Genomic DNA, 72089 nt, shown 5'->3' with positions numbered 1-72089 from the left:
ACGGTAGTTGATCAAAAACTATGCACTAAAATGCATAGAAAACCGACTGTTGGTAACACCATATTACATACTGACATTTTTCAATCTTTCAGTTTAAAAATAAAATATTTTATATGATGAGCTCTTATGAGCAAATAAGAACAGTACCAGCAACTCACTATAAGTTAAAGAAAGGGAAGAGACACTACAGAGGTTTAGTGACAGAGGTTACAAATCTGTCACACTATAAGAGCAACAGCAAGAGTTAACGACTTGAGGAGAGAAGATATAATGTTCAAGATAGGTAGCTGGAAAAAAACAAGGTCTCAAACTGACTCTAATACAGTCAGATTTATACCAACCTATTCCAGAACAAATTGATCAGAACCATGTTATGTAAATACTGGCCCATTGTAAAAAGTGAGCCAGTGTTAGAGGAGAAATTAACGAACTCACCGGCTATAATCTTTCACATGCCATCCTCCATAAGAAACCAGTTAGTACATAGTGACATGAAAGAGAAACAAGTAGGAAATTGGCATAAACCGGTAGAAGGACTTTTTAAGTGCTTGAAGTGTAAAGCATTTAAACATGACAAGAACAGAAAGTTGATAAGTAGTCCATTATCAGGAACAGAGAAACATATTAAATGCTCCTACAGCTAAAGGGATGCTTTTGTGGTATGCATGCTAGAAAGCCTGTGTCAGAAAATGTATATTTGTAGCACTAAGTTGTGCGTATATAGAAGAATATTGCAACAACTGAGTCTGAGTGATAAGCAGGACAATAGTTATCTGGTGGCAACACACTTTAGAGAGGCACATCAAGGTAACAATGAATTCCTCACTTTTGTGTGATTGCTGGTGTACCTAGCGATATACAAGGAGGTGACAGAGAGAAAAAACTCAGAAGGTTGGAGAGTAGATATATTTTGGAATTTGATTCTCAAGAACCAAATGGGCTTAATATGGATTCGGAGATGGATGTTCATTTACAAATGTACTGGTTATTCAATGCCCACCTGCCCCCCTTCTTGAAAAGATGTTTGGGATGTAATTATTAAATATTTTTTTGTTTTCTGTGCTTTTTTTAGTTGCACCTAGAAGTGTGAATATCAAAGAATGACGGATAATTGTGATATCATAAGATGCTGAATTGTGGGAATGACTATGGACAATAGGGCAAGAGCTGTTGAGCCAGAAACGAGTCTTTTTGTGCCCGAAATAAATCTGAATTGAGAACCTTGGATTGGCGTGGCATGTTGCTTGCTTGACAGTGTAAGCATGATGGTGTATATACATATATATATATATATATATATATATGTATATATATATATATATATATATATATATATATATATATATATATATATATATATATATATATATATATATATATATATATATATATATATATATATATATAGATATATAGATATTCACTGAAAAAAACCATAGGTTTCACAGTTAGATGGACATTTCACTCGTACAAAATCATAGAAATTCCCCTGTTATAGTTAGTTCAGCTAACTATAACTCGCGATCCACTGCTGATGACGTCACATATTACATCACTCACGACATGGTCAGTGACATCACTCATGACATCACGGATGACATCTCAAATGACATCACTGATGACATCATACAGTGAATGTGTGTGTTTCTGAAAAATAAATATTTTTTATATATGTATATCTTAAGGTCGATGCAAGAATAAATGGGTAAATAAGTGTCTAAATGGATGGGGTCTTTTGTAAAATTGATTGTATAACTGACTTATTAAGTGTATCTTAGTGAATACATGTATTAGCGAGTAATGTTTAAATATTTAAATATGTGTATCAGTGTCTCACTTTGTGTATAAGTGGCTGCAGGGGTTGGTGAGTAGCTACATGAGTGTGTATATGGGGTATTAGTTGATTTTTTGAGTATCAGTATGAGTGTCTGTATCGTTCGGTGGGGGATATTACTTAGCGCATAGATGCATGAATAAATGACTCACTGCTTGTATGTATTTTGAAGACAGCATGTGTGCAGGACTATATGAGTGGATGAGTGTGTGTATGGGTGTATTAGTGAGTGAATGACTGTCTCAATGGTGTCTTTATGAGTAAGTACATATGTTTTAAACTAGTATATGTGAGTATTGATGTATATAAGTGAGAATATATGAGAGTGAGATTGAAAGAGTTCCTTTATAAATAAGTATGTCTTTCTTCAATTGATTGTTTAAGAGAGTAAGGATGTGTACGTTTCTGTAGAAGTAAGTATAGTGGTGTGTGTATAGCTGTATATGCAAGTAAATGGATGTTTGATAGTTTATTTGCATGTGTGAGTATGTGTGTGAGTAACTCTATGTATGAGTGTAGGTGTGTAACAGGATGTATAGGTGTATGAGTACATATGATTAATAAGTACATGTATGAGTGACTATGTAGAACTGTTGGTCATTGAGTGGATGTGTATGTAGATTTTGGAATTACTGAATAGGTTGTTCTAACTGGTATTGGTATCTCCATTGTTTTGAAAATTTTAGTTTCTATTTTTCAATGTATTGTATTGTATTGTAATTGCTTTTATTTAGCGCTTACTACCCCTGATGAGGCGTCGAAGCGCTTTTTCGGCGATTCGCACGCTACTCCGGGACCTATAGAGGATTAGTGTTGAATTAGTATAGTGAAACATGCAAGTACATTTTAAGTGGTGGATAGGTTAGTCAGATATTTGGATTTGGAATGATAGCAGAAGGATAGAGGAGGAATGAAGGTTTGTATTTATATAGCGCTTGTTGCCCCTGATAGGGTGTTGAAGCACACTACTCCGGAAAACCCATAAAGGATTAGTGGTGAATTAGTATGGTGAAATATGAAAGTAAAATTAGTGGTGGATATTAGTCAGTTATTTTGAGTGAGAAGTATAGCTGAGGGATAAAAGGGGAAGAAAGATTTGCATTCATATAACCCCTGATGGTTGTTCAAGCGCTTTTCTTGCGAGTAGCCCTCCACTCTGGAACCCATAAAGGATTAGTGGTGAATTAGTATAGTTGAATATGAGAAGTGAACATGTTAGTCTGTGAATTGTGATTGAAAAGGATAGTGGAGGGATAAAAGAGTGAAGGATTTTTTTGTTTTTAGGTCTTAGCAGTAGGAGGAGGCTTTTGGATGGGTAAAAAGGAGTTTTGGAGGGGAGGAGTCAGAGGGAAGAGTTTAGAAAGGTTTGTTTTGGGAGACAGGTATAGTAGAAAGAGGTGTCAGATGATACAAGGAGGGGTAGAGTAGGAGAGAGTCTAGAAAGGGTTATTTTGGGGATAATAGTAGTGGTATGGGGTTCGGGATAAATGAGAGTGGATGTAGAGGATATATTGATAGATGTATAGAATGAGAAATAGGGTAGTGCATTGGAAATGCTAAATTTTAAGAAAGATGGTGTGGGCTGGGTATTGCTAAAAGGAAAAATGGGCAGCATTTCTAGTCCTGGTCCTGGCCAGTCTTGAACAGACTCAAACAGGCATCTGCCCTTGTCCTCTCCGCCCTTAACAGGCTCAAACAGGCAGCTGCCCTTGTCCTCTCCACCCAGGAGAGAGACAGAGGGGGTACACTAGGGCCACTGATGTCTATTGTTTTGCCACCCGAGATCTTCCAGTCACCCACCGGTTTGGTAAGGTAGTGATTTCTACTCCTAACACTCGTCACCATCCAACTGTAGACTCATTGTGTAAGGTAGGCTCCTTGACAGGATCTCAATTGATAATCGTAGGCACTGAATAGTCCTGGACATGTGCAGGGACCCTGTAGCAGTTCTTTCAAAGTCACATTTTACAGTATCTTCACTTTCCATTAGAAAGACAAAGGGTACAAGAGACAACAATTTAAAATGTTGCAGCCTTAAGACAGGCTATATTGCCAATTCCATTAATTAACTTTAAAAGATGGAAGAAAATGACACCGCCTTTAAAAGTCCATAAAAAAGTAAAAGCGACTGTTTAAAATGTCTTTGTATACTCTTTACTTTCTTTTAAAGGGAATGATAGAGAAGGATAAGTCAATGTAACAGTATAGGCTGCAGCATTGAAATAATGTATTCTTTCATGCAACTAACCCATTACATTCTGATTGGCTTGCTGGCACAAACATTTATGTTGCAGCTGCTACTGCCTAACAGTGCACTGAGCACCTTTTGGGGAAAATAAAAGAAAATGGACATAAAGTGGCATGGTGAACCTACCTTAACACCTAGGCTTGTGTGGGTTAACTCCCCAAACCGCTTGCCTCGTAGCATAATAAAAAACATATGTTATCCTGAATTTATGATTCTATGTTCAATCTGTGAATTCTGGACCTTTCCTTTGTCTTGCAGACCCCTTGGGCATCAGGATTCACTAATCCAGCATAAAATTTGCAAATTCTGTAAAACACAGGAAGAAAAGGAATAATGTATTTAGAGTGCTAATGATGTGCTTGGCCAACTGCTGCACATGTGGATTGGCCGCACATGATGGGGTTTTGCTGGGTAGTCCAGTCTTTGGTCAACACTCCACAGCATGTAGCCAAAGATATTAGGTACAGGCTCTGGTCAGGTGCAGCCAGCTCCCTTTGCACATGGCAGAAGATTGTGGGCTGTGAGTGTTGGCCACCCGCAGAGTTGATTGCAGAGTCCATGGCCATGTGCAGTGGGGGTTGCCCATCAATGGTGTGTTAGGCGCAGCAGTCAAAATCCATGCCTACAGCCAACCTCACTCAACACGGTTGGAGGTTAGGCCCTGTGGGACGTCAACCCTGTGCCAACCCCTGCAGTGCTTGCCGACTTCAGAGAGTGGGACACTTTGGATGGCCAGAGGCCATATCCTATGGCAAAACCCACACCCCAGGGTTGAAGGCTGTGTCCTGATGGCTGCTGCATGCCCATAATGAGTTGGATGAAGTAGTGGGTCAGGCGCCTCCGGATACACTAGTGGTCTGAATGACAGGGCAAAAGGTTCCCTCATCCAGCGGTGTTTCATGTTTTTTTCTTCTTTGGATTAGCTGAGTCTGTGTTAATTCTGGAGTTAATGGTAAGGCTATATCTTCAATTAACCATTCGATTCTCACCAGACAACTTTTTGTAAAGGTAGTGTCTCAAAAACTACCCCTCCGAGTTTCACCAAATGCAGCAAAATCAAATTTCTGAGATAATTTCTAGTTTCATACCATGTTTGTTATAATTATTTTAAGTGTTTTTTGCTGTATCAGGAGAGCAAAGATTCCTTCAATAGTTAAAAGAGAAAGCACACTTTTATTTAACCCTGTATTTTTTACCCAAACTCATCTGCCCGAAGCTTGACATGCCGATACTTAGCCATTAATTGTATTTGATGGGAAAATTGCAAGCAAATTTGTCAAATATTTTTCTATTTTTAAACAAAGCATGAATTGCTTTTTTATTGGAAAATCAGATCTGATTATGACTACAGAGTCACTATTGCCAGCTCTGTAAAATATATATTTAGATTTGCTAGTGTGAAGACATACCACTGGGAATACTGTTCCTCTGGTTGTCCATCTCCAAAAATCAAAACTCACAATACATTCAACTAACTCCTGCCCATCAGGTAATTGGACAATCAATATATTGGTTCCATGAGCAAGATAAGTCTTTTTTACTTGTGCCTCTGTGAATAAGCAGCCATAATTTTGGCCTTCCAAATGAACTTGCCTCATCTACCCTTCATAGTCTTATCAACTTAGGACACAAAATGCCTTCATCTTGAATAATTATTTTCTAGTGAAACATGACCCAATCTGTAGGGGTCAGCATTCAATAATCGTTGCGTGGATTGAAGAGGCAGAAAGAGGAGAGCAAAGACAAAGCTACAAAAATAACCTGGCCTTGTATTGTGCTGAAAGTCAACAGCGGGTGTGGGACGTCAAAAAGTCTATTCATGAGCAAAATCAAATAAGGCACTTTTTTTCTTAATCATTGCAGATCTGCATTTGGACCATGTAAATGTTTTACACCAGAAAGCATTTATCATAAGTGTGTAATAGCCTACCTACCTTCCTGCAAGGAACCCTTCCACATCAAACATGAGCTATTCTTCTATTATGAGAGGAGGTCTGCCACTCTTTCACAATGATGATGTCATCAGTGATGTCATTTGAGATGTCATCAGTGATGTTATGAGTGATGTCACTTACCATGTCATGAGTCATGTAATATGTGACGTCATCAGCAGTGGATTGTGGGCGCGCGAGTTATAGTTAGCTGAACTAACTATAGCAGCGGAATTTCTATGGTTTTGTACGAGTGAAATGTCCAGTTAACTATAACATGTGTGAAACCTATGGTTTTTTCGGTGAATTTCTAAGGTTTTTTAAATGCTAATTCCTAACTATAACGTGCCTAAAACCTATGGTTTTTTTAGTGAATTTCATAGGTTTTGTAAATGCCAACTTTTAAATGTCTTATTTATTATATTTATTTCTTTTTATACTAATTTACTACATTTTTGTAATAATTATTTTTAGTTATTTTATTTTTTAACTTATATTACATATTTGTAATGTAAAATAATAAAAAAACAACATTCAAAAATGATTTTTTTAATTTGATTTTTTTTTCAATTTATTATATATTTTTCTTTTTGCATCTTTTTTGTGGTAAATGTACGGTACGCATACTGTGCTCGCACCATCCTTTGTATCTGTAATAGTACTGTACGCGTACATGCTCATACGTTATGAATACGTTCCGCGTCGGATCGGCTGTTCCGCGTGACGTCATGTACGTTTGTACGGCGCATCGTACGTGTACTCCACAAAAGTTTCTTAATGTTTAAAAAGATATATCTATGTATTTAATGTAAATATTAAGGCAGGACATTATCTGAGATAATCATGAAAATATTTTTTGTTTTTACTTTTAATATTACTTTTAAAGTAATTATGCAAATCGCCGCGGTATGATGTCCGTTCGCACACCGTAAGCGTACCGAACATGCACGCCATGTGTCTTCAAAACAAGAGATTTAATTGGTTCATAATACTTCCTATTCCAACTGTTGAAAGATCTCACCCATTTTAATCATTCTTCTTTGACTTTCACAAAAGAACCATCTCTTTTCTGGAGCTCCTGTGTTTTGGAAGAGAACTCTAATATGGTTGCAATTCAAGAAGATTCTTCTGAACACTCTTCAGAAGAGGAATTTGTGGCTGAGGAGGCACAGCCACAACGGAAAGAAGCTTTAACTTTGAAATTTTTCACATTTCCAGATGGAGAGAAGGTGAATGCTACACTTCAACAGCACCATCCACAGCACCATCCAGTCCACACCCGGACATCCGTCCCGATTTTGGAGACTTGATATTCCTTAGTAAATTTTGCAAAGAGAAATTGCGCTATGGGGAGCAATCATTTGATTTGATTTTCAGGCGGAAACAGGAGCAATGTTGTTCCTGCAGCTAAATGCTTTTTGTTTATTTGTTCCTGTTGGAACCTTTTTTGTTTGCACAGTTCTTTTTTTTCCTTTAAAAAAAAAAAACCCAAAAAATGTAAAAACTGTTCAAAAAAATAAAACATAAATAAAAACTACCAAAATGAAAAAAAAAAAGTTCTTTTAAGAACTAACTTCACTGGTCGAAAAAAGAGCTACATTTGTATAATAGTGTTTAAAAGTTTTTTGGAATGAATCTGTAGTGCATAAATGAATGAAAGAATACATTAGTAGTGTATGATGAATTTGAAAGTGCAGAACTATAAAAAAGTACTACAGCATAAATCCATAAGGTGTTTACTTACAGTATACTAAAGTACTTCCAAAGCATTTGAATGTAACATATGTACATATATATGTTACAAGTCTAAGCATGAGTGGAAAATCCGTTCCGCTCGCGGATTTCGCGGATTTTTGGTAAATTCGCAATCCGCGAAATTCACGAATTTCCCCCAAAATCCGCAAACGGAACGGATTGGGTCAAAAGTTCAAGCTGACTTTTGTAACTCTTTTAGAATGGCGCCGGCAAGCTGCCAGAGCCATTCTAAAATAGTTACAAAAGTCAGCTTCAACAGGAAGCTCTAATAAATAATAATAGATAAAGTAAAGCAGGTGCTGCTCAAATTCAGTTACACAATTATTAATCCTCGAACACTCGCGAACACGCAAAGCGCCTCGCGAACACCCCCGAACACGCAAAAACAAAAAAATCCGCAAATTCGCGAATTTTGCAGATTGACAATTCGCAAATCTGCAAATTCGCGATATGCCAATTCGCAAAATTCGCCCATGCTTTATGGTTCCCTTTGCACTGCTGGTGAAACTGCCTGGGTGAATTTGCAAGTGCTGGGGGCAGATTTACAACCCCCTTGCTCCTCTTTTACGCCGCCATTGCGTCACTTTTGTGATGCGTGTCGGCGCAAAAGATGTGCCATGGTGCGGGGTAGTTACAACGTGGCGCATCTGGGAGATGCATCACGTTGTTAAGCCCTGTGCCAGAAGGAGGCGTTCCTGCACAGGGGGGGAGGGCGTCCCGGCTTAGTAACGCCTCCTAAAAGTGGATGAGTGAAATCTACAAAATTTCGCTCAGTCACTTTTGGGCCCTGCTGCGTCAAAATCCTGCGCCTACTTGAAGCAGGTGTAAGGATTGACACAGCATTGTGAGCATAGGGCCCCCGGAGCATTGCTGGAGCTGCGTTGTTCTTGTGACGCAACTCCAGCAATGTGCCGCCTTTGCCCCATGGCGCGCTGCATTGTAAATGCAGCGCATCCATGGTGGTGGTGGCATGGCGCACAATAACTGGCATATATACCTGGGGATGCGCCAGTTATTGTAAATCTGCCCCTTAGCGTTTTAATGCAGTGAATGGATTACTACACACTGATGAATGAGTCACTACAACAGTGCAACAGCAGTGACAGAGTGCTTGGTGAAAGTGTAAGGATACAGACTGGGGAATGGAAGGTGTGAAACACAAGTAAGCAGGTGGATACAACAAGACTGCATACATAGTGCATAGAGGTTTGAGGCAGCGCATGTCCTAAGGCGTACTTTCCTGCATCAGTACTTAGGTACTGAGTGAATGATTACAGATCTGCAAGGAGAGTGGCTGACTGAATTTATAAGTGCTTCACTTTTAGCACAGTGAATGGATAAGCACATACTGCTGAAAGGGTTCCTACAATACTGAAACAGCAGTGACAGAGTGTTTGCTGGAAGTGTAAGGATACAGGCTGTGGAGTTGAAGGTTTAAAAGACAAGTTTGGAGGTGGATAGAAGACTGCATGCATAGTGTATAGGGGTTTGAAGCAGTCCATTCCCTAAGGCCTACTTTGCTGCATGAGTACTTGGGTACTGACTGAATGATTACAGTTCTGCAAGCAGTGTGCCTGACTGAATTTATAAGTACTTCGGTTTTAGCAGAGTGCATAGATAAGCACATACTACTGAATGTCTCACTACAATATTCAAACAGTAGTGGCAGAGTGTTTGGTGGAAGTGTAAGGATGCAGACTGTGGATTTGATGGTTTAAAAGACAAGTTTGCAGGTGCATAGAACACTGCATCCATAGTGTGTAGGGGTTTGAAGCAGTCCATTCCCTGAGGCCTACTTTCCTGCATGAGTACTTGGGTACTGCCTGGATGATTACAGTTCTGCAAGGAGAGTGCCAGACTGAATGTATAACGGCTTAAGTTATAGCACAGTGCATACATAAGCACATACTGCTGAATGGCTCACTACAATACTGAAACAACAGTGACAGAGAGTTTGGTGGAAGTGAAAGGATACAGACTGGGGAATTGAAGGTATAAAAGACAAGTTTGCAGGTGCATAGAAGACTGCATGCATAGTCTATAGGGGTTTGAAGCAGTCCATGCCCTAAGGCCTACTTTGCTGCATGAGTACTTGGGTACTGTCTGGATGATTACAGTTCTGCAAGGAGAGTGCCAGACTGAATTTTAATGGCTTAAGTTATAGCACAGTGCATACATAAGCCCATCTGCTGAATGGCTCACTACAATACTGAAACATCAGTGACAGAGTGTTTGGTGGAAGTGAAAGGATACAGACTGGGGAATTGATGGTTTAAAAGACAAGTTTGCAGGTGTATTGAACACTACATGCATAGTGTATAGGGGTTTGAAGCAGTCCATTCTCTAAGGCCTACTTTGCTGCATGAGTACTTGGGTACTGTCTGGATGATTACAGTTCTGCAAAGAGAGTGTCAGACTGAATTTATAACCGCTTAAGTTATGGCACAGAGCATACATAAGCACATACTGCTGAATGGGTCACTACAATACTGAAACAGCAGTGGCAGAGTGTTTGCTGGAAGTGTAAGGATACAGACTGTGGAATTGATGGTTTAAAAGACAAGGTTTCAGGTGCATAGAAGACTGCATGCATAGTCTATAGGGGTTTGAAGCAGTCCATGCCCTAAGGCCTACTTTGCTGCATGAGTACTTGGGTACTGAATGAATGATTACAGTTCTGCAAGCAGTGTGCCTGACTGAATTTATAAGTACTTCAGTTTTAGCAGAGTGCATAGATAAGCACATACTACTGAATGTCTCAGTACAATATTGAAACGGTAGTGGCAGAGTGTTTGGTGGAAGTGTAAGGATGCAGACTGTGGAATTTATGGTTTAAAAGACAAGTTTGCAGGTGCATAGAACACTGCATGCATAGTGTACAGGGGTTTCAAGCAGTCCATGCCCTAAGTCCTACTTTGCTGCAAGAGTACTTGGGTACTGACTGAATGATTACAGTTCTGCAAAGAGAGTGCCTGATTGCATTTATAAGTGCTTCGGTTTTAGCACAGTGAATAGATAAGGACATACAGCTGAATGGCTCACTACAATACTGAAACAGTAGTGGCAGAGTGTTTGGTGGAAGTGTAAGGATATAGACTTGGGAATTGAAGGTATAAAAGACAAGTTTGCAGGTGCATAGAAGACTGCATGCATAGTCTATAGAGGTTTGAAGCAGTCCATGCCCTAAGGCCTACTTTGCTGCATGAGTACTTAGGTACTGACTGGATGATTACAGTTCTGCAAGGAGAGTGCGAGACTGAATTTATAACAGCTTCAGTTTTAGTAGAGTGCTTAGATAAGCACATACTGCTGAATGGCTCACTACAATACTGAAACAGCAGTGACAGAGTCTTTGCTGGAAGTGTAAGGATATAGACTCGGGAATTGAAGGTATAAAAGACAAGTTTGCAGGTGCACAGAAGACTGCATGCATAGTCTATAGGGGTTTGAAGCAGTCCATACCCTAAGGCCTACTTTGCTGCATGAGTACTTAGGTACTGAATGGATGATTACAGTTCTGCAAGGAGAGTGCCAGACTCAATTTATATGTACTTCAGTTTTAGCAGAGTGCATACATAAGCACATACTGCTGAATGGATCACTACAATACTAAAATAGCAGTGACAGATTGTTTGCTGGAAGTGTAAGGATACAGACTGGGGAATTGAAGGTAGAAAAGACAAGTTTGCAGGTGCATAGAAGACTGTATGCATAGTCTATAGGGGTTTGAAGCAGTCCATACCATAAGGCCTACTTTGCTGCATGAGTACTTAAGTACTGACAGGATGATTACAGTTCCGCAAGGAGAGTGCCTGGCTGAATTTAAAGGGCTAATATAACTGCACACATTCCAGAAATATAAATACTGCATTTTACTGTACAACCATGAGTCATTTTGCAAATACAAAGGCAAAAAGTAGTTTCTAATTCAATCAAAACTTGAAAAAGGATAGATTTTTAAGCATGTATGTGTCTTCAAACACAAAAAATACAACAATGCTTCACTCAGAATGATTCCTAAATGCACACAGACGTACAGTGTGATTCTAGACAAAAATATTAGACCTTGCATTTTATCGAAACACATTTACTAGTCTTGAAACGGTAAAGTGACTAAACACAATCTATATATATGACTGCTGCATTTTACTATACAATCCTGATTCATGTTGCAAATACATAAGCAATTTACTGCATTATTGGTGCCAACATTACATCAAAGAAGTGACAATACAATGACAATGAGGCACAAGGGGGTTGTAAATCTGCCCAGAGTGTATGTAGCAGTGTATATATGCTGACTGGGAAATTGTAGATTTGAAACACAAGTCTGATTCTAGACAAGCAACCCTATAAATTACTCTTGAAGAGCTAATATGACTGCACACATTCCAGAAATATAAATACTGCATTTTACTATACAACCATGAGTCATTTTGCAAATACAAAAGCAATAACTAGTTTCTAATTCTATCAAAACTTGAAAAAAGAATAGACTTTTAAGCACTTGTGTCTGCTAACATACAAAAATGCTTCACTCAGAATAATTCCTAAATGCACACAGACGCACACTGTGATTCTAGACAAAAAATATTAGACCTTGCATTTTATCAAAACACATTTGCTAGTCTAGAAACGGTAAAGTGACTAAACACATTCTATATATGTGACTGCTTCATTTTACTGTACAATCCTGATTCATTTTGCAAATATATAAGCAATTTATTGCATTATTGGCGCCAACATTACATCAAAACAGTGACACAATAGAACAGCAAAGAGGCACAAGGGGCTTGTAAATCTGCCCCAGAGTGTATGCAGCAGTGCATATATTCTGACTGGGAAATTGTAGATTTAAAACATACGTCTGATTCTAGAAAAGCAACACTATTAATTACTCTTGAAGAGCTAATATGACTGCACACATTCTAGAACATAAATACTGCATTTTACTGTACAACCATGATTAGTTTTGCAAATACAAAAACAATAACTAGTTTGTAATTCTATCAAAACTTCAAAAAAGGATAGATATTTAAGCACTTATGTGTCTACAAACACAAAACTTACAAAAATGCTTCACTCAGAATAATTCCTAAATACACACAGACGCACAGTCTAATTCTAGACAAAAAATATAAAACCTTGCATTTTACCAAAACACATTTACTAATCTAAAAACGGTAAAGTGACTGCAAATATTCCATGTACATACGTACTACATTTCAGTGCACAACCCTGACTCATTTTGCAAATATATAAGCAATTTGCTGCATTATTTGTGCCAACATTGCATCAAAAAAGTGACGCAATGGCAGAACAAAGACGCACAAGAGGCTTGTAAATCTGCCCAGGAGAGTTTGCAGTAGTGTATGTATACTGATTGGAAAATTGTAGATTTGAAACACAAGTCTAATTCTAAACAAGCAACACTTTTAACTAATCTGGGAACTGAAAAAGTGACTGCACACATTTTACATTTTTTAGTACTGCACTTTACTGCACAAAGCTGACTCACCAAACACATTAACTTACCAAATGGTTTTATCACAATGGTTATGCAAATGCAGACAAAGTGAGAATGAGATTCTAAACACATTACTCTTACTAAAAAAAATGCACCACATATGTTCCCTTACAAGTTATCAACTCACCTTTCAAATTGATTTATGGATTAAAAAGAATATCAGGCACACAGCAGATATTCTTATACAGAATCTCTCTACTTCAGTGTTCTTTGCAAAACCAGAAAATGGCACACTTTCCCCCTCAATTTACACATATATTATGTTAATAACAAATTCAATTGCTTCGCACATTAATTCAAAACCAAACACACATCTCTATTGGCTGAACATTTGAACCCTTTCCAACTGACATAACTTGGAACCCTACCCCCAATTTGTTTTGTGCTGTTACCATACTAACAGATCATGCAAAACTCAACTGACCACAGAGGTCAAAAGTTCAGCACACTGTAAAACACTACTCCGCAAAAAGTCTAGACTCTGCATAGGTATTTACTTATAAGTACCAATAAATAGAAAGGCTCTTGTTAGAACCAACCAACATCTAGGGCCAGATGTAGGTAGCCCTTTACCGATCGGAATCGGCCGAAAATACCGATTTTCGGCCGTTTCCGATCGGTAAAGGGCTATTGAGATGTAGGGGCACATTTTCGGTAATTTTACCGAATCGGTATCATTACCGAATCGGTAAATTTACCGATTCGGTAATATGTACCGAATCGGTAAAATAATTACCGATTCGGTAATATTTACCGATTCGGTAAAATTACCGAAAATGCAATGTAGGTAGGCAATGTACCTCCTGCACATGGCTTACAGAATCGGTATTTTACCATGGAAAACAAATCCATGGTAAAATACTGATTCCGGTGTGCATGCACATGTGTGCATGCACACCTATGCCATGTGACAGGCAGACCTGCCCTTAGGGCAGGTATGCCTGCCACATGGCACCCACGCCTGTTTAGGGGATGCCAGGGGGTGTCAAAGTGACACCCCCTGCACCCTTGTGAAATTCGGTATTTACCGATTCGGTAAACACCGAATCGGTAAAGCCTATTGATTCCTATGGGCTTTGAAGCCCATAGGAATCAATAGGCTTTACCGATTCGGTATTTACCGAATCGGTAAATACCGAATTTTACCGATTCTGTAAAAGGGAACATCTGGATATTGAAAATATATATATATATACAACCAAAAGTCTCTTTTGCTCCACAGCTCTCCCTCATCATGCGCAGGAACACCAAGCACGGACCAATTTTCACGGTGAAAATATATAATTTCACGCTAGTCCATCTCATAACGTTTCGGCACCACGGTGCCTTGCTCACATGACTATACATATGCCCATTATATCTGTAGCACCTTGCAACATCAATTGTATATATGTCCCAAATTTTCGCTCCGTTTTTTTAATATTTATGGAGTGATAGACTTTTGTAGTAAATTGCATGTATCCATTTATATTAATATTTCTACTTAGATAATTGCCAAAGTCTGTTTTCTATATCCTTTGTAAAAGAAGGGAGGAGCTGATGCTAATTGATAACAGTATATATGCACTGTGGTTGTCACGACATGCCATGTGATCAAGTCCGGGCTAACCAGACGAAACGCGTCATGTCTGTCGGATGGGAAAATAAAGCACCCTAGTTTTGAAAACTTGCCGTGTGGTCCGTGTCCTGGTTGTTATCCGTCTTCACGGTGGAAATTGGGAACTGTTTGGCATATATATATATATATATATATATATATATATATATATATATATTACCTACTGGCGGTATATATAGTTAGGACCTAGTTACCATAGGAAATCCCCAACATTCTATTGGGGATAACTTTGGCGATGATTGAGAAATCTGTGTGTAATTTTCCTTAAAATTGCTTCGCTCCGCTCCGCTCCTTCCCTGAAAGTTTCGGGGGGGTTCGTCAAGTGGGGGCCGAGAAAAAAGGATTACACCAAACTTGGCAAAATGGTAGGGCCGGGTATGCAGATGTGCCTTTGCTATGTTTGGTGAAAATCCCTCCAGTAGTTCTCAAGAAAATTGAATTTGAAATTTTTCAAATGGCATTTTCTATGGGACCTTTAGATACGGCTACAGCCCGAATGACTGAACGGAATTACACCAAACTTGGCAAAATGGTAGGGACAGGTATGCAGTAGTGCCTTTTCTATATTTGATGAAAATCCCTCCAGTAGTTGTTGAGAAAATTGAATTTGAGCAAATTATATATCTATATGCGCTCACCGTACGCGCACCGTATGCGTACAGTACGCGTACCGTACGCGTACGTGCGCGTACCCTTACGTGCACGAGCGAGTTTCTGATTGGCTGGCAGTGGACTGTCAACATTCCAAACTGTCCAAACCAGGAAGTGTTGGCCACCATCTTGTTTTTCAGGAGAACTGAGGCACAAGAGAGCCCAAAACAAGAGTGGAAAACAAGAAAGGGGGGCAGGGTAGAGACCCCCCAAGCCTCTAGCCCTTCTCAGGGGGTCCCAAAAGGACCCCCAAGGCAAAAAAAAAAACATCGCGGGGTGCGCGCACCGTACGCGTACGGTACGTGTACCGTGCGCGTACCCTGAGATTTTAAAAATAAATTATTTTTTTTGCACTTCGTGGTCCTTCTGGGACCCCCTGAGAAGGGCTAGGGGGTCAGGGGGTCATAACCCTGCCTCCTTTTCACGTTTTCCACTCTTGTTTTGTGCTCTCTTGTGCCTCACTTCTCCTGAGCAACAATATGGCTCCTCAGGTGTTCCCAGAAGGATAATTACGTTATCCGCTAATAGAATTAGCACTTACAAAACCTTTGAAATTTATTGAAAAAAAATATAGGTTTCACGCCTGATATAGTTAGGAATTACCATTTAAAAAGCCTTGCAAATTCACTGAAAAAACCATAGGTTTCAAGCCTTATATAGTTAGGAATTAGCATTTAAAAAACCTTGCAAATTCACTTAAAAAACCATAGGTTTCAGGCCTTATATAGTTAGGAATTAGCATTTAAAAAACCTTGCAAATTCACTTAAAAAACCATAGGTTTCAGGCCTTATATAGTTAGGAATTAGCATTTTCAAAACCTTGTAAATTCACTTAAAAATCCATAGGTTTCAGGCCTTATATAGTTAGGAATTAGCATTTAAAAAAACATTGAAATTGCTCCTATATTAGTTAGTTGTACTAACTATATTTCGCGCACCTGCAATCCACTGCTGATGATGTCACATATTACATCATTCATGACATGGTCAGTGACATCACTGATGACATCACTGATGACATCTCAAATGACATCACTGATGACATCACTGATGACATCTCATTTGACATCACTGATCACATCACTAATGATTTCATCCAGTGACTGTGTGTTTCTGTAAAGTTTAAATATGTTTTACAAATTGAAGAATGAGTGGATGTATAAGTGTCTGGCGGAAGGATGTAGTAGGTGCGTGACTGTCTGACATTCTCAATCAATCAATCAATCATCGGCATTTGTATAGTGCGCTACTCACCCAGAGGGTCTCAAGGCGCTGGTGGGGAGGGGTCCGTTCCTGCTCGAAGAGCCAAGTCTTGAGGAGCTTTCTGAAGGAGAGATGATCCTGGGTCAGCCGGAGGTGGGTCGGGACAGAGTTCCATGTCTTGGCTGCCTAGTAGGAGAAGGATCTTCCCCCGGTGGTGGCTTTGCGGATGCGTGGTACGGCGGCGAGGGCGAGGCTGGCCGATGGTAGCTGGCGGGTGGGCACGTAGACGGTCAGACGGTTGTTGAGGTACTTGGGGCCCAGGTCGTGGAGGGCCTTGTATGCGTGGGTGAGGAGTCTGAACGTGATCCTCTTGCTGACGGAGAGCCAGGGCAGGTCTCTCAGGTGGCTGGAGATGTGGCTGTGTCGGGGGATGTCCAGGACAAGTCGTGCAGAGGCGTTCTGGATGCGCTGGAGTCTTTTCTGAAGTTTGGCTGTGGTTCCGGCGTAGAGGGTGTTTCCGTAGTCTAGCTGGCTGGTGACGAGTGCCTGGGTGATCGTCTTCCTGGTTTCGGTGGGGATCCATCACAAGATCTTGCGGAGCATGCGCAGGGTGTTAAAGCATGATGATGACACGGCGTTGAATTGTCTGGTCATCGAGAGGAAAGATTCCAGGATGAAGCTCAGGTTGTGTGCGTGGTCGGTTGGTATGGGAGTGGTGCCCAGGGCAGGGAGCCACCAGGAGTCATCCCAGGTGGAGGGCGATGATCCCAGGATGAGGATTTCCGTCTTGTCTGAGTTCAGTTTCAGGCGGCTGTTCTTCATCCATTCGGCGACGCCTTTCATCCCTTCGTGTAGGCTGGTTCTAGCGGTGGCGGGGTTCACTGGTGAGGGAGAGGATCAGCTGGGTGTCGTCGGCGTAGATGATGTTGAGGTTGTGTTTGCGTGCGATGGCTGCGAGAGGGCTCATGTAGACGTTGAAGAGGGTTGGGCTAAGTGAAGATCCTTGTGGTATGCTGCAGGTGACTTCGGTGGTCTCGGATCTGAACGGGGAGGCGGACTCTCTGGGTTCTTCCGGCGAGGAACGAGATGATCCACTCCAGTGCCTTCTCTTGGATTCCGATGTTGTTGAGGTGCTGTACTAGGGTGCGGTGGCAGACAGTGTTGAACGCTGCAGAGAGGTCCAGGAGGATGAGGGCGGCTGTTTCTCCGTTGTCGAGCAGGGATCTGATGTTGTCAGTGGCTGCGATGAGGGCGGTCTCGTGCTGTGGTTGGCTCGGAAACCAGACTGCGAGGGGTCGAGGGATCCGTTCGTCTCGAGGAAGGCGGCAAGCTGTCTGTTGACGGTCTTATAGATGACTTTGGCAAGGGAAGGGGAGGAGCGAGATGGGGCGGTAGTTCTTGAGGTCGGTGGGGTCCGCTGTTGGTTTCTTCAGGAGGGCGCTGAGCTCGGCGTACTTCCAGATCTCCGGGAAGGTGGTGGTGTTGAAGGAGGTGTTGATGATGTCCCGGAGTTGGGGAGCGATGATGGAGTCGGCCTTGTTGAAGACGTGGTGAGGGCAGGGGTCGGTTGGTGATCCGGAGTGGATGGTGTTCATCATGCGGGTGGTGTCTTCGGTGCTGACCGGGGTCCAGGCGTGGATGGTGGTGGTGGTGGGCGTTGGTTCGGTATTGGGTGCGTTGTTGGTGCGCCGAAGCTGTTGTGTACATCAACGATCTTGCGGTGGAAGAACGAGGAGAATGAGTTCCAGAGGTCTTGCGAGGGAGTGATGTCGTTGTTTCTGGCGCTGGGGTTGGAGAGCTCTTTGACGATGCTGAAGAGTTCCTTGCTGTTGTGGGCATTGTTGTACAGTCGATCTTTGAATGCTGTCTTCTTGGTGGTGCGGATCAGCTCGTGGGTTTGCGGGTGGCGTGCTTGAGGGCCGTCATGTTGTCTGTGGTCTGGTCGTGGTGCCAGGCTTTCTCGAGGGTGTGGCAGTTCCTCTTGGAGATCTTGAGTTCGTTGGTGAACTAGGGGGCTCTCTTGCTGCCAGGTCTGCAGGGAGGGTTCTTCAGTGGCGCAAGGTCATCTGCGCAGTTGGTGAGCCACTGTGTGAGGTTGTTGGCTGCTTCGTTGGGGTCCGTTGTTCTGGCGGGAGGGTTCTTGCAGAGGGAGGTGGCGAGCTGCTCGGCGGTGATCTTGCTCCAGCTCCTGCGAGGAATCTGTTGCAGGTGGGGGTGGGTCGTGGGCCTTCTGAAGCTGAAGTGGATGCAGCTGTGGTCAGTCCAATGGAGTCTGGTGAAGTGGCTGAAGGAATTGTGTTTGCTAGAGAAGAAGACGGGGTCAAGGGTGTGGCCGGCATAGTGGGTGGGGGTGTTCACCAGTTGCTTGAGTCCGAGGTTAGCGAGGTTGTCCAGCAGGGTGGTGGTGTTGCTGTCCTTGTTGTTCTCCAGGTGGAAGTTGAGGTCCCGTAGGAGGATGTAGTCAGCTGAGGGGAGGGCATTCTATTTGGAATAACTTTGGCTCCGGTTGACAAATTTAACTATAACTACCTACTGGTGACTGCCAGTAGGTAATATATATATTACCTACTGGCAGTTGCCAGTAGGTAGTTATAGTTAGGACCTATTACCCATAGGAAATCCCCAAAATTCTATTTGGAATAACTTTGGCACCGATTGACGAATATGCGCAAAACTTTTCAAACTTTTGGCCAGCTCTGGTCCGCTCCTATCCTGAAAGTGTCACAATGATTCATGAAGCGGGAGCTAAGAAAAAGGGGGGGGCCCCAAAACGCATTTTCCCCAATGCAATTTCCCATAGGACCTTTAGCCCCAGCTACAGCCCGATCTGCTGAACGGAATTACACTAAATTTGGCAAAGAGGTAGTTCTTGGTTCAGACTCGTGCCTTTTGCTTATTTGGTATAAATCCGTTCAGTAGTTCCTGGGAAAATCACAGTTAAAGTAATTTATTAATCTATGAACGCGCTGGATCCGCGTATCTTAAACGCACCCTGCAATGCACAAGCTGTATTTTAATTGGCTGTTAACACTCCAAATCAGGAAGTGTTGGCAGCATCTTGTGCCTCGGTAGAACTGAGGCAGAAAAAACGTTGCAAAACGTGAAAAGGGCCTGCTCTGGCCCCCGGGGGGGCCAAATCCCGGGGGCAATGGCCTATATGTATATGGGGGCCCAGAGGGCCCCCCCGGGCCCGGGAACCACCACCCCCTGGGGCTTTTTAAAATTATGTACGTGGGGCTTTTAGCTCCCCCAGCCCCTGGGATCGCCACCCCCAGGGCTTATTAAAATTGGGTGGGGGGCTCTCAGGCCCCCCCAGCCCAGGACGGCCACCAACAGGGATACTTTAAAGTAGGTTTGGAGAGGCTCTGAGGCCCCCCCCAGCCCCGGGGACCGCCACCCCTGGGCTTTTGAAAATTATGTAGGGGGCTCTCAGGCCCCCCAACCCCGGGGACCGCTACCCCGCAGGGCTTATTGAAATTTGGTGGGGGACTCTCAGGCCCCCCAGCCCCGGGGACCGCCACCCCCGAGGGTTACTAAAAATTAGGTGTGGGTGGCTCTGAGGCCCCCCAACCCCGGGGACCGCCACCCCCGGGATTCTTACAAATGTGGGAGGGGGGCCACTTGGCCCACCTCCTGGAGTCTTGTACAGGCCCTGGGGACTGCCAACCCCCAGGGCCAGCTCCTGCAGTGTCCCGGGGGTGGCCACCACAATGCTAACAATGCAGGATGTGCCCCTCTCAGTGGCGGGCGCATCCTAATACTCCCCACGGGACCACCGCCATTATGGCGGGCGGTCCCAATGACCGATAGGATGGCGGGCGGACTAAGTCCGCCCGTCATCCTAATGACCCCCTAAGATGCCAAATGGCCTTACTACAGGAGAAGATTTGTACAAGTTTTTTATGAATATCTGTGATCTTGAGACATGTATATATATATTCACTGAAAAAACCATAGGTTATAGACCATATATAGTTAGGGATTAGCATTTACAAAACCTTATTTTACTCGCATAAAACCATTGAAATTCGCATATATAGTTAGTTGCACTAACTATATATCGCGCACCCGCAATCCACTGCTGATGATGTCACATATTACATCATTCATGACATGGTCAGTGACATCACTGATGACATCACTGATGACATCTCAAATGACATCGTTCCGAGGCGCAGCGCGGAACGCGGAACGTAAGCATAACAGGTCATGTGACTTGTTTATAAAACTTTTCATTGGTTCATTTTACTTTTAGTTTCCTAATGATGGAACGCTTGATCATATGACGTAAAATAAACACTTTTCATTGGTCTAGAACATTTTCTTTTCTCAAATGATGAAAGTCCCACCTTTTTTCCTCACTCCGACTTTCATTTTTATGAGAGAAAGACCTGTTTTTGTTTGCTAAGACATGGCATTTGTATTAGCTGCAGCTGGTGGATCTCCACCACCTCCATCACCACCAAAGAAGAGATGATCGATTAGCCAGGTCATCTTCAACCAGGAAGAAGAAGAAGAGGAAGATGAGGAACAGGAGCAAGGGACAAGTGGCTTTCTGAAAGAAATGCCAAAAACGTCCCATATCAAAGTGAATTTTATCTGGCAATTTTTTTCTCATCCTTCTCATGAAAAGAAAGTTAATGCCAGATACGTTACCTGCCTCATCTGCAAAAAAAAACTCTCGAGAGGGACCGAAAAAAAATATAGCTATGGTAATCATACCATGCATCGGCACATGGAGAGGTGGCACCCTCTTAATTATTCTAAAGCACAACTTCGAGATCTGATGGATAACCCCCGACCGGCTAAAATATCCACCAATGACTTAGCAATAAGTGAGTCAGAGGCAAGAGAAACGGTCCCAAATCTCCAAAAGAACTTTGGGCAGATGAGATTTACATGTCTAGCATGTGGAAAATTGATTTCATGCGGAGAGATGAGTATTACTTTAATAAATACATCATTTGAAAATCATCAATGTCCAAAACGTCCAAGAAAGTAATTTTTTTTTTGTTGCTCCTGTTGAGCCCTTTGAAGTGAATCATTTTTGTTTCCCCTTCCTAAAAAACAATATAAAACATCAAAAAGAATAAAAAAAAGTTCTTTTCAGAACTACCTTCCCTTTTTAAAAAAATTGCTAGAATGTTTAGCACTCTAGCATCCTCTATTTCTTTTGATTCGCTTCCCGGTTAGCGTTCGAGAACGCGAACCGGGAGCGAACTAAAAAAAATATTTTTTTAAAAAAGACGAATAAATAAACAGAGTAATGTGAAAAGAAAGACAAATAGAGGGAGTAACACACAGTTACTGTTGAAAGAGGGACTGATAGAAGAAGTGAAAAGAGTAGTATAAGTAAGTAAAAGAAAAAGAAATGAAGGAAGTAGCAAAGACAGGAAACTAGGGGTTAAAGAAAAGAAGCAGTGGAACTAATAAAAGTTAAATCTGATAGACATGTAACATAAAGAGTACTAAACACTTACCTTTTAATTGTCATTACCGTACTAAATTATCTTTTTTATACTTTTAATCTGTGTAAGAAAGAACAAAAAAATTTAAATTAATAGAAGGTGGTAAAAAAAGTGTGAGCATGAGACAAAATGAATGTTAAATGTTAAATGTGGTATACTTGTAATGCGCACAGCTGCCCCAGCAAAGAGGCGTCCCAGCGCTGTATACCGCTGGGGAACCCATTCTGGCTTTCCCTGAGAGATGATCCCTCCTGGGCATCCCCAAGGTGAAGCCAGGCATCCCCGGCGCTGATGGGGCCGTTAGTAGAGATTATGCAAGCTATTGCCCAGAGTTGCTGAGTGGGACCCATGGTTGGAATAGGCACCGAGGCGAGAATTATCGAGACCGCTGACCATGGCCTAAGACCCTGCCACGTCAGGAATTGAACCCTGGTCCCGGGCTGACCTCTGCTTCCGGGTCTACCACCTCTAACCAGTGAGCCACACCAATCCATATATATATTAGAAATCACAATTCAAAGTAGAAAATTAATTAAACATATTTAATGGTTTATTTTTGCTGTTATCAGAAAATATCAAATTTCACTGAAAACAGTGAGTTGAAGGTATTCATCATATAACAGCGGGGAAAAAAAAACACAATCAAAATGATTGTGTTTAAAAAACCCAAATAATATAAATAAGCAGAAATAGGAACTTCTCCAAAGTAACTTACTTTCTATGACGTCAAAGGATATCCTATGAACAGCTTATACTCTGTTGTGCTGTTACTATTTTCTGCCCGCCACTTTCTGAAAGATAAACTCAATTGTTTTAAGAAAACTGAGACATACAAAGCAATTTGAAACAGCACACTAAATTACAGCAACACCTAGAATCATTCTAGTCCGATTACCTACCCTAAATTCTGACTTCAAAAAACAAGTCAAAAGGCAACATTGCTTCATAGTCAATTAGTAATGTTTGCTGAAAGACTAGCCATTTTATAAATTTTAAATAAGCTGTGTAATATACAGATGTTGTCAAAGGCCCAGTATATTATATAATAGCTGCAGTTGCAAATGTTCTTCCTGAAATCGATGACTATGTAGCCAAAACATTTTTAATTAGACTGGACAACTTATTTTCTTCCAGTTTATGTAGTTGAAATTGTAAAATGACATTTCATCCATAAGTTTCCATAAATAATGTGGACAGCATTGCAGACTTACATTTCCTCTACTCCTTATTTTGATCTGCTACTTGACTTTGCTTATAAAAACAAACAGTTTTCGCTCTGTACTACAATTATCCACAAGGCCATATAGAGTAGAAGCCATTAGAACATCTTGAAATTCCTCTGAACAAATCCCAAGCTTTTTTTCCTAAAATTTTGGTTGTAGGAACACCAGGTAAGAATTTTGAAGGTGGAAAGGCAATCTTTTTTGGAAAGTTAAAACAGAATCATTGCAGAATGACCAACCGTTTCCAGATTTCAAATAAGCTGTATAATGTCCTGAATTAGTTGAAGGACCGTTATGATATATAATTGCAGTAGTTTTAAAAGTCCTTCCTGATATTGACAACTGCGAAGCCACAAAATTATTAATTAAAGTTGTCAATTTAGTTCCATCAGGCCTACATCGTTGGAACATTAAAATGACATACTGGCCATAACTTCGTAAAATTAACGTGGACAGCATTCCAGACTTACATTGGCTGCACTCCATGTTTTGATCGACTGCCTTTACTAGCTTATTGAACGATACTGATTTACTGTCAGGCAAAGTTAAATATATAAATCTTTCTGAGTCTACACTAGTAGTACTTGATAGCCTACAGTTCTCGCAGTCATGCTGCCATTGATAAGAAAGGCCAAATAGATAATCTACATCTACACCTTCATCTTGCAATACATCAAGCATATACATTAAAAACTCCTGACAATCCTGCTGAATATTTTCAGAGAATTCTGTTTGACCTGAACATTCGTCTAACAGAAAACGAATTTCAGACACACTTTCTACTCTCGTTTTATCAGCACTACATTTCTCTAACACAGAATTCAACAAACAGCATAAACTTTGTTCCGAATTGATCACAATCTGTTCTTTGAAAGTCTCTAGTGAAAAGAGAACATTAACAACTACATTAGCATAGCAGTTGACACCAGAACTATTTTCAAATTTAAAACCAACAACATTTTCAACAGAATTCATTTTATTCCTGCTTCCACTTTTGGGTTCATCGACTTTTGGTCTTTTTGCATCAACCTCACTACTATTACTGATATTTCTTTGTTTCCGGCCTACCACACGTTTCTCAAACAGAGGATATTGAGGCAAATGTGGCGCATACTCTCTTCTTAACCTATTGTATTCCTTAACACAATCTAGATCCGCACAAATGTTTGTGACATCACAGTCAATCAAGTACAATCCCGATAAAGTTCTGGCTCGTGACAATGCTACATAAGCCATACCCTCTTTGAATACAGAACTGCCAATATTCACTAAAGCATTATCTACACTTAAACCTTGCGATTTATGAATTGTCACCGGATATGCCAAGCAAACAGGAAACTGCTTACGGCGAACATATAAGTCTTTTACAAGCAAAAACCTAGCAGAGCAACGACCAATTAGCTGTACTTCCTCAATGCCATCAAATTTAATTTTTAAAAATTCAATTCCATCTCTACTTCTGTATCTCTCAAAATCAACAACATTACCCATTGATCCATTTACCAGACCTCTTTCAACATGTAAATTCCTTCTCAAAATGATTCGGCAATTTAAGCATACATTCAAAGTCTTTTCAAAACCCGCAGTTTTAGATATAGTCTTCTCTAATGAATCAAATTTAAATTTCAAATTCTCTGACAAAATAATTGTTGCTCCCAAATGCTCTATTTTGTCAATAGCTTCAAGTTTTACAATGTCTTGTTTTTCTAAATTCAACATTTTGTTGTTGAAGATGGAACATTCTGCAAGAGTTGGCATCAAACATATTCCAGATTTCTTCTCAGTAATTTTCTGAAAAATATCCTCTGGCAAAACGTCTTTTTCTGGATATAAATTTGACAGTAATCGTGCATGTAAAGCTTCTTTACCACGCTCAGTCACTTTCCTGATTCTAACATCTTGCAGAATATTCTTGTAATCTTCGTCCTTCGCCTGACGCATATTTTCACGCAGCTCAGCATAACTGAAGTTTAACCATATGTTAACGTTGCCAATGCTCCCTAGGCACTTCTTGGTATCTTCATGTGTAAGCAGTTTAAACACTGGTTGTCCTTTCACTGGTGTCAGCTGCAGAAGATCACCAAAAACAATGATGTGTTTGCCACCGAATAACACATCATACTCTGTTTTAAGAACTTCCTGCATTCTCAAATGCACAAAAGCAAGCATGATATTTGAAACCATGCTTACTTCGTCAATGATAAGAAGTTTCATCTTCTTCAGGACTCTAGATACTTCACAACAAGCATCTCCAGATAACTTGTGGTATTGTAATTTGTTATCATGCTCCACTGGCAGCATCAGTAACCGATGCAAAGTAATCCCTTTAATGTTATGAGCTGCCAGTCCAGTTGGAGCGGTCACAACACAAGACAGCGATGATTCAGTCCTTTTCTGCAGATAACATGAAATTGCTTTAATGAGGAAACTTTTTCCAGTTCCTGCTTCTCCACTCACGTACAGTCGGACAGGCTTCAACGACGAACATGAGCACTCTTCCTTCTCATGGCTTAATCCATGATCAATTTGGCTGGTAACTTCGTCATATATTTTCCTCTGCTCAACGTTGAGTTGTCTTTCCAATTCTTCTAAGTTAACTGCATCCTTCTGAGCATGTGCCATGGCTCTTTCCACTTCAATCATGGCAGTGGCAGCTTCATTTTCGATAACTGGTTCTCCTAGTGGATCCTGACTCAATTAAACAGAACTCTGACTGTCCTGAGAACTGTCTCTAGCAATCTTGGCTGCAATTGTTGCTTCCTGCTCAATTTCTGCATTCAACATTTGTAGATATTTGGGAAAAACAGGACATTCTATGGACTCCTTGGCTGCATTGAAGGAGTCTTCATAACAGAGAAAATCCCCAAGCAGTTCCTCTTCTGCACGCCAAGGCTTGAAAAGTTGCAAAAGAGCTAAATAGAAAAACTCTTTTCTTTCGGAAGATTCACAATCCAATTTTCGATGATTTATCAATTGACATTTTTTTTGCTTGACCGGACATCCTTCACTTCCAATTACAGCATACACTCCTTTATCGATATCTTCTTTGATGTTCCTTTTGAAAACGTAATTTTGAAGAACATCATACAGACAAGCATTCTCCAGGTGACTGCTTCGATTTGGATATTATGTATCCAACATGTTGGTCTTCAAAATGTCGGTACTGTTTGGCTCCTATTCCGCCAAATACTCAATTTCCCGGACAGGTTTTAGAACTCGATTTCGCGTTGCAGCAAGACCAAGACTCGCCCAAACAATACTCCTGGATTTGGCATAGAGACTTGCTGAAGACAAGCGGTCGGAACATTCGTAAGCTCAGATTTCTCGATGCGACAACATCTTCAAACTGAAACTGTACAACTTCTTGCTGAGGCTCTTTTCATGGGAAATATCCTCCCACATATCCTTCAATTCTGTCTTTTCTTTTTTGGTGATGTAAGATGTCACATACCGACCCACAGCCATACAGTTGTCAGCCACAAACTGTATATCCATGTTAACATTACACATGGACAAAATCACAGGGTTGTAGTCGTTGATGTACTTGGACTCTTCGTTTCTTTTCAAATTGTATGTGTTTTTGGGTGATTTCCTCGTCACATTATGACGACATCAAACTGTTTACTCTTCCTTTAGAAATCACCGGTCGTGGAAAGTTGAAACGACATTTGGTATAGAACTTGTCCTTGTTTCTGAATTTACGACGACAGTACTTTCCACAACGATGGCTTTGGAAACGTAGAACTTGTTCTCTTAGGCTTTTCTTCTCCTTTGCGTTTGGAACAGCACACGTAGAATACTGTTCTATGAAACTCATCACTAAGTCATCCGGATCTGTTCCAAATTTAGGTGCATCCTTGATCCATAGCAGCATATCTATATGAGGAGCACCTCTTGCTTGGTACTCCTTTCTCCAGAAAAAATCCAACACCTCTCCAAGAGGTGGATTCTTCTTATTCATGATGAAAGACATCATAGCTTCAAATCTATGATTGAAGTACCTGCATACATTCACTGGATCTAAAGAGCACAGTTCTCCGGGTGTCTTGAATTCAATATTTTCAATGTTTCCATTTGCCTCTCGTAGAAATTTAAGTAAGTCTTCCCAGCTATACTCGGCACAGCTGAGAGTGAGGAACCATGTCGGAGTTCCTAAGTTCCTCAGCATACATTTTAAATCACCATGACGACGGTACCAGTACTCATTAGTACCACGCTGACACGCCATGAGATTAATTAGGTGAGAATCCAAAATACTGTCTTGGACATTGACTTTATCCATAAAGTCCCTTGCCGAGATGTTTCGCATCTGTATACCACTTTTCAAGATGTGGTTCACTGCATATGACAGTCCTGACAGATCGCTTTCAAACAGGAGATGAAACAAATAGGGAATGCATTGTCGAAACTTAGCATCTTCTGCATACAAACGTAAAGTCCGGTATTCTGAAGCAGGAATTTGAACAGGTCGCTCATCATATCGTCCTCCTCGACCTGTGGGAAATAACTGTGGGAAACACCGAGCTTCCAAACTTTCCTCCCAAACACTAATGGGACTCCCTTTGACTTGTTTCATTTGAAACAACTCAATAGCATTCCCCATAGCTTCCTTGGAATGCAAAGAATGTACACTATAATGTTCATAAATTTCTTCCTTTTTAGAGGCTTCTACTTTTTCAATTTGACCAGGACACAAATCCTCTTCCTCACTTACTTCCTCTTCTGCAACATATACATTCTTATAGTACTTATTATTTTTTTTTAAATACAATGTTGCCTTTTTGACTTTCCTAACATCCACTAAATCTTGCCATATTTTCTTACTCTTTGTCGGAACACCATTAACTATGATAACTAGAGGTTCCTCTTCCACTTTCTCTACTCCAATTGTGTTAATGTTTTTGTTCAAATCTAGAGGCAAATAAACAACTCTTCCCTTTAATCCTCTCTGTAAATCTGATGGAGGCAACTTCCCTGTCTTTGGCTCCAAGCTTGAAAGGGATGCACACTTTGAATCAAAATAGATTCATAAGTATTTAAATCCTTCAATTCAGAAGGAATCTCTACCAATTCCATATTATTATGAACCGCCCTAGCAGGCATCTGGTTTTGGTTTAATTTGTTAAAACAATAAGTACACATACGTTGGTCCGCTCCCAAATCAAAACAATTTTCTACCATCAAGTATGTGGCAAAATCCTTCCATTCACTATTGTTTTCCATATCACTTTTTGCATATATATCCACTAACTTAGTCTGATTCTTATAATAAGTCCGTCGACAACACACACAAGTAAAATTAGGCCTCTCACTTGATTTCACCATAAACGTGGAAATATCCTTATGAAACTTATCTGTACTGAAAATCTGTACACTGTCTTCCACATTACCTTCTTCTAGTGATTCAATATCAACATTGTTCTCTTTACCAGCAAAGTAACAGAACTCAATTTCTTGACAAATATTCTTCACATCTACTTCAGAACCATGCAAAAGAGCACTGCTTAATTGTTTAAGCATAATTGGTGGACTCTTAGCATAATACAACATTCTCATTAATTTCCTCACTTTATTATGATGCACTGCTAGCATCCTGAAAGGATGAAATACACTCTGGCATACTCTCCTGGAAAGACAAGCCAGTGAATGACCACGCAAACCTGTCACTTGTCTCACTCTGCAAGGATCTAATTCTTGCAACATCTTTATTTTTTGCTTTACACTTTTCTTATGAAATGTCCGTATAAAATCACAAAGCAAATTGATGGAATCCTGTCGCACACTGCAAATAGAACTACACTTCCAGGTGTACTCTGGTCCCTTAGGACTTCTCCCTAAAACCTCATCACTTAACGCCTCTTCTGCATCTGCAGACACAAGTATTTCTTTTTCAACCGGTTGACCGTCTTTCACCTCATAAGCTCGCCCACTGGTGTCAACTGCATACACCAAATCATTGTCCTGAAAATAACTCTCCTCATTAAAAAAATGCCTCACTATTTGAACTATGCATCCATTCTCCTGAGAAAACATCACAAAAATTACTTCGATTTACTTCTCTCTTCCATCTACTATTAGATTTGAAAACATAGATTACCTTGTTTAGTTTCCTAATTCTATTAATTACCAAAATAAATAACTTTCGCTTAATTTCGAAAGCCTGATCAATAATTTTCTCTACATTTTTCTTTTTCTTATAAAATGCCGCTTTCTGTTGGCCTTTCTTGAATTGTTTTAGCAAATTGACAATTACCCTGTTGCGGAACATTCGCCTACAAATGTCCCTGAATACATTTTCCCTTCTACTGCCATGCACAGAGTTATCTCCAGCTGTAGCAGAAACTTTTTTGACGGGCCTACCCGAAGTTTTCTTCGTGCGTTGAGGTGATTTAAATGTAGAGGACTGCTGCAAAAATGTAGTAATCTGCTGTCTTTGACGTTTCGTAGACTTTCGGATTCTATCTTTAGATGGCATTGTCTAATTTCTCAATAATCTGCAGTTGAATCTGTGGTAAAATATAATAAAAAATGCTATTAACCACTAATACCAAACAGTAAATCAACAGTAAGAATTTGATTCAGCAACGCTATAAAGATGATTCATTAACATTTTTTTAATTTTACTGTGATAGTGATAGTATTACAGGGCTTTCATGCAAATGACTACCCACCCTGCAAAAAAAAGCCCACATGAAACTTTACACACATTAAATTGTGTACTTACCTGCAATAATCCATATGCCAGTGTTTACGTCCCTCCACCCTGCCCCTCCCCCTCCCCGCATGCCTGCCCCACCGTAACTCCCTCCTCGACCCGCGGCTGCTGTTTTGCAACATGGTGCTTCTTGTAAATCTCTCCTGCATTACAAAAGTGACGCACCAACAGCACAAAAGAGGCGCACAACCATCATAAATCTGTCTCTAAGACTTTAAGGGCCAGGTGTAGGTCGGTCGGTAACGACCGAAAAACGGTATTTTCGGCCGTTACCGACCAGATAACAAAATTTGTCATGTAAGGGGCAATATATTACCGAATCGGTAAAATTACCGAATCGGTAATTTTACCGATTCAGTAAAATAAAACATCGATAAATATACCGATTTAAAGCCACCCATATGTAGGTAGGACTCTTCTGGTCATAATTTGAAAACACAGCACAGCTCCTATGTACATACACACCTTGTCAGTACTAATACTTTACATTAACTACAATTACAATTGGTAAAAAAATGCAAAATCGCCTTTCAAAGCATAATGCAAACACTTGACACAAAACATCATTTAAAATATACATGTGGCCTTGGATTTAGGCCCCTACATACCGATTGGCCATTTACCGGTCGGAAACGTCAGAAATCGGCCGTAACCGGTCGGTAAATGGCCTGAAACGACCACCTACATCGGGCCCTAAGTGTGCATGCATTTGATTTCAAACAAAGTTTTTAAACCTTTTATGTAAAACAATTATACACCTACATTCATGGGGAACTGACTTAAAATGCCCTAATACACATCAAAACGTTTTTTTAAGATACTTGCACCTTTTTTTCAATAACTTTTAACATGGCTATGTAACTCAAACAATCAAAATGAAAATTTTACAGGCACACATAGGGGCGTATTTACAAGGGCCTTGCAGCACAGGGAAAGTGACTTCAAATGACCAGACACACATGGGGACGTATTTACAAGGCCCTTGAACCCGGGGGAAGTGACTTGAAATTGCTAAGCACACATAGGAGGGTATTTGCAACACTTATGCATCATTTTCTTTTAACATGGCTATGTAACTCAAACAATTAATCATTACTATGGGCTTTGAAGCCCATAGGAATGATTAGGCATTACCGATTCGGTATTTACCGAATCGGTAATTAAAGAATTCACAAGGGTGCAGGGGGTGTCACTTTGACACCCTCTGGCACCCTCAAAACAGGCACAGGTGCCATGTGGCAGGCATACCTGCCCTAAGGACAGGTCTGCCTTTCACATGACATAGGTGTGCATGCACCCATGTACATGCACACCGAAATCAGTATTTTACCATGAAGTTGGATTACATGCTAAAATACCGATTCGTTAAGGCCTTTGAGACTCAGAAGAGTCCCCCCTACATAGGAAATTTACAGAATCGGTAAAATTACCGATTCGGTATTTTACCGAACCGATAATTTTTCCGATTCTGTAAATGTAGATTTACCTACATGTGGCCTTGAATTTAGGCCCCTACATACCGATTGGCCATTTACCAGTCGGAAATGGCCGAAATCGGCCGTAACCGGTCGGTAAATGGCCTGAAACGACCACCTACATCGGGCCCTAAGTGTGCATGCATTTGATTTTAAAAAAAGTTTTTAAACCTTTTATGTAAAACAATAATACACCTACATTCATGCGGAACAGACTTAAGATGCCCTAATACACATGAAAAAGTTTTTTTAAGGAACTTGCACCTTTTTTTCAATAACTTTTAACATGGCTATGTAACTCAAACAATCAAAATGAAAATTTTTCAGGCACACATGGGGGCGTATTTACAAGGGCCTTGCACTACGGGGAAAGTGACTTCAAATGACCAGACACACATGGGGACGTATTCACAAGGCCCTTGAACCCGGGGGAAGTGACTTGAAATTGCTAAGCCCACATAGGAGAGTATTTACAATGCCCGTGCAACACTTATGCATCATTTTTTACATATACACCGTAACAATACCAACACAAATGCATCATATATCTGTTCCGCAAAAGCGACGCATTGTAGGAGTCACATCACAAGTACATAGTTTCTCATAATTTTTTAAAGCATGCCTTTTCCTTAAAAACGATTTTCTGATCATAATTTGAAAACACAGCACAGCTCCTATGTACATACACACCTTGTCAGTACTAATAATTTACATTATCTACAATTACAATTGGTGAAAGAATCCAAAATCACCTTTGAAAGCAGAATGCAAAACACTTGACGCAAAACATCATTTTAAATACACAGCTGACTTTCTTATTTACGCAAAAAAGCATACTAGTCTTTATCTAAAATATATAAACGATAACTCACCTTTACAAATTCTTTTTGAAATTCAAAACAGACTCAGAAACACACCAATTATTCTTTAGCAGAATTAAAGGTATGCACTCCAGAGGCTGGAACCAACAAAGGCACTGAAACGCTGATATTCATCACACATATCTCTCATGTCAGCCAATCAAAACTCTTCCCTCACTTTTTTCAAATCAACACCCTTCCCCCCTCCGCCCTTTCTACCTCTTTTCCATAGCAACTACCGCCTGCCAGACCTCTCATGTTCACAAGTTCACACAACAATGTTTCAAATGAACTCTGAATTCTCAGTACACCTGCTAATCCACTGAAATCTTTCATAACATCATTTTTTATTAACCATTCAAATTACATCTTTCAAAGAACACATCCATGCACCCTAACTTTCTGTTTTCAGCAAACTCCTCTAGCCATGTTTTCAGTCTGGATTCTTGGACATAGCTACAGCCACTGGGCTCACAGGTATGCTGATAACAGAAATTTACACAACCTCAATTTACAAAATGTGGAAATTAAATGGATTGGCCGAAGAGGATTGAAATGTCACCAATTGATACCATTGGTGAAAACCTTTTTACATTTGCCAAACCCTAACCTCATAATAGTGCACTGTGGCGGAAACGATTTAGGCACTTTGACTGGGGTAGGTCTGGAAATGCTCCTAAAAGACACCTTTGAGCATTTGATGACACTTTTTCCTCAAACTGCCTTGGTATATTCAAATATATGCCAAAGACAGAAATGGAGGTGGTCCAATCAATTTTGTCCACAAATTGAGAAATCGAGGAAGCATGTAAATAAGTCTGTTTCAGCTTACATGAGGGACCATGGAATCGGCTGCATCTACAACAATAACTTGCGTTACTACATGCAAGATATCTACAGAGGAGATGGCGTGCATTTCTCAGATGAGGGGAACAAAGATTTCATACTAAATTTAAGAATGTGTATTGGTTCCTACTTATAAGTTTCTAGAACATACACAAAACCCAAAAGCTCTTTTCAGAGCTACCTTAACTTAGTGTACTCTTTTGAAATTTCGAATGTACCTTTTTTCACTTATTTTCACCTATATTCGCTTCCCAGTACGCTAACTAGTTCGCGTACCGGCAGCTAACCACGCGATAAAAAACAATTTTTTTTAACGACATATATGAGCCTCCTGAGCCACCCTCAGAAAACTTAGGGAGACAGAATACGTCTAAAATACCTCAATCTACCCATTCTGAACATTATTTACCCTCCATCTTGTATCTCAATTCTACCGAAACACAAAATGGAGGACTCCCGTAACGCTGCAAGTTCGCGTACTGGTAAACACACTGACAAGCACTCGCTCAAAAAAGGTGGGAAAGTAATTTACAGAAAAACAACTGGAGACACTTTCACCAATTAAACATTAGCTCATACTACAAACCAATCCCTACCATTTTCATATGGCTGAGATACCCGCCACCCCCTCTCAACACAATCCCCAAGAATGGGAAGACGGAAACGGTTCTGAACTTTTGGAAGGCGGGAGGGAGTTACCCTCCCGGCCGTATTTATTAAAATATGAAACAAAATTAAAACATTAAAATAACAGTTTCATATCATGTACAATTTCATTTACACATTACGATGTTCTTGGCTGACCTTAACACATCTCTAATACAAAGGTTCTCCTAGCCGATACTAAACATCCTGTAAATGCATTTCTCAAAATTGAAATTGTACATCCTAACATTACGGGCCAACGGCAAGGTCGTAACCGGTGTCAGATCCCTAATACCAGAACTCCCCCCTCACTTGTGAGGGGCGGGCGCACAGAGGACTGTACCTCTGTGCCAACTTCCAATTTCCCTTGTCTTAGCGGGGGCCCCTGTTAGTGGTCGTCCGAGGACTCGTGTGAGGTGTCTAGAAGGTAGCGTAGACCCCCCTCCCACCCCACACTACTTACCACATCTGCCGTCGCAGATGTCCTGGCCCCGGGAAATTCCCAGGAGGGGCCCGTAGCCCCTCCTCCCCAGGGAGGGGCCTATGACCGCCTTCCCTTTCGGCGTCCCCATCCTTAGAGGGGACCGCCTCCCCGTTTGAGGGGCCAATGGCCGCCTCCCCCCGGGCGCTCCCATCCATAATGGGTGACGCCCCACCTCTAGGGATCTTCCAATTACTGCTCACCGATCATGACCTTACCGCCCGACCAAAATAAATATGACAATTTAAGCTAAAGAGGAGAAAAGGCAATTTATACTAAGCAATTCAAAGTATAACTTCTACTAAGCATCACTGTTCAACTCGGGTGCAACTACTTTGCTGAAACAACATGCTGAAAAAGTAACAACTTTATTACATACCAATTACATTTTTATTCACAACAACCTGTAAAAGAAACAATATCACGTCACTCGACTTTATTCAAACAAATCGCTGTCATCAGGGGCTGGTGGGTGGGTCAAAATTGGCTCTTCGTTCCGTCTCGAGCTCACGTGCAACGGGGAGGTGCAGCTTCAGAGCACAGGAACAAGAGGATGCTTCCTTGGCTTGTTGCTCCTTTTATCCTTCTTCGGGCGGGCGTGGACCCTCCTCCAATCCGCCTCCGGGGCGTGGCCAGCGGTGTAGGTGTCTAGGACAACCCTCGTTCGGGACCGGAACTGGGGCCTCGATCGGGGCGACCGGGTGCGCTGGAGGTGAATCGGGAACCGGTGCCTCCCCACCCGATGCTCCCCTCTTGGCCCTTCTACCTCTCCCGATAGGGACCACTCCCGGCAATGCTGGTCCGACGACTCTCTTCGGTCCCCCTGCACCATTCATTGCCGCCATCTGCTTCTTCATATCCGCCATATCTTTCACCAGCATACGAAGCATCTGATCGGTCCCAACCCTCTTTCCTTTTTTTTTTTTTCCTTTAACATGTGCACTTTATTTGAATGTCTTCAATTAAGTGTACAGGTAAGCCCTCCCTCCCCACATAATGGCACCACATCTTACTGATGTCAGAAGAAAGTTTGTAAACCTTCAAACAGCAAATTGGGGATTGTCCATATGGACTAGAGGAACAAAATTGAAGATACGGACCAAGTGTTTTAAGGCGAAAGATACAAAAGACTTGTTGGGTAACATAACTTCACATACAAGCAATACTATCACCAATATATGATTCCCGTACACGTCCCATGGAACTGGGCAGCCTTCACAGAGGCAAGTAACGACCTGTAACAATGCATTTGAACAATTTGGAATGACAAAGTACAATCAAGTCCTCCATGCATTGTAGAACATGGGAATGTTTGCTCCACAATACTGCCATCTTCCTTTGTTCCAGTTTTCAATCCTGAGTCAAGCGCCAAAAACAAAGTAAAAAGCCATGCCTCGTCTTGGTTCTTTTTGCGAAGTTACATTTGTCAAGCTGTATTGAGCTACAGTCATTTAGAAGCATTTACGGTGGACAATTGAAGGTCCAGATTCATCGTACTCCTGCTTGCTGATCCACATCTGCTGGAAGGTGGACAGGGAGGCCAGGATGGAGCCACCAATCCAGACAGAGTACTTGCGCTCAGGTGGGGCAATGATCTTAATTTTCATTGTGCTTGGTGCTAGAGCTGTGATTTCCTTCTGCATTCTGTCTGCAATACCGGGGTACATCAGTCGCTCTGAGCTTCCTCACCACTCTCGTGCCTAAGGACCTGTCGCTCATCTCCCCGGAACCGCCCACCTCAAGATCAAAATGGAGGATGATATTGCCGCACTCGTTGTTGACAATGGATCCGGTATGTGCAAGGCCGGCTTCGCTGGAGATGATGCTCCACGTGCTGTCTTTCCATCCATCGTGGGGCGCCCAAGACATCAGGGTGTGATGGTTGGCATGGGCCAGAAAGACAGCTACGTTGGTGATGAAGCTCAGAGCAAGCGTGGTATCCTCACCCTGAAGTACCCCATTGAACACGGTATTGTCACCAACTGGGATGATATGGAAAAGATCTGGCATCACACCTTCTACAACGAGCTCCGTGTTGCCCCAGAGGAACATCCTGTACTTCTAACTGAAGCTCCACTCAACCCCAAGGCCAACAGAGAAAAGATGACACAGATCATGTTTGAGACCTTCAACACCCCAGCCATGTATGTGGCTATCCAGGCTGTGCTGTCCCTGTATGCCTCTGGTCGTACCACTGGTATTGTGATGGATTCTGGTGATGGTGTCACCCACACTGTGCCCATCTATGAAGGTTATGCCCTGCCTCATGCCATCCTGCGTCTTGACTTGGCTGGTCGTGACCTGACAGACTACCTCATGAAGATCCTGACAGAGAGAGGCTACAGCTTCACAACTACAGCCGAAAGAGAAATTGTGCGTGACATCAAGGAGAAGCTCTGCTATGTTGCTCTGGACTTTGAGCAGGAAATGGCAACTGCTGCATCTTCATCCTCCCTGGAAAAGAGTTATGAATTGCCCGACGGTCAGGTGATCACCATTGGCAATGAGAGGTTCAGGTGCCCGGAGGCCCTCTTCCAGCCGTCCTTCCTTGGTATGGAATCTTGTGGTATTCATGAAACCACTTACAACTCTATCATGAAGTGTGATGTTGATATCCGAAAAGACTTGTATGCCAACACAGTGTTGTCTGGTCCCAACCCTCTTTCCAACCTTCTTGCCAGGCATCGTCCACGGATAATCCTCAAGGTCCTAGGTCAGGAAGCTCCGAACTCGCTGAAAGAGGAAACACACAAATTAAATCCTTCAAAATTGGCTCTTCGTTCCGTCTCGAGCTCACGTGCAACGGGGAGGTGCAGCTTCAGAGCACAGGAACAAGAGGATGCTTCCTTGGCTTGTTGCTCCTTTTATCCTTCTTCGGGCGGGCGTGGACCCTCCTCCAATCCGCCTCCGGGGCGTGGCCAGCGGTGTAGGTGTCTAGGACAACCCTCTCTTGGGCGGGAAAAGGCGCGCCCCGGCTACGCCGCTTCGGGCATACCAGCCGAGACTCGCCTCCCGCCCAAAAATGGCTTCCCGGGGGGATCGGGGCACTCCACCATACGTTCGGGGGGACCGAGTGGTCGCCCCTTTCCACAAATATTGTTGGAATACCATTTAGCCATTTAGCATGTAGAACTCTCTAAAATCCCTGAGGTAAATTACTTCACAAAACATATCGAAAGTGTTGGAAATGACAACCAATTAAAAGGTTACTTTCAATTTCTACTATTATATCATGACATTTCATTGGTTATGTACCTGAATATATATATACAAAGAGAGAGAAACACACCCATTTTGACTACTACTTCGTGAAGTGCATAGCAACAAAAAATCAACTGATAACTTCAACTTATATTTAAAAGGTAAGATATTATTTATAAAACTGAAGTATGTTCTGTACTGAAAGCTAATTAGAAAAACATTTTCTGACAGTTATATTCTATCACTCTGTAATACTTATAGAAAAAATAGACTTCTCTGTTTTAGTTATGGCAGGGCCAGTCCTAGGATGTGCAAGGCGCTGGGCTAAAAAGGAACGTGCGCGACGCCCCCTCCAATTTACATAAGTGGCCCCTTGCAAGGAGAACATTCACAGACACTGAGGGGGCCCCATTGTCCAGCATTTTGACGCCCCCACAGTTTTAACTTTTACTCCACACACATTTCTCACACCTTCATAATTTTTTATTTTTTTATTTTTTTGCGTGGGAAGCTCCCGGTTCGCGAACCGGTAAGCGGCCCGGGGAGTGTACTATGAGGGAAAAAGAATTATAGACTTTTCAAATATTGTATGTTAATTGGTTGTTCGTTTTGTTGTTTTTTTTATTTATTTATTTATTTTGATTAAATAAAAATTTATTGGTCAGAATTTTCATAGTTCAATAAAACTTCCAGCATTACATCATCTGGAATCTCCTCAAACATGCATGTTTCTATGTCTTGTAAGCTTTCAATAAATTGTTCATCAAAAGACTCATCCATAAAATCTTCATCCAAAATTTCTTCAGTTAAAATTTCTTCTGTTGTAATGTCGAAGGAAACATTGATTTTTTCGTGCTCCCCTTCCATTTTTTTGCTGTAAATTGCATAAAAAAATAATTATATTAGAAGAGTTAGGGCACTGTTGGGTTTAAGTTCAGACAGGTAGTTCTGTTTTTTTAACAGTGAAGTTAAAGTAAGCAAATTCATAATTATAGCAGAGAAGTGTAAGTCAATCAATAAATATAACAGAGGAGCCTATCTGTATCTATAACTATATCAGGGGGACAGTAAATAATTATCAAAAAACGTTTTTACAAATTAATTTAAAGTGCCACTTACAAATTATCAATTTACTTTACAGGGAGGTGAAAAGGCTCTTGAAATGTAGTTCAGGAAGTAGTAGTGAAAATGGCTGTGTTTCCTTCTCTTCTTTTATATATATTCAGGTACATAACCAATCAAATGTCAGGAAAAAAAAATTGAAAATGAAAGTAACATTTTCATTGGTTGTCAATTCCAACACTTCAGATGTGTTTTGTGAAGTAATTTACCTCAGGGTATTTAGATAGGTCTACAGGCTAAATGGCTAAATGGAATTCCAAACAAATTTATGAAAATGGCAGGGAATGGTATGTAGTATGAGCTAATCTATATTTGGTGAAGGTGTTTCCAGTCGTTTTTCTGTAAATTACTTTCCCACCTTTTTTGATGGACCGCTTCCCGGGGAGCTCCCCGGTACGCGAACTAGCAGCGTTACGGGAGTCCACCATTTTGTGTTTCAGACGAATTAAGATACAAGATGGAGGGCAAATAATGTTCAGAATGGGTAGAAGGGGGCACGGTAGACGTATCTTAACCCCCTAGGTTTTCTGAGGGTGGCTGAGAAGGCCCATATGTGCGGGAAAAAAACATTTTTTTAGAAATTTTGTGTGGTTAGCTTCCGGTTCGCGTACCGGGTAGCGCTCCGGGGAGCGTAGTTTGTTGAAAATTAGAGAAAAAAGTTAGAGTAAAATAATAATTGTGAGTGATCAGATGTAGGGTAGCTCTGAGAAGAGCTTTTGGGTTTATGGTACATTTAGGTACTTATAAGTAGGTACCAATGCACAGTCTTAAATTCAAAATGAAAATTATGTTGCCCTCATCTGAGAAGTGAACTCCATCTCCTCTGTAGATATCTTGCATGCAGTAACGCAAGTTATTGTTGTACATGGAGCCCATTCCATGGTCTCTCATGTAAGCTGAAACAGATTTGTTTACATGCTTCCTCGACTTCTCAATTAGTGGACAAAATTGGTTCGACCACCTCCATTTCTGTCTTTGGCATATATTTGAATATACCAAGGCAGTTTGAGGAAAAAGTGCCATTAATTGCTCAAAGGTGTCCTTTAAAAGCATTTCCAGACCTACCCCAGTCAAAGTGCCCAAATCATTACCTCCACAGTGCACAATTAACAGGTCAGGTTTTGGCAAATGCATAAAGGTTTTCACCAATGGTATCAATTGGAGACATTTCAATCCTCTGTGGCCCAACCACTTAATTTCCACATCTTCTAAATTGAGCTTAGGTAAATTTCTGTTCTCAGCATACCTTTGAGCCCAGTAGATGTAACTATGTCCAACAATCCAGACATAAAACATGGTGAGAGAAGGTTGTGCTGCAGTCAGATGAAGTGTGGTAATGAAAGGGCAGTTGAAACAGTAGGAGTTTGTAAAGAAAAAAAACTGTGGAGTTTCAGTGCTAATGATTCATTAGCAGTGATTGGTGGATTTCCATTTCTGAAAACAGAAAGTTAGGGTGCATGGATGTGTTCTTTGAAAGATGTAATTTGAATGGTCAAGAAAAAATCATTTAATGAAAGATTGCACTGGATACGCAGGTGCACTGAGAGTTCAGAGTTCAATTGAAACATTGTTGTGTGAACTTGCAAACATCAGAGGTCTTTCAGGAGGTGGTTGCTATGCAAAAAAGGCAGAGAGGGCAGAGGGGGGAAGGGTTTTGATTTGAAAAAAGTGAGGGAAGAGTTTTGATTGGCTAACATGAGAGATATGTGTAATGAATATCTGCATTTCTGTGCTTTCTATAGCTGCAGCCTCTGGAGTGCATACTCTTTGTTCTGCTGAAGACAATTTGGTGTATTTCTGAGACTGTTTTGAAACTCATAAAGAATTTGCTAAGGTGAGAAAACATTTATTTAATTTAGGTAGACTATAGTATGCTTTAAGGGCAAAATTATGAAGAAAGCTGTGTTTTTAAAATGTTGCTTTGTCTAAAGTGTTTTACAAATAGATTTTGTTTCTTTGAGAAATTGTAATTGAAAATAATGTGAAGTATTAGCACTGTCAGGGTGTTTTTGTACATAGGAGCTGTGCAGTGTTTTCAAATTATTACTTTAAAATCGTTTTTGAGGAAAAGGAATGCTTTTAAAATTTATCACAAGGAAAAAATGGTGTCTGCTTCTTTATAAGGCATTTGAGTATCTCTGATGTTATTTTTCCCATTTTAATTTAAGAGCTTTCGCCGTGGGGCTTGTTCCTTGTAAATATGCTCCCACCTGTGCTTGGCAAATTTAGATTTTGATTCTCTGAGTTACATAGCCATATTAAAAGTGACCCAAAAATGGTGCAAGGGCAATCAAAAAACGCTTTCATGTGTCTTAAGGACATTTTAAGTCATTTCCTCTTGAATGTAGGTATACAATTGATTTATATGTTGTGTTTAAAAACGTTTTTTGAAATCAATTACATTTCTTGATATGTACTGCTAGAGCTTCATAGGTTGTTTGGGGCATATTTATAAGGCATTTGAGTGTCTATGATGTTATTTTTCCCATTTAAATTGAAGAGCTTTCTCTGTGGGGCAAGTTCCTTGTAAATATGCTCCCGCCTGTGCTTGGCAAATTTAGATTTTGATTCTCTGAGTTACATAGCCATGTTAAAAGTGACCCAAAAATGGTGCAAGGGCAATCAAAAAACGTTTTCATGTGTCTTAAGGACATTTTAAGTCATTTCCTCTTGAATGTAGGTATACAATTGATTTATATGTTGTGTTTAAAAACGTTTTTTGAAATCAATTACATTTCTGGATATGTACTGCTAGAGCTTCATAGGTTGTTTGGGGCATATTTATAAGGCATTTGAGTGTCTATGATGTTATTTTTTCTGATTTAAATTGAAGAGCTTTCTCCGTGGGGCAAGTTTCTTGTAAATATGCTCCCACCTGTGCTTGGCAAATTTAGATTTTGATTCTTGGAGTTACATAGCCATGTTAAAAATGACCCAAAAATGGTGCAAGGGCAATCAAAAAACGCTTTCATGTGTCTTAAGGACATTTTAAGTCACTGAGGAAGCACAGGTGATGTAATTGTGAATTGAGGAAAAGAAACTCTACATTTTTCAATTACATCATCTGTGTTTCCTAAGTTTATGAATAACATTGTGCAGATGAGGTTTAGGTCTGTCCGTGGACACAAAAGAGAGCTGGCCTTTGTTCAAGAGTGAAGTGGACATGACTTACTTCATTGGTAGGCTTTCACATGTATTATCTCCTCTGTATTCTTCAACAAGCGTAAATCTCATCTGCAATCGTGAGTAGGCCTCACCTCAAACAAACCTCTGGATAGGCCACACCTTATCATCATCCTGAATCAATCATTTAAAATGTTAGGGACAGATTTATGATAGGTGTATGCCTGTTTTGTACCACTGTGCGTCACTTTTGTGACGCAGTGGTGATGCAAAAGATTTGCTATGTTAAATAATAAGTAGGGTATTAAGTTTTTGATGACTGTTATTCATTTACTGTTTGGTAATAGTGGTTAATAACATTTTTTATTATATTTTACCACAGATTCAACTGCAGATCATTTCAAAATTTGAAAATGCCAACTAAGAATCGAATTAGAAAGGCTACAAAACGTCAAAGACAGCAGGTTCATCTATTACTGCAGCAGTCCTCTACAAAAAAAACTTGTCAAGTCACCAAGAAAGCTCCAGGTAAGACCACGAAATCATTCATAAGAAATATTTGTAGTAAAAAAAGTATTTCTACAGAAAATGTTTCAGTCCAGAAAAAGAGAAGCAATTTAAACGGAAAGGAAAGACCAATCAAAAATGTTACTGCTAGAGCAAGAGATAACTCTGTGCATGATAGTAGAAGGAAACAACAGTTTAGGGACATTCGAAAACGAATGATCCGCAACAGGATAATAGTCAATTTATTAAAAAATATTAAGAAAGGCCAACAGAAAGTGGCATTTTATAAGAAAAAGATAAATGTAGAGAAAATTATTGATCAGGCTTTCGAAATTAAGCAAAAGTTATTTATTTTGGTAATCAATAGAATTAGGAAACTAAACAAGGTAATTTCTGATTTCAAATCAAATAGTAGATGGAAGAGAGTAGTTAATCGTACTAATTTTTGTGAAGTATTCTCAGGAGAATGGATGCATAGTTCAAGTTGTGAGGCATTTTTTAATGAGGAGAGTTATTTCCAGGATAATGATTTGGTGTTTGCAGTTGACACCAGTGGTCGAGCTTATGAAGTGAAAGATGGTTGTCCAGTTGAAAAAGAACAACTTGTGACAACAGAGACAGAAGAGGTGTTAGGTAATGAGGTTTTAGGAAGACGTCCTAAGGGTCCTGTGTACATTTGGAAGTGTAGTAGTATTTGCAGTGTGCGACAGGATTCCATCAATTTGCTTTGTGATTTTGTACGGACATTTAATAAGAAAAGTTTGAAGCAGAAAATGACATTGTTGCAAGAATTAGATCTTTGCAGAGTGAGAGAAGTGACAGGTTTGCATGGTCATTCACTGACTTGTCTTTCCAGGAGAGTATGCCAGAGTGTTTTTCATCATTTCAGGATGCTAGCAGTGCATCATAATAAAGTCAGGAAATTAGTGAGAATGTTGTATTATGCTAAGAGTCCAGCAATTATGCTTAAACAATTATGTGCTGCTCTTTTGCATGGTTCTGAAATAGATGTGAAGAATATTTGTGAAGAAATTGAGTTTTGTTACTTTGGAAGTAAAGATGAGAATGTTCAAATTGACCCAGAAGTAGAGGGTAATGTTGAAGATAATGTACAGGTTTCCAGTACAGATAATTTTCAGAAGGAAATTGCCACGTTTCAGGTGAAATCAAGTGAGAGGCCTAATTTCACTTGTGTGTGTTGTCGACGCACTTATTATAAGAATCAGATTAAGTTAGTGGATTTATATACAAAAAGTGAAAGGGAAAATAATAGTGAATGGAAGGATTTGGCAACATACTTGATGGTAGAAAATTGTTTTGATTTGGGATCGGATCAACGTGTGTGTACTTATTGTTGTAACAAATTAAACCAAAACCAGATGCCTGCTAGGGCGGTTCATAATAATCTGGAATTGGTTGAGATTCCTTCTGAATTGAAGGGTTTAAATACTTATGAATCTATTTTGATTCATAGTATCCACCCCTTTCAGGCTATTGTAAGAATGGAGCCAAAGACAGGGAAGTTGCCTCCATCAGATTTACAGAGAGGATTAAAGGGAAGAGTTGTTTATTTGCCTCTAGATTTGAACAAAAACATTAACACAATTGGAGTAGAAAAAGTGGAAGAGGAACCTCTGGTTATCTTAGTTAATGGGGTTCTGACAAAGAATAAGAAAATAAGGCAAGATTTAGTGGATGTTAGGAAAGTCAAAAAGGCAACATTGTATTTGAAAAAAAATAATAAGCGCTATAAGAATGTATATGTTGCAGAAGAGGAAGTAAGTGATGAAGAGGATAGCGATTTGTGTGCTGGCCAAATTGAGAAAGTAGAAGCCTCTAAAAGTGAAGAAATATATGAACATTATAGTGTTCATCCTTTGCATTCCAAGGAAGTCATGGGGAATGCTATTGAGTTGTTTCAAATGAAACAAGCCAAAGGGAGTCCCATTAGTGTTTGGGAGGAAAGTTTGGAAGCTCGGTGTTTCCCACAGCTATTTCCAACAGGTCAAGGAGGAAGATATGATGAGCGACCTCATCAAATTCCTGCTTCTGAATACCGGACTTTACGATTGTATGCAGAAGATCCTAGGTTTCGTTAATACATTCCCTATTTGTTTCATCTCCTGTTTGAAAGCGATCTGTCTGGACTGTCATATGCAGTGAACCACATCTTGAAAAGTGGTATACAGATGCGAAACATCTTGGCAAGTGACTTCATGCATAAAGTCAATGTCCAAGACAGTATTTTGGATTCTCACCTAATTAATCTCATGGCGTGTCAGCGTGGTACTAATGAGTACTGGTACCGTCGTCATGGTGATTTAAAATGTATGCTGAGGAACTTAGGAACTCCGACATGGTTCCTCACTCTGAGCTGTGCCGAGTATGGCTGGGAAGACTTACTTGAATTTCTACGAGAGGCAAATGGAAACATTGAAAACATTGAATTCAAGACACCCGGAGAACTGTGCTCTTTCGATCCAGTGAATGTATGCAGGTACTTCAATCATAGATTTGAAGCTATGATGTCTTTCATCATGAATAAGAAGAATCCACCTCTTGGAGAGGTGTTGGATTTCTTCTGGAGAAAGGAGTACCAAGCAAGAGGTGCTCCTCATATACATATGCTGCTGTGGATCAAGGATGCACCTAAATTTGAAACAGATCCGGATGGCTTAGTGATGAGTTTCATAGAAAAGTATTCTACGTGTGCTGTTCCAAACGCAAAGGAGAAGAAAAGCCTAAGAGAACAAGTTCTACGTTTCCAAAGCCATCGTTGTGGAAAGTACTGTTGTCGTAAATTCAGAAACAAGGACAAGTTCTAAACCAAATGTCGTTTCAACTTTCCACGACCGGTGATTTCTAAAGGAAGAGTGAACAGTTTGATGTCTTCTCTGCGACATAATGTGACGAGGAAATCACCCAAAAATACATACAATTTGAAAAGGAACGAAGAGTCCAAGTACATCAATGACTACAACCCAGTGATTTTGTCCATGTGGAATGCTAACATGGATTTACAGTTTGTGGCTGACAACTGTATGGCTGTGGCTCGGTATGTGACATCTTACATCACCAAAAAAGAAAAGACAGAATTGAAGGATATGTGGGAGGACATTTCCCATGAAAAGAGCCTCAGCAAGAAGTTGTACAGTTTCAGTCTGAAGATGTTGTCGCATCGAGAAATCGGAGCTTACGAATGTTCTGACCGGTTGTCTTCAGCAAGTCTCTATGCCAAATCCAGGAGTATCGTTTGGGCGAGTCTTGGTCTTGCTGCAACGCGTAATCGAGTTCTGAAACCTGTGCGGGAAATTGAGTATTTGGCGGAAAAGGAGCCAAACAGTACCGACATTTTGAAGACCAACATGTTGGATACATATTATCCAAATCGAAGCAGTCACCTTGAGAATGTTTGTTTGTATGAGGTTCTACAAAATTACATATTCAAGAGGAGCATCAAAGAAGATATTGAGAAAGGAGTGTAGGCTGTAATTGGAAGTGAGGGATGTCTGGTCAAGCAAAGAAAAGGCCACTTGGTAAACCATCGAAAATTGAGTGGCGAATCTCCAGAAAAAAAGGAGTTTTTCTATTTAGCACTTTTGCAACTTTTCAAGCCTTGGCGTGCAGAAGAGGAACTGCTTGGAGATTTCCTCTGTTACGAAGACTCTTTCACTGCCGCCAAGGAGACCATAGAATGTCCTGCTTTTCCCAAATATCAAGAAATGTTGACTTTGGAAATTGAGCAGGAAGCAACGATTGCAGCCGAGATTGCCAGAGACAGTTCTCAGGACAGTCAGAGTTCTGTTTCATTGAGTCAGGATCCACTAGGAGGACCTGTTATCGAAAATGAAGCTGCCACTGCTATGAATGAAGTGGAAAGAGCCATGGCACATGCTCAGGAGGATGCGGTTAACTTAGAAGACTTGGAAAAACAACTCAACGTTGAGCAGAGGAAAATATATGACAAAGTTACCAAGCAAATTGATCATGGATTAAGTCATGAGAAGAAAGAGTGCTCATGTACGTCGTTGAAGCCTGTCCGACTGTACGTGAGTGGAGAAGCGGGAACTGGAAAAAGTTTCCTCATTAAAGCAATTTCTTGTTATTTGCATGAAAGGACTGAGTCATCGCTGTCTTGTGTTGTCACCGCTCCAACTGGACTGGCAGCACATAACATTAAAGGTATTACTTTGCATCGTCTACTGATGCTGCCAGTGGAGCATGACAACAAATTACAATACCACAAGTTATCTGGAGATGCTTGTTGTGAAGTTTCAAGAGTCTTGAGGAAAATGAAACTTCTTATCATTGACGATGTAAGCATGGTTTCCAATGTCATGCTTGCCTTTGTGCATTTGAGAATGCAAGAAGTTCTTAAAACTGAGTATGATGTGTTATTTGGTGGCAAACACATCATTGTTTTCGGAGATCTTCTGCAGCTGACACCAGTGAAAGGACAACCTGTGTTCAAAATGCTCACGCATGAAGATACCAGGAAGTGCCTAGGGAGCATTGGCAACGTCAATATGTGGTTAAACTTCAATTATGCTGAACTGCATGAAAATATGCGTCAGGCGAAGGATGAAGATTACAAGAATATTCTACAAGATGTTAGAATTGGAAAATTGACCGAGCATGGGAAAGAAGCTTTACATGCACGATTACTGTCAAATTTATATCCAGAACAAGACGTTGTGCCTGAGAATATTTTTCAGAAAATTACTGAGAAGAAATCCGGAATATGTTTGATGCCAACTCTTGCAGAATGTGCCATCTTCAACAACAAAATGTTGCATTTAGAAAAGCAAGAGATTGTGAAACTGGAAGCTATTGACAGAATGGAAAGGGGCGACCACTCGGTCCCCCCGAACGTATGGCAGAGTACCACGATCCCCCCGGGAAGCCCTCTTGGGCGGGAGGCGAGTCTCGGCTGGTATGCCCGAAGCGGCGTAGCCGGGGCGCGCCTTTTCCCGCCCTAGAGTGGGTTGGCCTAGACACTGACGCAGCTGGCCACGCCCTCGGGGCAGGCAGGGGCGGGTTTACGCCCGCCCTGAAGACGGATAAAAGGAGAAGCAAGATCCAAAGGCATCCTCTTGTTCCTGTGCTCTGAAGCTGCACCTCCTCGCTGCACGTGAGCTCGAGACGGAACGAAGAGCCAATTTTGAGCGTTGTAATCGTTCTTGTTTGTTTTGCAGATACTCTGTTGGAGAATGTCGAAGAAGGCGGGAAAGCGCATGAATACTGAACAGATGCTGCGCGTTCTCATGAAGGAGATGACCGAACTAAAGAGGCGAATGAATGAGAACGAGGAAGGGGGACCGAACCGTCCTTTGGCGGGAGCAGCCCCGGGGGGAAAAAATAAGAGGCCCAGGAGGGGAGCAGCGGGAGACGACATCCCGGGTCCCAGTGCCCCGCTCGAGGCACCAACTCCCGTGCCGAAGGGAGGGAATCCGATTCCCGTTGTGGTCACCCCCGTGTCCGAGGAAGATATGCCGCCCGAGCTGGCAGCACAATTGGCAGCGTGGTTGGGAAAAGGTAGCGAGGGCGCCACGGCTGTCGACGCGCAGGAGCTAATGAAGCAACTGCGTGAGTCACGGGAAGCAGCGAAGGTGTCCACGCCGGCTGCAGCAGTGGAGAAGCCACAGGGGACGGGTTCAGTAGCAGAGACAACGTCCGGTGCAGGTAAGCGGCCATTGCCGATTGCGAGGGATGAGTCGGCACCCTCTCGTCGGGAAAAATTGGGTCAGCATGTTCCTTTGGCTATTAAGGAAAAGATATGGGCAGGGGAGTACGTAAACATATTCTCGTTGCTTACTGATCACTATGAGATGGAGCATGTCAAGGGCCAGAAGGAGCTCATGCATCCGAGTGTTTGGCGCGCAAAAATGGCCGCCTTTAAGGTAAATGAAAACATTGGCAATTGGGGCCAAGCGTGGGGGGTTTTTACATCGATCTTGGGGGAGCGAAGGCCCGATCTGTTACCCGAATTGCCGATTTATCAGTCACGAATCATGGGGTACTCGGTATCACACGAGGGTAATCATTGGTTCTGTTATGATAACCTGTTTAGAAAAGCTAAAGAACATGATAAAAACTTAACATGGGATTGTTATGATTCTGTGTCATGGTCCAAAATGAAGGAGACTGGTATGTTAAAATTGCCATTAGTGGGGAGTATCGTTGGCGAATCTTCCCGCCAGTATGCGGGGACGCCCTTTCGGTCAGGTGCGGGTACAGACAATTACTCGAAGCCTGCCGGTAACACAGGAAAAAGGGGGGTTTGTTGGAACTTTAACAGGGGTAAATGTACTAGGCCCCAGGGATCGTGCAAATTTAGACACGAATGTAGTGGGTGTGGGCAATCATCTCATCCTGAGTCCACGTGCAGAGCCAAAACGGGTGATAACGGGGGTAGAGGAGGCGCTAAACAGGTCTAACATAGTCCGAGGGGCGCCTTTACCTACCCCGATTGATACCTTGGCAATGATTCCTTGGCTCAACGAATACCCGGATCGTGCTTCTGCTGGGGTGTTGCGGAACGGGTTTTCTTATGGTTTCCGCATCCCAGTGGGGGACTTTCAAGGTGCAACGAAATGTAAAAATCAGCTATCGGTCTTTCAGCATACGACTGTGGTACAGGATAAGATCAGGAAGGAGGTTACTCGAGGTCGAGTCGCCGGTCCGTTTAGTGTACCACCGGTTCCTAAGTTTGTTTGTTCCCCATTAGGTGTGGTCCCAAAGAAGGACCCGGGTGAATTTCGGCTGATACATAATTTATCAGCCCCACGTGGTCTTTCCGTAAACGAAGCGATAGACCCGGAAGTGTGTTCGGTGCGGTACGCATCCTTCGATGAGGCCGTAGCCATTTTGAATCGCCTGGGGCCCGGGGCGCTGATGGCAAAATCTGATATCGAGTCAGCGTTCCGGTTGCTCCCGGTACATCCAGACGATCAGCGTCTCTTAGGTTTCATGTTTCAGGGTCATTATTACATGGATAGGTGTATGCCGATGGGGTGCTCTATATCTTGTGCCTATTTCGAAAAATTCAGTAGTTTTCTACAATGGGTCTTCACAAGGAAGACGGGTTTTCAAAATGTGATGCATTACCTTGATGATTTTTTGTTCCTGGGGGCAGCCGGGGACCCGGAATGTGGGCAGGCTTTGGCACAGTTTTGTGTCTTGATGAATCAGTTTGGCGTGCCATTGGCACCAGGTAAGACTGTGGGGCCTTCCACTTGCCTCGAGTTTCTGGGGATCGAGTTAGACTCCGCAGAAGGTTGTTTTCGTTTACCAGCTGATAAAGTGTCAAAGTTCAGGACATCCTTGCAGATGTGTATAAGGGGTCCTAAGGTTAAGCTGCATCAATTACAGCAGTTAGTTGGGCAGTTGAATTTTGCCCTGAGGGTTATACCAATGGCCCGCCCCTTTTCCCGTTCGATCGCTCAAGCCATGGTCGGCCTGAAGGAGTGCCATCATCACACAAGGCTCTCGGCAGAGGTACGCCAGGACATGCGCATTTGGTTGGCATTTCTGGCGGATTTCAATGGTCGAGTCGTCTGGAACAAACCAGCAGTGTCCTCTGAGGAGCTGGGGCTGTGGACAGATTCGGCAGGGAGCATAGGTTTTGGTGCCATATTCGGCACAAAATGGTCTGCACAAAGGTGGCCGACATGGTGGCATGACAGTGGACTGACAAGTAACATTGCTTTCCTGGAACTTTTCCCCATTTTAGTGGCCCTGAGAACTTGGCCCGAAGGGTTCAAAGATCACTCTGTGGTATTTTGGTCTGACAATATGACCGTGGTCGAGTGTATCAATAGCCAGGCAGCACGATGCAAATGGATTTTGAGACTGCTCAAGGAAATTGTTTTACTTTGTATGCAATTGAATGTGCTATTCAGAGCAAGACATGTCCCAGGGGTAATGAACCAGGCGGCTGATGCACTGTCTCGTTTTCGTATGCAGGCTTTCTGGGGTTTCCTTCCAACAGCGGACCCAGAGCCGGCACCCTTTCCCGAAGCTCTCTGGTCTCTCGGTGCCCCGAACTTCGTAACCTCGTGGGAGAGAGTTTAGCACCCAGGACGAGGAAGGCATATGAAGGGGCGTTCCGGTCCTATTTGACCTTTTTGGGTACTGATAGGGAGGAGCTTTGGGGCCAGGAAGAGTGGGTAGTGGATTTTCTGATGTCCTTACATCGGGTCGGGAAATCGGTGGCCACGGCTCAGAGGCATCGGGCTGCCATTTCATTTGTTGCTAGGGCTCACGGGATCCATGACCCGACAGCGTCTTTCGTTGTACAGAAAGCGCTACGGGGGTGGCAACGCCTTGAGGGTCGCAGAGTAGATGAGAGGCGCCCGATAGGTTTGGATAGGCTGGCCCAGTTATTATCCAGACTCCCTGCTACGTGTTCATCTCAGTTTGAGACAGTATTATTCCGAGCCGCTTTTACGCTGGCATTCCATGGGGCTATGCGGGTAAGCGAATTAGTGGCGAGGAACAAGCAGGATGTGACAGGAGGATTGTGCCAGGAGCACGTCCAGATCAGAGGGGAGACGATGACGGTCTCATTTGTCAGGTCCAAGACCGATCAAAGTGGGATGGGTGACTGCGTAATCATACGCAGGATTCCCGGGTCCTCCATGTGCCCGGTAAGGTGTCTAGAAGATTATTTAGCACGAAGGGTGGCATCATGGGGGGGGACCTTGTTGAGACACGCTGACGCCACCCCACTGACAAAGTTTCAGTTTCAGCGGGTGCTTGCGATGTCGATTGCCGCTGCGGGCTTGAACCCGGGCGAGTTTGGGACCCATTCCTTTCGGATAGGGGCTGCTACAGAAGCTACAGCCAGGGGTCTGGATGTTGAACAAGTTAAACGGGTGGGGCGTTGGTCCTCCAATTGTTATAAAAGGTATGTGCGGTTGCACATGTTGTGAAGCTGTAGCAATGTACTCACGCTTCTTGTTTTTGTTTGGTTTCAGTTGCGCAAGCCTACGAGGCGGGGCGGACTCTGCAGTCGACCCTACACCGGGCCAGCGGTCAGACATCACCGGCTGTGAAAAAGGAGGTGTGGGTTGTGGGCCACTCATACGTGAGACGTGCCGCAGACGTATTCAAGGCAGGTGATATGATTCACGTAGCTGGGGAATACGGGTACAGTGTGTCCTTCTACGGAAGAGGCGGTCTCTGTATTGACCAGTTTCAATCATTTTTTGAGGGTTTGCTAGGGCGGACGAGGTCACCGCCGTCTGTAGTGATAGTACATCTTGGGGGTAATGATTTGGTCACCACTGGTAGACGACTTCTTCTTGAGGCGATGCTTTCCACTGTAAGTTGGTTAGCGAGGAGAGTTCCAGGGTGCACAATTGCGTGGTCCCATATGATCCCACGAAAAGTGTGGCGGGGGGCTATTTCGGTTCCTGCTTTAAATCATTCTGTTAGGAAGCTTAATAACAAAGTGAGTAGGTTGTTCCGTTCCAAGACACTGCATGCTATTTCACATGGGTGTATTAATGATGACAGTATGTATTTGGGGGATGGAGTGCATTTGTCTCGGGTGGGGAATGAGTTACTCATAGGAGACTTCTTAGCATGGCTGAAAACGTTACACCATGACCTTTAGGTAGGAGTGTTGTGGGGGGTCCGGATAGCCGGTCAACTATCCGGCCTGTGGCGGTAAGGTCATGATCGGTGAGCACTAATTGGAAGATCCCTATGAGTGGGCGTCACCCAGCACGGATGGGAGCGCTCGGGGGAGGTGGCCATTGGCCCCTCAACGGGGAGGCGGTCCCTTCTAAGGATGGGTCGCCGAAAGAAGAGGAAAGGCGGTCAAGGCCCCTTCCTGGGTAGGAGGGGTTACAGCCCCCTCCTGGGGAATTTCCCGGGGCCAGGACGTCTGCGACGGCAGATATGGTAAGGTGTGTGGGGTTTGGGGGGGGGTCTACGCTACCTTCTAGATACCTCACACGAGTCCTCGTACGACCTCTAAGTGGCGTCGAGTTTTATTGGGGCCCCCGTCAAGTCAAGGGAAATTGGTAATTGCACTTGAGGTACGCCTCTGGGCCGCCCCTCACAAGTGAGGGCGATATTTCTGGGTTAGGGATCTTGACACCGGTTACGACCTTGCCGTTGGCCCTTAAACGTTAGGATGTACAATTTCAAAATTTCAAGTAAATGTTTTGCAGGATGTTAGTTCGGCTAGGAGAACCTTTGTATTAGAGAATCTGTTAAGGTTAGCCAAACATCGCAATGTGGTAATGAAATTGTACATAATATGAAACTGTTTATTTAATGTTTTAATTTTGTTTCATATTTTAATAAATACGGCCGGGGGGGTTACTCCCTCCCGTCTTCCAAAGACTTCAGAACTGTTTCCGGTTTCCCATCCTTGGGGAGTGTGTTGAGAGGGGGTGGCGGGTATCTCAGCCATATGGAAAGGGGCGACCACTCGGTCCCCCCGAACGTATGGCAGAGTACCACGATCCCCCCGGGAAGCCATCTTGGGCGGGAGGCGAGTCTCGGCTGGTATGCCCGAAGCGGCGTAGCCGGGGCGCGCCTTTTCCCGCCCTAGAGTGGGTTGGCCTAGACACTGACGCGGCTGGCCACGCCCTCGGGGCAGGCAGGGGCGGGTTTACGCCCGCCCTGAAGACGGATAAAAGGAGAAGCAAGATCCGAAGGCATCCTCTTGTTCTTGTGCTCTGAAGCTGCACCCACTCGCTGCACGTGAGCTCGAGACGGAACGAAGAGCCAATTTTGACCCACCCACCAGCCCCTGATGACAGCAAGTGGTTTTTGAATAAAGTTGATGGATAACTCTGATTTTCGTTTACAGGTTGTGGTATTATCGTGATGATTTTGAGTATGTAATAAAGAATGTCGATTTGTGTTACGTTTGCAAATAAAGAAATTCTGCTTTAGTGTTCATTGGTAAGCATGCTTTTAATAAAAGTATAGTTGCTACTGTATTTTTAGTTTAGTCATTTAGTTAGCATTGTCGTATTTATTTTGGTCGGGCGGTAAGGTCATGATCGGTGAGCACTAATTGGAAGATCCCTATGAGTGGGCGTCACCCAGCACGGATGGGAGCGCTCGGGGGAGGTGGCCATTGGCCCCTCAACGGGGAGGCGGTCCCTTCTAAGGATGGGTCGCCGAAAGAAGAGGAAAGGCGGTCAAGGCCCCTTCCTGGGTAGGAGGGGTTACAGCCCCCTCCTGGGGAATTTCCCGGGGCCAGGACGTCTGCGACGGCAGATATGGTAAGGTGTGTGGGGTTTGGGGGGGGTCTACGCTACCTTCTAGATACCTCACACGAGTCCTCGTACGACCTCTAAGTGGCGTCGAGTTTTATTGGGGCCCCCGTCAAGTCAAGGGAAATTGGTAATTGCACTTGAGGTACGCCTCTGGGCCGCCCCTCACAAGTGAGGGCGATATTTCTGGGTTAGGGATCTTGACACCGGTTACGACCTTGCCGTTGGCCCTTAAACGTTAGGATGTACAATTTCAAAATTTCAAGTAAATGTTTTGCAGGATGTTAGTTCGGCTAGGAGAACCTTTGTATTAGAGAATCTGTTAAGGTTAGCCAAACATCGCAATGTGGTAATGAAATTGTACATAATATGAAACTGTTTATTTAATGTTTTAATTTTGTTTCATATTTTAATAAATACGGCCGGGGGGGTTACTCCCTCCCGTCTTCCAAAGACTTCAGAACTGTTTCCGGTTTCCCATCCTTGGGGAGTGTGTTGAGAGGGGGTGGCGGGTATCTCAGCCATATAGAGCATAGGGGATCAACAATTATTTTGTCTGAGAATTTGAAATCAAAATTGGATTCATTAGAGAAGACTATATCTAAAACTGCGGGTTTTGAAAGGACTTTGAATGTGTGTTTAAATTGCCGAATCATTTTAAGAAGGAATTTACATGTTGAAAGAGGTCTGATAAATGGATCAATGGGTAATGTTGTTGATTTTGAGAAATACAGAAGTAGAGATGGAATTTAATTTTTAAAAATTAAATTTGATGGCATTGAGGAAGTACAGCTAATTGGTCTTGTTCTGCTAGGTTTTTGCTTGTTAAAGACTTATATGTTCGCCGTAAGCAGTTTCCTGTTTGCTTGGCATATGCGGTGACAATCCATAAATCGCAAGGTTTAAGTGTAGACAGTGCATTGGTGAATATTGGCAGTTCTGTGTTCAAGGAGGGTATGGCATATGTGGCATTGTCACGAGTTAGAACTTTATCGGGATTGTACTTGATTGACTGTGATGTCACAAACATTTGTCCGGATCTAGATTGTGTTAAGGAATACAATAGGTTAAGAAGAGAGTATGCGCCACATTTGCATCAATATCCTTTGTTTGAGAAACGTGTGGTAGGCCGGAAACGAAGAAATATCAGTAAAAGTAGGGAGGTTGTAGCAAAAAGCCCAAAAGTCGATGAACCGAAAATTGTAAGCAGAAAGAAAATGGATTCTGTTGAAGATGTTGTCGGTTTTCAATTTGAAAACAGTTCTGGTGTCAACTGCTATGCTAATGTAGTTGTTAATGTTGTCTTTTCACTAGAGACTTTAAAAGAACAGATTGTGATCAATTTGGAACAAAGTTTATGCTGTTTGTTGAATTCTGTGTTAGAGAAATGTAGCACTGATAGAACAAAAGTAGAAAGTGTGTCTGAAGTTCGTTATCTGTTAGACGAATGTTCAGGTCAAACAGAATTCTCTGAAAATATTCAGCAGGATTGTCAGGAGTTTTTAATGTATATGCTTGATGTATTGCAAGATGAGGGTGTAGATGTAGATCACCTGTTTGGGCTTTCTTATCAATGGCAGCATGACTGCGAGAACTGTAGGGTATCAAGTACTACTAGTGTAGACTCAGAAAGATTTATATATTTAACTTTGCCAGACAGTAAATCAGTGTCCTTTAATAAGCTAGTAAAAGCAGCTGATCACAACATGGAGTGTAGCCAATGTAAATCTGAAATGATGTCAACATTATTTATACGAAGATATGGCCAGTATGTCATTTTAATGTTCCAACGATGTAGGCCTGATGGAACAAAATCGACAACTTTAATAAAAAAATGTGTTGCTTCGCAGTTGTCAATATCAGGAAGGACTTTTGTAACTGCAGCAATTATCTATCATGACGGTCCTTCAACAACATCAGGACATTACACAGCTTATTTAAAGTCTAGAAACGGCTGGTCATTCTGCAACGATTCTGTTATAACTTTCAAAAAAAAATTGCCGTATGACCTTAAAAATTCTTACCTGGTGTTTTTAAAACCAAAATTTTAAGGAAAGAATCTCGGGATGTGCTCTGAGGAATTTCAAGAGGTTCATGGAGTAGAGGGAATGTAAGTCTGCAATATAGCGTGCATTAACTTTTTTCTTTCCTGCTGGAATAGAAAAAAACTGCCAGATAAAACTATTTTTGTAATGAGATACCCGGGGTAACTCTTTCAAAAATCGTGGTGCCTCTTCTTCATCTTCCTCTTCTGGATCCTCTTCCTCCTCTGGGTTTCCAAGGAACTGTGGAGGTGGTCCTCTCTTGTTATAAGGAGGTGGTGGATGTGGTGGTGGGGGTCCAGCAGCTGCAGCTACTACTGAAGCCATTTTTTTCACAGAGCAAAATAGGTCTTCCTTTCTCAAAGTTGAAAGTCAGAGTGAGAAAAAAGGTGGGGGCTTTCATCATTTGGGAAAAAAAATAGTTCTAAACCAATGAAAAGTGTTATTTTTAGGTCACATGACCTAGTCTTACATCATTAGGAAACCAAAAGTGAAATGAACCAATGAAAAGTTTTATAAACAAGTCACATGACCTGTTCCGCTCATGTTACGCGCTGCGCGCCGCGCCCCGGATCGCTTCCGGTTCGCGGTCCGGAGCACTTCCGGGAGCGCTAACGCGGCGTGTCATAAGACGCATTACGCGACAACGTGATATGTCGCGCTTTCGCGACGCGTCACGATGTTGATTTCTAATTCGGCAGTTGCGCAAACGGAACATTTACCGGTTAGCGGACCGGGTCGCGGCATTAAATTGAGCTGACGGAAAGCTTCCCGGTTCGCGAACCGGCAGCGAAACAAAAAAAAATAATTTAAAAAAAGATATAAATAAAAACATTAAATTACAAAAATTTTAAATATATTTTTGAATTAGAATAAAAATACATTTTACAGCTTTTGATATTTGCTATTAAAAAACCATTGAAATTCACTGAAAAAACCATAGGTTATAGACCATATATAGTTAGGAATTAGCATTTGCAAAACCTTGAAAATTCACTGAAAAAACCATAGGTTATAGACCATATATAGTTAGGAATTAGCATTTACAAAACCATATTTTACTCACACAAAACCATTGAAATTTCATATATAGTTAGTTGCCCTAACTATATATCGCGCACCCGCAATCCACTACTGATGATGTCACATATTACATCATTCATGACATGGTCAGTGACATCACTGATGACATCACTGATGACATCTCAAATGACATCACTGATGACATCAATCAGCAGTGGATTGCGGGTGCGCGATATATAGTTAGGGCAACTAACTATATATGAAATTTCAATGGTTTTGTGTGAGTAAAATATGGTTTTGTAAATGCTAATTCCTGTTATGAACCAATGAAAAGTGTTATTTTCTGCTCACATGACCCGACGCGCTTACGCTACGCGCCCGGGGGCGCGCAGCGTAAGCGCGTCGGAAGTTTACGTTTTGCGATCGTATTCGCTCGAGTACTTCCGGGTGCGCTTACGCCGTGCGTATCACGCGGTCGCGGTTACGCGATACGTCACGATCATGTTTTCGTTTGCGATATTGGCGCTCACGGGACGCTCCCCGGAGCGCGCCTGGGGGCGCTTTTCGGAAATACGCTTTTCGGGGCGCACTCCGGGGCGCGCTCTGGGAGCGCTCCCCCCAAAAATTTTTTTAAAAAAAATGGGATAATTGTAGGGACAGGTAGCCCTATTCTGATTTGTAAAAAAATTAACTTTATAAAAATATGTATTGTGCTACATTGGGCTTAATATATGTTAGAGCCAAAATGTAGCCCAAATGTAGCCCAAAGTAGCCCAATGTAGCCCAAAGATGGCCACCAGAGACCAAAAATTGTAAATGTAGCCCAAATTTCAACTAGATGTAGCCCAACTGTAGCCCAATGACAGAATGTACCAGAGTGTTAAAAAGAACAACTAGAGTGCTAACAGTCTTATTTATAAAGTGAAACTTATAGTTAGGAATTAGCATTAACAAAACCTATGAAATTCACTGAAAAAACCATAGGTTTCACACCAGTTATAGTTAGGAATTAGCATATAAAAAACCTATGAAATTCACTGAAAAAACCATAGGTTTCACACCGGTTATAGTTAGGAATTAGCATTTAAAAAACCTATTAAATTCACTGAAAAAACCATAGGTTTCACACCAGTTATAGTTAGCTGGAAATTTTACTGATATAAAACCATTGAAATTCCCACGTTATAGTTAGTCGGACTCACTATAACTTGCGCGTGCAATGCACTGCTGATGACATCACATATTACATCACTCATGACATGGTGAGTGACATCACTCATGACATCACTGATGACACCATCCTTGTGACACAGTGACAGACCTCCTCTCAGTGTAAAGTAACCCTTGAGACACATATTCAAAAATAGAAACTGAAATTTTTAAAAAATGGACATACCTATATCAGTTACAACAAGCAATTCTGTACTTCCACTATCTATATACACATCCACTCATTCACCAACAGTTCTATATAGTCACTCATACATATACTCACTCATCATATGAAGAGATACACCTATACATCCTGTTACACACCGACATTCATCCAAAAGTTACTCACACACATATTCACACGTGCAAATAAACTATTGAACAACCATTTATTTGAATATAGAGTTATACACACACTTCCACCTTACTTCTATTGAAAATTACACATATTTATTCTCTTAAACAATCACTTATAGAAACACATACTTATTTAAACAGGAACTCTTACAATCTCTTACTCTCACATATACTCACTTATATACATCAATATTCATATATACTAGATTAAAACATATGTAGTTACTGATAAAGACACTAGTGAGACAGTCATTCACTCACTAACGAACACATATAGACACTCATCCACCCATACAGTCCTGTACATATGCTGTCTTCAAAACACATACAAACAAAGAGTCAGTCACTCATGCATCTATGTGCTAAGTAATACCCCCACCAAACCATATAGACACTCAAACTGATACTAATAAAAATATCAAATAACCCATATACATACGCATGTAGCTACTTATCAACACATGTAGCCACTTATACACAAAGTGAAACACTAATATATGTATTTAAATATTTAAACATAACTCACTAATATTTATTTTTCAGAAAGACACATATTCACTGGATGGTGTCATCAGTGATGTCATGAGTGATGTCACTCACCATGTCATGAGTGATGTAATATGTGATGTCATCAGCAGTGCATTGCACGCGCAAGTTATAGTGAGTCCGACTAACTATAACGTGGGAATTTCAATGGTTTTATATCAGTAAAATTTCCAGCTAACTATAACTGGTGTGAAACCTATGGTTTTTTCAGTGAATGTAATAGGTTTTTTAAATGCTAATTCCTAACTATAACCGGTGTGAAACCTATGGTTTTTTCAGTGAATATATATATATATATATATATATGCTCCGAAGTACCCAACGTACAAAGGAGCACCCGGACCTCAGCTGCACACAAGGAGCCTTGAATGGTAAGCACGCCTCCAGCACAAGGATATCCTTTAACTGTTCAAACTGCCCTGGATGCCTGACGCGTTTCGAAGTGTCCCCACTTCTCTTCAGAGGCTTTGGCAGTTATGAAGGAGCGCTTGAGGCACCACACCCCTTCTTGCTTAGATGCACGCCCTAGGTTGGACTTATTGGACTTGTAGTGCCGCTCGTCGCGCTAATGTTCAGTTTATAACTTTTCAAGGCCACAGATGGGACTCGCCGTGTAGAATGCGTGCAGAATCCATACGCTGCTGTCCCATGTTCTCGGCCCATAGTCAAGACGGCATGGCCCCCGGTTCTTTCAGGGTGGTGCTACTTCCGCGGCATGGGCCGCCGCGTAAATATCCCAGCTCCGAAGTACCCAGCGTACAAAGGAGCACCCGGACCTCAGCTGCACACAAGGAGCCTTGAATGGTAAGCACGCCTCCAGCACAACGATATCCTTTAACTGTTCAAACTGCCCTGGATGCCTGACGCGTTTTGAAGTGTTCCCACTTCTCTTCAGAGGCTTTGGCAGTTATGAAGGAGCGCTTGAGGCACCACACCCCTTCTTGCTTAGACGCACGCCCTAGATGGGACTTATGGGACTTGTAGTGCCGCACGTCGCGCTAATGTTCAGTTTATAACTATTCAAGCCCACAGATGGGCCTCGCCGTGTGGAATGCATGTAGAATGCATACGCTGCTGTCCCATGTTCTCGGCCCGTAGTCAAGACCGCATGGCCCCCGGTTCTTTCAGGGTGGTGCTCCTTCCGCAGCATGGGCCGCCGCGTAAATATCCCAGCTCCGAAGTACCCAATGTACAAAGGAGCACCCGGACCTCAGCTGCACACAAGGAGCCTTCAATGGTGAGCACGCCTCCAGAACAACGATATCCTTTAACTGTTCAAACTGCCCTGGATGCCTGACGCATTTCGAAGTGTCCCCACTTCTCTTCAGAGGCTTTGGCAGTTATGAAGAAGCGCTTGAGGCACCACACCCCTTCTTGCTTAGATGCACACCCTAGATAGGACTTATGAGACTTGTAGTGCTGCACGTCGCGCTAATGTTCAGTTTATAACTTTTCAAGCCCACAGATGGGCCTCACCGTGTGGAATGCGTGCAGAATCCATAGGCCGCTGTCCCATGTTCTCGGCCCGTAGTCAAGACCGCATGGCCCCCGGTTCTTTCAGGGTGGTGCTCCTTCCGCTGGGATATTTACGCGGCGGCCCATGCGGCCCATGCGGTGACCAAGGCGAGTGATCGCTGAAACACGTTGGGGGTTTAGTTCCATGAACTGTCTTTCCATGCTGGAAATAAACTGAATACCCACGAACTTTGTTGGATGGCTTAATTTCATGGTGATTACTGCTGGATTTTCGAGTGCATTCACGCTATGATTTGAGCGTGTGGTGAAATGTGATACAGACAGGGAGCCTTTGACCCTGAGCGTGCACCGCAGTCTGAGTGTCCCGGTTTTTTCGAAGGAAGTGAACCATATATATATATATATATATATATATATATATATATATATATATATATATATATATATATATATATATATATATATATATATATATATATATATATATATATATATATATATATATATATATATATATATATATATATATATATATTTAATACTACAGTGCAAAGGTCAAATTTGAGATTTCCAGATTATTGCCTCACTAGTCCCTACAGGGTAATTTTTTCATACCTTTATAAACTGAAAAAAACAGCTTATTGCCTTAAAGAATGCACATTATAATAGCAAGAAGTACAGAGAATAACTATTAGAAATTGCAGCATATGCTTATATTTAGTGATGTTATTTGACGAGGTTTTCAACCTGTCTGCCTTGAATCAGAGAGTATGATTTATAGAGAAGCTTCAACGTGTGTTTTTATAATCATTATTTTCGGAATAATAAAATCTTTGCAAACCCATGCAACTAAATATACCATTATATGGAGATATTGAAGCCTTGCAACATTGTCAATTGCTGCTGGCTCCAGAGTTCGTTTTATAGCACCTATTTGGATGGATGCCACATGTGCTTATTAAAACAGATGTCTGATCTTGCAGTAGTGTATAAAATGAATTTCCATCCACGGTATATTAAGTGCACATCGTTGAGAGTAAGAGCTTAATTAAATTCAATACTGATGGTCTTAACCCATCAAGTGTGCTGGTGCCGTTCCTTATCAGTTTTGCAACAGTGAAATAGATTCAGTAATGAAATGCATATTTTAAGTAGGAAAACTCCATAGCATTTCCTACTAGGGACACTAAAAGGTTGATACCCGACGTTCTAATTAAATAAAGACTCGTAGCAGGTGTATCACTACAAACACGTTTATTAATAGATGCCTACAGTATTTGAAACCTACAATTTTACAATATTCTGATCACAGGACAGAATGCCAAAATATTACTGTAAATCATAAAATAACATATCAGACAATTGAAAGTGCAGCATCACATTATGGAAGCAGAACTGTTTTGTATAGCAGTTAGTGAATGTAGTACCTGTTGAGAGAGATGAGTCTAAATAGTTCAATTAGGTGGGTGTTTTGAAATCATTCACTAAAGGTGCTCGGGTAAGTGGCACTACTAATTTCAAGAAAGTAGGTGCCAAATGTAAGAACCTGAAAGTGAATTACATGTATATGGGTTTGTGGGTTGTTGTTTAGACATGACAGTCTATCAACTGGTCAAGGCTGGGAAAATCTGTGAAAGTGAAGAGCAGTTGTAAACCCTACAATTGGTTGTTTTGAGGGGGAACCGGACTTTACAACTCTGGCTGAGCTACCCATGCTGTTTCCATACAAGCAGAACACATTTTGTCTAAACCAAGCTTCTACCTTTAACCATGCGCATGTGTTTTTAACCCTTTGCCTGCTGATGACGGAACCGCTCCGTCGTCAGCTGCGGTGGCGCTGTGCTGATGACGGAGCGGTTCCGTCATAGCCCGCTCGGCGCTCCTGCGCGGCCCGAATTCCGCGCCTGCGCTGAGCGTTCCATTGAGCGGGGCGGGCCATGACGGAACCGCTCCGTCATAAGCACAGCGCCACTGACGCTGGTGACGGAGCGGTTCCGTCACCAGCATGCGGCCGCCCCGCCCCCTTAGCACTGCGGCGGAATAGCCGCCGCAGTGAAGGGGTTAAGGTAGTCAGTGGTCTAGAAGTGTGGATGGGTGGGGGGAGGAACAGGAAGGATCAGGACTGGAAGCTCCGAGAAGCCTGGTAAGTGGAGCCAGTGGCCGGCTTTGGGTGGGTAGTTTTCAGGGGTTGGGGGTTGTTTTCAGGACTCATGTAGTTTTTTAGCAAGGGGCAGAGTTTTAGGGCTCAGTGCGGGAGGGTCAGGGTAGTTTTAAGGGCTGGTGTTGAATTTTAGGATTCAGGGCAGGGAGAGGGAAGGGAAGGGGCAATTTTCAGGGCTGGAGGGAATTTTTGGGAGTTTTTCTCCTTTTGAGCAGCATCTGAATACATATACCATAGACTAACTAACTTCTTTAAATTGGATCCTTATTTTGTATTGTTTTCATACCACCTTTGTCTTTTTTGTTTGACTTTCTGATGTTCCATTTATTGGCATCTTCTATAATATTCCTGTTAGTCTTAACGGTCTAAATAACGAAGTACAAAATAATTGTTGGCCAGGCAAGCCTAACTTTCAGGGGCATACTTATAGTAAAGTCACACAGCTCATCAAGTCACCTTGCGGCACTGCACTGCATGACAGGGAAAGGGCAGCAATGCATCGTATATAAAAGAATATGGTACATTCCTGCTTTTGTCCCTGCGCTGGATCTGTTTTGCTGCCCAGCACCAATGCCGGCAGCCATGCACCATGGTGCAAAGGTGCCTACATTGCACGCAGGATTGTTCTTCTGCACAAAAACAATCCTGGGAGGCATATTCCTCTTTCAATGTTTGCTTCCCAAACGCTGATTGGATTGTACGTTTATGGCCTTTTGGAAAGCTTTGCTCTTCAACTTTTGGTGAATGGGCAGAATTCTGATTGGCACACATGAATGATTCCATATCCTTGATTTCTCTGGTTTTTGTTCCATCCTGACCTTATAGTCATAATGCTGACTACCTCTGTATGAAAAGAAAATAATATTGGGCGAATGTTTGAATTAACCGCCACAAGATCTACAGATGGGTCCCGACAGACACAAGAAAGACAGTCACCCAGGCCCTCATCAGCAGCAGACTCGACTACGGAAACGCCCTCTACGCGGGAGGCCCGACCAAGCTCATCAGACGACTACAACACATTCAAAACGCCTCGGAGCGACTGATCCTTGACGTACCACACCATGGCCACATCACCCACCACCTGAGAAACCTGCACTGGCTCTCCGTCAACAAGAGGATATCCTTCAAGCTCCTCACCCATGCACACAAGGCACTCCACAAGATTGGCCCAGCCTACCTCAACAGACGACTCCCCTTCTACATCCCCAACCGCCAGCTACACTCCGCGGACCTCTCACTCGCCACCCGTCCCGTGCTTCCGTACAACCAGCAGTGGGAGACATGGAATACCCTCCCACTGAGCCTACAACAGACCCAAGACCTGCTGACCTTCAGGAGGATACTCAAGACTTGGCGATTCGATCAGTAGCACCTCCCCAGCGCCTTGAGACCCTCGCAGGTATGTAGTGCGCTTTACAAATGATTGATTGATTGAGCATGTGTAATTACACTAGCTGCATTTCCGTTCAACAAAAGATTAAACACTAATCCACTCAAGACAGGGACCAAACATGTGCGAATCAGCATTGGTCGTGTTCAAACAGGAACAGTCCTGTATGAGCTGGGTGAGGTGCTTTTCTCAGTTCTTAAAAAACAGGCAGAACACAAAAGTGCATAGGTAGAAGCATGTGGCAAGCAAAGAAAAACACCCACTTAGAGTTCACATGGCTCAATGCATGACAACTTTCGTGTTATGCTGCACAATATATGACTGCCTCAGATGATCATTTCCTGCAGCTACAAACTCACTACCCCAGAGGAACATCAGAAGAATATATTTTAGTCACTACAGAGCTCAGCACAATACTTCCTTTATGAAACATTTTTGTTTATATACACAGGTCAATACATGGTTACCTTAGAGTAGCATTTGTTTCCTAGCTAGATATTACACAGTTGAGTAAAAACAAGAAAAACTAAGGGAGTGATTGCGATGGTGAAAGGCCCACCACCACCAGCCGTGTGGTTGTGGGCCCTCCGCCATCTGACAGCAATTTTCCCCCTGCCAAATTATGATGGGGGAATCAGGTTTTAACATATATATTTCGAAGATTTCTTCATAAAAGACAGCAAATAAAAGAGAATACATACAAATTTCCAACATGAATATTACAAGTAATAAAAAAGGTTCATAGGTAGCCATCAAAACACATTATAAAAATTGATTAAATCATATCGCAAGACGTTTTACACACCAAGTTCATTAAAAAAGAATGTATACATCACAATTCATATATTATAACATTATAACAGTGGGTTACTACGCTAGGAATATTCCCTATAGTGCTGTTATCATCATAATAGACATAATTATTTTCCTGAAAGATGTCTAACCCTGATGGTCCAAGCCCATCCAATGTATTTCGCCAAACCTATAGAAATCCATTCAGCTGTATTGTATCTCAAAGTTAACAGCGCTTCTTCCCACGCCCGTGTGTTGACCCTTCTGCAGATGGGTTTTAGCCATTTACGACGCGGCGCACAGTATGCAGGACAGGCAAATAGAAAGTGACCCATAGTTTCCTTTTGCTCACTACACCAGGGACAGTGCAAGGGCGGTTTATTATTCCATTTATTGGTAAACTCCCTTAATGGCAATGTGCCAACTCGAAATTGGTGGTAAAGTTTCCGATCTACACTTTTGGTAATCTTGTCCCAGTATAATTTTGCATGGGAAACCACTTTATGCAGCAAAAAGAACCCAGTCAGGTTTTGGTTTTGAGAAAGCAAAACCAAATCTTCTTTGAATTTGGCCCAAAACATTAATTTAAATTCTTGTTTTGAAGGAAAAACCTGGTTTCCTGGATCTGACCACAGCGTATGAAGACCCATCCTATAGAGGATTTCCTTAATATTTTTAAACCAAGATAGATTCCCTGACCCTGGAATCATTTTCACTTCCAGAATTTCGTTAGCGAACATAGAAAGTTCTGGTGTGGACCAAATTCGTCTCCAGAGGGCTACCATCCTATATCGGGCCTGACTTTTAATTGATTGGCAGCTCATATCTAGCATAAGGGGGAGTGATGGATTCGATAAAGGGAGGCCTACCAAACTACGGAGGAATTTATTCTGAATTTTATCTAGAGAGGCAAGATCTACATAACCCCACAGATCCGAACCGTAGAGGATGGCAGAGCTAATTTTGGCATTAAATATTTTTAGAGCTGGCAAGACTCTTTTGGTTTGGGAGCAACGTTGTTCTTTGACTAGGCAACCCGATAAACAGGCAAATTTTAAATAAAGTGCATCAATCTGCTCCTTCCAGCGCAATCTATAGTCTATAACCACCCCCAGGTAGGTCATCACCCCTACTTGTTCCAGAATGGTACCATTCATAGTAACATGACCCCTTTGTGATCTATTCTTGGTCAAAACCATGAATTTTTTTTTCGAAACATTAATTTCGAGATCATTTTGTGTACAGAACTCCACGAACCTATTTAATGCGGTCTGGAGACCCACCTGTGTTTTTGCCAGGATCAGAGTATCATCTGCAAAAATCAAAAGGGGGAATCTCGTCCCACGGAGATCTGGTGCATCTGTCGGAGTAGAGGAAAGAAATTGTACCACTTTATTAATGAAGAGTAGGAGCAGGGTTGGTGCCAGGACACAGCCCTGTCTTACTCCACGGGTCACTGGAAAGGGGTCTGTCACCTGGCCCTGACGTCCCCATCTAACTCTAGTGAAGTTAGACTCGTGTAGCCTGATGATAAGCTCGAGTAGTTCGCGTGGCATGCCCATGCCCTTTAAGGCTTCCCATAATTTACCTCTAGGAACCAAGTCAAACGCAGATCTAAGATCTACGAACGCTGCGTATATGGTGCCTCCTCCTAAGTGCACTGTCTTCCAATAGATCATAATAAATCTGAGCACTTGGTCGACAGTGCTAATACTGGCCCTAAATCCAGCTTGTAGCGGCGATAGAATATTTTCCTCACTAATCCAGAACTGGATTCTACCCAGCAACATTCTGGCAATTACCTTCTGCCGGGCGTCAATAAGGCTTATAGGGCGATAATTCCCTGCAAGGGACTTATCACCTTTTTTATATATAGGGAGAATTTCGGCTCCTTTCCAGGAATCTGGAATGCTGGCTCCTCTAGCAATAGCATTGGCTAAAATGGTTATATAAGGGACCCAGTTAATTATATCCAGCTTAAAAAGATCAGCCGGAACACAGTCCATACCTGGAGCTTTGCCATTTTGTATCTGTTTTAGAGCAATCTCTGTTTCTTTTTCTGTAAAAGCTATGTTCACACTAGCAGATACAGAAAGAGAAATGGGAGACGGATTACCCACCCCTGTAATAGGAATACCTGTCACCTCGCCACTAAATTGGGCCGAAAAATAACTAACCCAATCATCGGCTGAAACGTAATTGACTGGGATCTGCGAGTCCCAAGACCCTCCCCACTTCACTACCTGCCAAAATTTAAGTTGGTTTGTGGACAGACTGGCCTCGTATAGTTCCAGCCAGCGTTGGTCATCCCATGCAGTCCTTGCTTGGTTTAGCACTTTCTTATATTTGGCCCGCTCTATTTTAATATCCGATGTTACCCTGGACTTAATAACAGCGATCAAGGAACTGTGTGCTGTATGGCAGGTTTTATTATACCATTTAGCGCCCAGGATTTTTTTGTCTATTTTCGACGAGCCACCCTGTTTTGTAAAGAAAGAATTAAGTTTGGCAAAAAGAGACTCATGGATTTCAATAATTTGCTCCTCGGCCCCCATTTTATCCATCACTGATTTTGCTTTTGCAGTGGCAGTTACAACTTCCATTGAGATTTTATCAATAGTATCTGGGATTTCTAGAATCCGATCCCAGCGTACCCTACGACAGTCATTTGTAAGAAATGTCTCAGCCGTAGTGTACTTTGAGGCGTTCCTTATGGACAAGTCACCATCAACTTTAAGGTTGATTAATAAAGGATTGTGGTCGCCTTCAGGCCTATCAACTATTTCCATATCAACTAATAGACACCAGAACTCTATCTTGATAAGGAAGTAGTCTATACGGCTAGTACTATAGCCGTTATCAAATGTGGCTTTTCCTGCTTTATCAGAGACAGACCTCCCATTTGCTGCCCTAATGTCCCACTCCAGACATAACCCAAGCCATTGCAAAGCAGCTTCAGTGACTTTTTTAATTGGTGATAAAGCAAGGCTTTGAACATTCCATATTCGGTCTGTTTCGCCATAGGAATTGTCTTCCATAACTGGTAGGGGTTCAAATGTGCAGTTTAAATCCCCTGCCACTGTTACACACTTATCCCGTCCAATACTGCTCAGTAGGAGTTCTAGGTCCTCGATAACTTCTGGACTCTTACCACCCACTCGGCCCTTTGCATATATGTTGATTAAAAACAAGTCTCGTTGGTTAGCTCTGCTAAGTTTAAGGCCCTGTAGATCGGCACTGGGTACAGATATCTCATGAATCCTGTAGCATAATGATTGTTTTATCCAAATAACGAGTCCCCCAGATGGGCGGACCTTGTTCCCTTTATGTGCTGGTTTGTAAAAATTCAAATATCCAAGACGGAAAATAGCATCAATTGACCAACTTTCTTGAAAGACAACAATATCAAATTGCTCAATAAAAACTCCCAATTCAGCCATGTCCACTTTCCCCTTCAACCCCGCAATGTTTCAAGACAATATCTTAAGTGTATTTACAAGATCTGCCAGCGGTTCATCAGATGAGGTTGCGTTCCCCACAATTTTCTCACATAAAATGGGGTTGTTTATACACTCCTCTACCAGATTAGAAACATTGGGACCCATTCTTACTTGATCACCCAAGCAATTGACTACATTATTATATTGGTTATCAGTGCTTGTGTCCATCACCTGGGGGCTTGTATGATAAGGGGAAGTTTTCTCATCAGAGCACATATGCACCCTATGGCTCTGATCCATTGACCCCCCATTATGTCAGTCGACACTGTCCAATCCACACAGCGGAGCAAAACGATTCGAAAGATGAGGCATGAACATAATTCAATTCAATTCAATTTATTTATTATGTTTTGGCTCTCGACGAGGGCCACATAAAATTCACAACACAAATTACATACAGAAGAAAAATTCAAAAACAAACACAAAATAAATTGCATCCATTGGCGAATAGTCCAGAGTAGACAACGTCAGACATCTCCATAGCACATTAATAAATAGCTAAAAAACCTTTAAAAAAATTAAAAATATGGAAGCAAAACATTTCATTTGGGGGACAGTATAGAAATTGTAGAAAAATATTTACATTATAGATACCTAGTAGGAGACATATTGGTTTTAACCATTTAAACCGCAATAAGCGGAGTGCAGGGCAAATCAACATGACATGCGTTCGGTCCTGAATACTCAAATTACAAAGATTGCACATGGGAGAGGATCCATACCATTTAGATAACAGTAGATTTAGGGGCAGTAAATCGTATCTTAAAAGAAACCATAATCTACGGACACCATGTGGCATGTTCCATGTGGCATAAGGTTGGACCAGTTTCATAGAATAAGAGTTAAGGAGGAGGTCACAACCCCCTTTTTCTCGTATTGCATTCTTATCTGTTTGAAAACAGAGTTCCCACGATGCCTGTTTTAGCAGGATTTTTAACTGGGATGGTGAGTGAAGGAACAAAACACTTTTGTCTAACTTTAAAAGTGACACAGCTCTTCTAAAGTTCCTTACTATTCGTGAGAACTCTTTGAAGTGGCCCAACAGTTCTCCTTTAAGGAGAGCTCTCATCGAACCCGGTTCAGCTCTGGTCAAGCAAGCTACCCATCGTACCAGAGCACATAATCCCTGTACCCAGCTGCTCCTCAGGCCGAAATCAAGCCTACATGCGGCCAAAGAGCACGCGGTGTTGAAGGTAGATAAGGATCTTAAGAGTTTCCCTTCAATTTTGTGACAAAAACCCCAGTGCTTCAGCTTTATGAGTTCTATGCCATATAATATCGTGGCAGGAATCTTTGCCCTATACACCTCGAGTAAACTGGCGAAGTGTCTTTTACCGGTGGCGAGATAGAGGTAATTCAAACCTTTGCCATGAGCGAGGGCTTTACGTGAACTATGCTCGATATGGAGCTTCTCGCTCAAATTGGACGAAATTATCTTACCCAAAAAGGTATAGGATTTGACAACCTCTAATTTCTGACCCCCAATAAACCATCCAAAGTTTTCAGAACAGCACTTCTTTTTCCCGGCAATACACATAATTTTACTTTTAGATATATTAATCTTCATAAAATGAGAATCAGCAAAAGCATGTAAAGCCTGCAGCCGATTAGCCAGCCCTTTAGGTGTAAGATCTAGGACAAGAATATCATCGGCATACATTAAACAAGAGATAGGGACCCCCCCTACCATCGGAGCTATGCCCGCACAAGCAGTCAGGGAAGCAGGAAGGTCTACAGTGTACAAGGAAAACAGTAATGGAGCCAAAAGGCAGCCTTGTTTAAGGCCGTTCAAAGATGGAATTCGGTGTGAGAGTCCCCTTTCTCCACCTTGAAGAACACAACACCAAGTGTCCGTATGGAGAGCGCGCACAAGATCCAGTAAATAAGATGGTAAACCAAGAGCTGCTAATTTTCTTCACAGCGTTCGACGATCTACTTTATCGAACGCTGTGGAGAAATCAATAAACGCAGCAAACACCACCCCCCCTCTTACATGTGTGTATTTATCAGAGATCACATGCAGGGCGGTGAGGTTATCTAATGTACCGTGCCCCCTACGGAAGCCAGTTTGTTCTAACGGCAAGATGTTATTCTCCTCGATCCAATCGTTAAGTAATATTAAGATACATTTTGCAAAAACCTTTCCGATTGAATCGAGGAGGGCTATCAAACGATAGTTCATGGGGTTGTCCCTAACTCCCTTCTTAAAAATAGGGATCAATATACTTCCCCTTCAGGAAGCGGGGACCGTTTTAGTAGCAAAGCAGGATTTAAACAATGGGTAGAGGATCTTACTCCATAGCAAGGGTTCCTTCTTCAGAACCGTCATAGGCAGTTCGTCAGGACCCATTGCGCCGGAGGAGCGCATATTCTTTATGGCCAGTTCTATTGTTTTCTCTGTTGGAAAATTAATAGGCCCCTCAGGTGTTAGATCAGGGTCACTATCTAGAACCAATGTAACATTCCCTGCGTACAGCTTCCGAATGTAAGAGGACCATACCTCTTCAGATATAGGGATGGGAAGAGGGCTTGTTCTAGTACCACAACCCTTGCCAACTATGGGCCAAAACTCTCTAGGCTTGCCATGTACAACCGCCTCCCGCAAGTTTATCCATACAGAATCTTCCTTCTCCTTTTTCAATTTCGCTTTTAATCTAGTTCTCCTTCTTTTGAGCCTCGATATTTCATTTGCTAGTTCACCAGATCTACCTAAAAATTGCTCTCGCACTAATTTATTTATTTCCTTATTCAGGATACGCAATGCACTAGGATAAACTACCTTTTTCCTAGGACAACTAGCCTTTTTCACATCTAGGATGATCTTCCTCAAAAGCTTTTCAAAATTAACAATTTCGGAACCATGCCAATCGTTTAATTCTATTATAGTTTTGCATAAAGTATCCTGCACACCTATAATGGCAGTTGGATTCCAAAAACACCTACCCAAAGATCCATGAAAATTAACATTGTTATTATTAAGGGACCAAGACTCAGCGGGGGGAGGTTTTAAAGAAATAGTTATAATGATTATGCTATGATCACTCAAAGATGTAGGGGATACCATGAGATCCTGAATGCATGGGAAAATGTCATAATCAGAGATCACATAATCAAGTATTGAGGCACTAAAGGGGGACCTACGAGTACATTTTGCTGGCACATCAGAGGGCAATCTCCCATTTAGAATAAGCCCCTCGATTGCCGATAATTCTCCCAGAAGAATCTTCCCTCTTTTATTAGTTATTATTTTATCTGGAAAGAGGGCTTGTGGAATAAAATAGGCCTCTTCTTTAGGTTTGTTTCTAAATAGATTTAAACTAGCATTAGAAATTTTACAGTTCAGATCTCCTACTAGGATAACTTCAGGTGGGGAATGCACATTTTTTATCTGTCCAATATATTGAAACACTTGCTTCAATAAAATGTTAAAACGCTCTTCGGGAGGAATATACACATTAATAATTACGATAGCCGATTTATTTGGAGAGCTAGGGAGATTAGCTATTGTTATAGCTTGGAAGAGATTACTTGTTTCAATATAATGCGAGAATCTCCATTGTAGTTTATTAGACAATAAGCAAGCAATTCCCCCTTTAGCATGCCCTTTCTTGGAGGGAGCAGCCGGCGCATCCAACACATAGTAATCCTTCCCTGCATAAATATTATTGGTACACCATGTTTCTTGGATGCAGATCACATTTGCTCCCAGCGAGAATAAAAATTCTAGTTTCTCTGAACTACTATGTATTCCAGCTGCATTCCAAGAAATAATTTTCAGATTATTGTTAAAGATGCTGGAATAATTTGGGATTATCTGAGCTCTTATTTGATAGGGCACTAGGCAGCCAATTCCACCGATAATTATCCTCTAATGGAAGAGAGTTCAGAATTAGTGGAGGAGGCAATACCTGGGA

General features: G+C 42.0%; 1 pseudogene; it reads left to right on the top strand.

Moving 5' to 3' along the window:
* The first annotated feature begins 36145 nt into the window (after positions 1-36145).
* LOC147707059 (actin, cytoplasmic 1 pseudogene) lies at positions 36146-61982 on the top strand (annotated as a pseudogene).
* Positions 61983-72089: the final 10107 nt, after the last annotated feature.

The sequence above is a fragment of the Lissotriton vulgaris genome, chromosome 6 (genome assembly GCF_964263255.1).
Source record: "Lissotriton vulgaris chromosome 6, aLisVul1.2, whole genome shotgun sequence".
Classification (NCBI taxonomy): Eukaryota; Metazoa; Chordata; class Amphibia; order Caudata; family Salamandridae; genus Lissotriton; species Lissotriton vulgaris.
Note: the sequence above shows the minus strand (reverse complement) of the source record. Positions and strands in the feature narration are given on the sequence as shown.